We start from the raw sequence: 72,089 nt of genomic DNA on the forward strand, positions 1-72,089 counted from the left end.
GTTATTTTAACATCAATAGAAAAAGTTAACTAGCAGGTTATACAGTAGCCAGGAAAGAAGAGAGAGAAATAGCTTGAGACATTTTAACTCTGTAGTGGTAGGTCGACCATTTGAGCTCTGAATTTTCCTTGATGTAATTTGCCCTTTCATAAAAACTTGTCCACAAGAATTAGCTATAACCAGCTGGAGCCCTAGAAAACCTGGCATGCCTTTGAATCTTTTCATTTACACAAATACTTGAAAGTAGAGGTGCCTCAAACCAACTGGGATGCCCAACAGGAGTCATTCTCTTTTTCTTTCTTCATTTTTAAAGGATTTCCCATTTTTCTTTAAAAGAAACAACCGAACTGTAATATAGGGTTTGGTGTCGTGGATCAGAGGGTGCTGATTGTGTAGGGGTGTCCTCTGAGTCTCACCACTGAGTCTGTTCTACCCTCTTAGGTGTCTCAGTTTCTCTCTTGGGGGTCTAAGTACCTCCAAGAGGGCTCAAAATGCCCAGTGATCAGCTCTTATATGCATTTCCTGGATGAGCCTTCCCTTAATTAATTTGTTGGGGGGTTCCCTACAGGGCCAGTTGCACCTCGGGGAATTGCCCCAGGCAACTCCCACTCAGGACTCTGGTCACCCAGGGCTGCAAAGGCTGGGAGGATATTAAGACGCCCCTTCTCTTTGGAGCTGAGGAACTCTGTCTCTCATTTATCCACAAACAAGACAGTTCAGTTTCCTCTTTCAAAAATGCACAGAAAAGCCATTGAGATTAATTTTAGGATAAAAAGGCAATGGAAAAGACCCTTTAGAATGCACCTCCAAATCCAAAATAGGATCCCAAACAACAATTCCTAGGAAAAGAACCAGCTCAGAGTAAACCAAGACCATCAACAAAAAACGGGAGGTCCAGAGCTCAGGAGGACTTTCCAGTTCCACCAAAGGAGAAGCTCAGAGTCAGGGGGCCCAAAGGGCCAAGCAGGTCCCTGGCACCAAGTTCGGGCTGTTCCTTCAGCGGTTCTGAGTCTTCTCTAAGCCCTATGTCTGGGCGCCAATCTTGTCAATGAAAAAAAAAGGCAAACATTGTAAAATAATTTTAAAGAGATTTACTCTGAGTGAAATTTGAGGACCATGACCCAGAGCCACGCCCAAGAAGCCTTGAGAAAGTGGACTCACTGTGGCTGGGTTAGAGTTTGGTTTCATACATTTCAGGGACACAGGAGTTATATAGGTAAAGTCATAAATCGATATGTGGGAGGCATACATTGGTTTGGCCCAAAAAAGTGGGCCGTCTCAAAGGGGGGAGGCGCAGAAGGGGGCCTTATGTGTTATAGGTGAGTTTAAAGATTCTTTGACTTGTAACTGGTTAAAGCTATGAAGCTTTGTCTAAAGACTTGGAAGATTTTAAATAAGGACCTGTTTATCAGACATGAGCCAATGGACATAGACTTGTGTAAATTGAGGATCTGCAGGTTTGTCTTACATGCCTTTAGACCTGATAATGGGATACAAAGGATGTCCCCAAGAAGGGGGGACAGGCATGCTGAGCCATGTCTGACCTCCCTCTCTTGCCTGGCAACTTAGTTTTAGGGTATCCCTTTGACCAGGAGGGATCCATTTAGTCAGCCAGTGTGGGGGAACCTTAAATTTGCAATTCACAGCCTCTACACCATTTCTCTGAGCAGTACACATTGTTGTAGTTGTGCCAGTTTGAGGATGAATGAGGAGAAGAAAGTGCAAAGGGCTTTATGCCAGTGTGTTTACAGTGAGGCAAGATTAACCATTGTCTTTTGTGTCTGTGCATTTGTTTTACTCTGCTATATGTACAATACACAGAATGAACAAATAAGTCCTAGTGTACATCTAGTCTTTTTAGAGGTTAAAGAGGCTGTGAGTGTAGGACAAAATTAGAGTTAGGAAACTAATATATTGTGTACACTTTTGTTAAAAAGTCATAGAAAAGACTGTTCTGAAACTTACTTATGGAAATAAAATTGCTAAAATTGTCTCTCAGTGTTACAGATGCTCACACGTCCCCTGGGCTTATAGAGGTAAGAAGGGGAAGGGCTCTAGACTAGAAAGTTCCTATCTAGGACACACTTGCAAATCATAGCCTTTGTTGCTTTTGTGCAGTTTGTTCGGTTCTACTGTGTGTATAGTGGAAAACATCTATTTAAAATATCTCCCAGCCTGAGCAAGAGCGAGACCTCATCTCTACTAAAAATAGAAAGAAATGATCTGGACAGCTAAAAATATATATATATAAAAAAAATTAGCCGGGCATGATGGCACATGCCTGTAGTCCCAGCTACTTGGGAGGCTGATGCAGGAGGATTGCTTAAGCCCAGGAGTTTGAGGTTGCTGTGAGCTTGACACCACGGCACTCCAGCCTGGGCAACAGAGTGAGACTCTGTCTCAAAAAAATAAAAATAAAAATAAAAATAAATAAATAAAACATCTAGTCCTTCTAGATGTTTAAAAGTATACATAACACATTAAAAGAAGATGAAAGAGTGAATGATCCAAAGGACACATTTCACACACCAGCTATGTGGGAGCAACAGGGCTGGTTTATTCACCTGGGTGCAGGTGGGCTGAGTCTGACAAGAGAGTCAGCACAGAAGGGGGTTTTGTGAGGGTTTTTATAAATGGCGATAGCCGACCCCCTCCAGTAGAACTAGAAAATATTATAAAGCGCTAACAGCCTATTTCAGCTTCTGTATCCATGGCTTGCTTGCTTGATGCTTAGCTTGGTATAACAGGCTTCAGGAAAATTAAAAAAAACAAAGCCCCAGGGAGGCGATCACAAGTTACTTCCTGATAAAGGACTAGGTGTCCCAGGGCTCCCACCGACCAATTAGATAAAAAAGGACAAGGCATAATCAGTGTGTAAACAGCTGATGTGAGGCATATGTTTCCCAATATCTCTCATAAACCAGAGACCAGAGTCTTGTAAACAGCAGAGAGTATAAAAACTCACCTTGTACTGCAAGGCAGGGTCCTTGTTTGTAAAGAGGCCACTGCGTTGGTGCTCTCGGACTTGGACCCTAGCTCAAGCTACCAAATAAACTCCTTTGCCTCTTGCAACCTCAGCTGTTGTGGCTTCCTTGCTCCGTGGGCCGAGGGGAACCGGCTCTAACACTCCCACCTTCCCTGTTCAGGTCTTTGTTTCGGGCCAAACTCTGGATCTGTATCTTTGTTGCGGTCAGGCAGGTGAAGAATTGCTTCCTGCTACAAGCAGTTCATGTATGGCAGAGGATGGTGGGCAGAACAGTTGCTTGTAACGAATTCTTCTTCAAACCACCAACTCCTACGACCCTTTGCCCCTGTTGCATCCATCCATCTGCTCTGGCATCATCCTTATCAGGAGACCTAGGGAGGGATAAACTTCTCTCTATCAGGGAGGGAGGGGGAGGAATGCTGGCTGCAGCTGTCTGTTAGATCTGAAAAGTCCTGGAACTCTCCAGATCCTGTGGCTATTGTTTTACCAGCCTAAGTTTTGCATTAACCACATTCTGTCCTATACATACTCTTTGGGTTCCCGCTTGGAACAAACCTAAGTGTAGATAGCTAAAGTAATACATTTTGATTATTTTTTTCCGTTATCATATAGGACCTGAGGAGTACAAGCCAAGGTCCCGCTAGCTGGCTGCTGGTGTAACTTGGGCTGAGGCACAACCGACTGCAGTGACTCTGGTTTCTTTGTACTTTTTACTTGCTTGGCAGGTGGTCGGGTGTGTAGCTAGGGCTGCAGCACTGAGCTCTTTGGGGATGCAGACTGTTCCAAGCACAGGTTCCAGCTAGCCTATGCTGTCACAGTTGAAAACGCTCTGGTGCAGTGTGAAGATGGGAATAAATACCCCTGAATGCTGACAATGGCTGTGAGTTTATTCTCGAGGGTCCAAGATGGCAATGCAGAGCTCCGTCTCAGTTGCTCCTCTCTCACTGGCAGATTGAGTGGATTTGCTGGTCTCATGATCTGGGGCCCCTGTTTGTGGGAGGAGCTGAGAACAGTGTGAGGAAGGGAGGTGAGGGCCAGGTACCTGGACATCAGCATCAGGCCATATTTCTAGTGGCTTTGCAAGTTTTTCACTTGAACTTGTTTCTTGTCAATGGTTCGTGTGTCTTGAGCACAGGAGGCTTGCCTGGAACACTCGCCTGGATGTAAGTACCCCAACCCTGAGGTGCCAGGTCAGTGAAGGAGGGAGATGGACAGAAGGGCCCAGCATAGGTTGGACACACGCACAAGGGGTAGCTCTCCTGGGGCTGGCTCCTGCTCACAAGTGCAGTCACTCGGTGCCCTACATGCACGTGCAGTCTTCCTTCCCTGCCCACCAGCGTTCCCAAGCATGCCTTGGCCTCTGCGTGGTCCATGCTCTGGGAGAAAAATCCACCTTCAGGGTTGTCTTCAACCTGAGAGGGACATGAGTTTGCTAAGAGCCTCAGGAACTGAGATTGCAGATTGGTTTGAATGTGCCCTTCCTCAAAAATGGTACACATGGAAAGGCATAGAGCAATTTTGAAAGGAAGAGACAAGCCTTTGCCCCTAGTGGTGACTTGGGGTAATGAGGCTGAGGTGGGAAAAATTTTCATTTCTATGCCCCTTTTTTTTTTTTTTTTTTTTTGAGACAGAGTCTCACTCTGTTGCCCAGGCTAGAGTGAGTGCCGTGGCGTCAGCCTGGCTCACAGCAACCTCAAACTCCTGGGCTCAAGGAATCCTCCTGTCTCAGCCTCCCGAGTAGCTGGGACTACAGGCATGCGCCACCATGCCCGGCTAATTTTTTCTATATATATTTTTAGCTGTCCATATAATTTCTTTCTATTTTTAGTAGAGGTGGGGTCTCGCTCTTGCTCAGGCTGGTCTCGAACTCCTGAGCTCAAACGATCCGCCCACCTCAGCCTCCCAGAGTGCTAGGATTACAGGCGTGAGCCACCGCGCCCGGCCTCTATGCCCCTTTTTACTATTGATTTATTTTTATCATATAATGTACTATTTTCACTTTTTTTTTTTTTTTTTTTGTTGAGACAGAGTCTCACTTTATTGCCCAGGCTAGAGTGAGTGCTGTGGCGTCAGCTTAGCTCATAGCAACCTCAGACTCCTCGGCTTAAGCGATCCTACTGCCTCAGCCTCCCGAGTAGCTGGGACTACAGGCATGCGCCACTATGCCCGGCTAATTTTTTCTATATAGATTTTTAGTTGTCCATATAATGTCTTTCTATTTTTAGTAGAGACGGGGTCTCGCTCAGGCTGGTCTCGAACTCCTGACCTTGAGCAATCCACCCGCCTCGGCCTCCCAGAGTGCTAGGATTACAGGCGTGAGCCACCGCGCCCGGCCTATTTTCACTTTTAAAAAGCCAAGATGACCCCTCTTTCCTCCCTGGAAGTGGAGGATAGGGCTGAAAGTTCCAAACCTCTAGTCACAGGGTTAGTTTTCCTGGCAACCACCCTCCATCTGAGGCTGTCCAAGAGCCCCCAGCCTTCAGTCATCTGATTAGCACACAAAGGATACTTATCACTTCAGACGTTCCAAGCGCATTAGGGGCTGCATGCCAGGAAACTGGGACAGATACCAATATACTTTTCTTACTATAATCACATTCTCACACTGATACAAGTCTCCAGGCCTGGCTCAGCTGTGGCTCTCCCTGGGGAGCTTCGCTCCACCCTCCGCCTTCCCATTAGAACCAGCCTCTCACCCCCGCAGAGCGCTCCTGACTCTGCACACATCCAGCACAGCAGCAGCCTGTCCTGGTACTTAGCATTCTCTCAAGCGGTCTTGGTGTTTATGGTTTACTTCTTTGTGTATTTGCTCATATGAACCGTGTATAGTTCACTATATCCCGATGCCAGGCATGTGCCTGGCCCATGAAAGATTCTCAGTAATTGTTTAATAAATGAATAATGACACTGGAAAAGGGAAGCAGGGAAGAATAAGTCATAGCAAAGTTTAGCTCAGCGGTGCACTGTCTGGGTGAACTTGGCAAGTCACTAATTTTTTTTCTTTTCAATCACCTTGTCTGTGACATGAGAAATAACTATACCTACCTGACAGGTTTGCCTTGAAACACTGTCTGGCACAGTGAAAGTGCTCCATACACGTGAGCTGTTAACAATGTCATTTCACTGAGGTTGGAACTTTTTTCACCGAACATTGGATCTTGAAACTTCTTTCATCTCATTGCATACAAGCAAAACACATTTTTGAATTATGTTTAATATTTTGTACTAAAATTAGTTAAAATCATACTTGATATTTACATACCATTTCTATGTTTTATGATTTTTCTTCATAGTCACCATAACTATTTTTATTATATTACAATAATTAAGACCAGTACAGTTCATGAAAAAAATATTACAAATTTTAGATTACATCACAGCACATGCTCCTATAAACATTTAAAAGTTAATTTTAATTTAAAAAGTCACCATTTTTAATGTGGGATATGATGAACATTCCTAGGTCAGCACAACCAAATGCTGGGAAACAAATGTATCACACTGTATATGTCCCCAAAAAGGGCACAATGTACAAAAATGATCCATATTTAAGAATATCTAATGCTTAAAAAATTAACATTAATAGAAAGTCATTTCAATGAATATAAGATGTTACTTAATTTGAAATATTTGAAGTGAGATGAGATGGTGTGCTAAGGTGAAAATATCACTGGACTAGAAGGAAGATGACTTAGATTCTAGGTATGTGTCTTAGAGTTCTGATTGTGGTCAAATCACTTACTATCCATTTCTTCATGTTAAAAGAAGTCATCTCAGGCTGGGCACGGTGGCTCATGCCTATAATCCTAGCACGCTGGGAGGCCAAGGCAATGGGAGGATCCCTTGAGGTCAGGAGTTTGAGACCAGCCTGAGCAAGAGCAAGACCCTGTCTCTACTAAAAATACAAAAATTAGCCAGGCGTGGTGGGGGTGGCTGTAGTCCCAGCTACTCAGGAGGCTGAGGCAGGAGGATCACTTAAGCCCAGGGAATTTGAGGTTGCTGTGAGTGAGGCTGATGCCATGGCACTCTAGCCCGGGCAACTCTGTGTCAAAAAAGATAAATAAATAAAATAAAGAAGTTATGTCAAAGGCTTCACCTAACTTTATAACTATGTGATTTGATTTATTTTCAGTTTAGATAAGGATACAACTGTTTGTCAATCTTGGCTGCCTGGGAAACTAACCCTGTGATTAGAGGTTTGGAATTTTCAGCCCTATCCCCCACTTCCAGGGAGGAAAGAGGGGCCATCTTGGCTTTTTAAAAGTGAAAAAGTACATTATATGATAACTTTTTACCTGTGTTACCATCTTTAGTACCACTTGGGAAAAACTGTGCAAGAGGTGAAGTTTATATTTGAATATCCAACCTCCAGTTTTAGGACTCCTCTACCATATTAGTGTCATCTTGCCTGGCTGCCCTTCCACATGCCCCATGACTTCATGCAATTTTCTTTCAATACTTCTAATTCCCCTAACCTCAGGATTTATTACTGTTATGGATAGCTTCATAAAGCTTCCCCATTAAGTCACATCAAAATCCCCTACATCTTATTTCCTCAGGACTCAAAATAATCTGATATATATCATAATGGGATTTGACCTCATAGCTAATTTTCAGGTGGTGGCTGTAGCAATTTAATCTTGATCCTTTGAACATCATCTCTTTACTGTCTGGTTCATTCATGACTAAGTAGGAAATTTCAAACCCGGTGTGAATATCCACCAGAAGAATTCAGTAAAGGTAGTGCTGAAAGAATTCCTTAAGTAATCTACAACTAGAACTAGCGTGGTAATAGTGACACATTCCATCATTTTCATGACTAAAAATCTTCTTACAATGCAAAATACTTAAACATTTAATTCATAAGACTTCCTTTTTTGCAGAATTTATTTATTCAACAAATATTTTTTTAGTGCCTACCATATACCAACCACTGCACAAGACACTGAGGATATGGTGTTCCAAAACAAGAAATATTCCCTGTTCTTAGGTACTGCTCGAGTAGTCTCTGATAGCTCAGTAAGGCCCTTAGTTTATGACCCAGAAATAACACAGTGCATGTTTTAGCTTCGCAAAGAAGGGGTTTGGACTCTAAAGTTTCTTCCAATTGTAAAATAGTGGTTTTTGTATGATTCCAATTTAATTGTTTAATCAAGCTTTTTATATAAATCACTTTACATTATTGTTTCAAAGGAATTAAATGTATTATATTGTTTTTTTAAATTTGGCATAACTGTTATTCTATCAAGATAATTACAGTACATGATAAGTTGTGTGTCAGATACTAATATTAAAATTCCCAAAGATATGATATTTCAGTTTTCTCTTTTAAAACAAACTTTTACAAATAATATCTTGACTTCTAAAATAGTTTTTTATCTGAATATGAATAAACAGATGCCTGAAGTAATTCACAGAAAAGAAAACTCTGTAAAAATAAGTTTTCTGAAATGCTATGGTAAACTACAGATTTATGGAACATTGTCTAGGTAGGGTGTGAAGACTTATACAATACCTCCTCTTGTTACTACACAGAGAAAGAAATGGCCATGCTTCACACACTGTAGAAAATGACTAGCAGGATGTTTAGGACTTCTGAATTTTTGAAGTAGCTGGGCATTTTTAAAATATAGTGCTAATTCCCTTTAATATGTGAATTTGAATAGTTTAACAAAATGTTTGTTTTTGTAGAGATTTTAAAAGGGGAGAGAATGCTAGAAATAACAAATGTTATCTAATTATTATGGCCTTAAAGATAAAAATCTTTGTTAAAGTTTTGAAAAAATGCTAAATTACATAGTCTTAGGCATTAAAATGTTTGTGGAAGAATATAGCAGATGTATATGGTATACAATTGGCATGAATACTCTCAATTAGGAATTCTAGGCTGCATTTTAACTGAGTCACAGTGCATGGGAACTTAGAACCTAACTTTTATAGGTTATCAAAATGTTTGCCACCAGTGCTCCATTTTGTCCTAATATATATAGAAATTTTGTGAGGCATATTAAGTTACAGTTTGCACCATTTCATCTCATTTGTATTCCAGTGACTTTTTGCTTCTTACCATTTTTTTCAAAACAGTATGTACCTACATTTGGGGTTTATTTTGTAGGCAGTAAAAACTATCTGAAGTCATTTCCATTTATCAAAAAGTAATAATTTCTTGATAACTATGGAGTAATGTCTTCTTTAAACACAGCAGTTACTTTAACTTCTATTTCATAACTTGTGTTAATATTCAGTAGCATAAATTTTCCATTGAGAAATTGAATAGCATACAACTAGTAGTTGTAAATTCTGTCAAAATAAAAATTATTCCTTTTTAAATATATATTTACATTATTTCTTGAAGAATAGTCCTAACTAGATTAATATTTGTGTTTTAGTGTAATAGTTCGAAGTGCCTGTTTGGAATGACGGTGGGCAACTTAGGAAAAACAAAGTTGTTATGTACAGAAATGGCAATTACAGAGGGTCCACCACCATCCTCAGCTACCTGGGTTACAATCATGCTTTATTCAAAAGTTTCCAATTCCACTGTCTTGTTTCATAACTTTTTTAGCACAGAGATGTTTATTTTCGAGATAATATGCTTTCTCAGTCTTTTTCAATGATATTTTTTATGTTTTGTGTGCATTCTAAAAAGAACTTTCATTATCCATGCAAATGAATTTACTCTCTTATTGTCAGCTAATAATCCTAAGTAGAGTTTTTTACATGTTCTTTTTGATCATCTGAAATATTTGAGTCAATAATCTTAATCCTATTGGATATTTTCTGAATGGATACCCTAGTCTCTGGACATTATTTATGTAATACCCCAACTTTTATTAAATATTTCAAAGGCATCTTTTTTCCGGCACTCTCACTTACTTCAAATGCAACCTTTCTCACACATCCTGTGGATGTATAGATAAGAAATACATAGAGACATTATATAAATACATAAAGGTATCTAGTTATCTAAATAGATACCTGCTTAGACAATGCTGTTTTCACAAGAATAAATAATCACTTTTTTTATCTCTTAAAGTAATTAAATATAAAAACAAATTTTATGTCTTTAATTATATTTGCATTTCAATAGTGCAATACATATACACATAAAATTATGGATTTAATTTAATATTATTTGATTAGAACTTGAGTATCTATTTTGACACATGAGATTAACTTCAAGTTGTCTTTTGTTGACTTTGACCAGTTTCTATTTTAGGTAACAATACATGATTAAAACACATTCAAAGCTTTCTATATTTTTATCTTTTGCATCAGCTTCTAAAACCTATAAATGATTTCATTTTGAATGTTAGTGGAAATAGAATACACTCCACTAAGGACATCCGATTAGTATGCCACGCTTTAAAGTCAGGAAAGCAAAACTTTACTCTGTGTGGTCATATTACCAATGATACATAGTTATTTTCATTCATTTTTATTTGTTTTCAATTTTAGGGTTTGCCTTTTAGTTTACATTTTTAATATGCACAACATTGAAATGTTTATATCTTACACATAAAGCATTATCAATATTCATTTTTCTCCACATTTGCTTTACTACACAATGTGCCATGACCATCTCACAGGCACACAGAGATCTCTCTTCTTCATTTTCACTGCTACCTCAGTGTTCTAATTAAAATGTGCCTTAGGATTATTAAACCTGTGTCCTATTAATGGACGTCAGGTCCATTCATGGACAAATCCACTTGGGATAAACTTGAAAATAGTTGTTTTATATTTGTCATGCTCTAATTTCATAGTAGATTCCTAGAAGTGATAGTCCAGAATCCCAGGTTAATTCCCAGGCATTTTATACATTTTCTCTACATTGATTATATAATATTGGCCTCCCAGCAGAAATGAAAAAAAGAAGAGGAAAGAAGAAGGAGAAGGAGAATGCAAATACCTAAAACTACTACTGAAAAATGATATAGTAACTTAGGAAAACAGTTTTGCAGTTTCTGATGAAGTTAAACTTACCATCTGACCAAAATATCTCAGTCCTAAGTATTGACTGAAGGAAATTGAAAACTAAAGTTTATACAAAAATCTTTTTTGTGGATGTTTATATTCACTTCATTTATACTTGCAAAAAACTGGAATTAAATCAGATGCTTTTCAACAGGGAAATAAATGAACGAACAGTAGTGCATCCATACAATAGAATCCTAGTTGTCTACAAAAATGAACAAACTACCAATCCACACCCCAACATGAATGAATCTTAAGTGCATCTGTCTCAGTGAAGGAAGGCAAATCCAAAAGGCCAAATATATAATTCTATTGATATGGCATTGTAAAAAAAAACAGCAAAAATATAAGGATGAAAGATAATCAGAGTTGCCAAATAATGGGCTGAGGGAAGCAGCTTTTTACAAAGAACAGCATAAACAAATTTTTGGGGTGAGGAAACTGTTCCTTATGGTACTGTGGAGAAGAATGTGTGAGTCTATACAGTTGTCAAAACCCATTAAACTGTACACTGCAAAGAGAACATCTTATCTATGTAAAATTTAAAAATCCAGAACATTGAGGAATTCAGATGGAAAGCATAAGACAAATAAGTCTTACTGTTCTACAAATGTATGACCTAACCCCATGGAAAAGGGTGGGAATGAAAGGTCCTGACCCAAGTAACTTTGGAAAACAGTGTTTTGATTGAATAATTTAAGATTCAAGAACTCTACATAAACACTTTATGTAGGTATGTATGCATTTATTTATTTATTTATTTATTAGAGAGAGGGTCTCACTTTATTGCCCAGGCTAGAATGCAGTGGTGTGATTATACCTCACTGCAGCCTTAAACTCCTAGACTCAAGCAATCTTCCTGTCTCAGCCTCCCAAGTGGCTTGGACTACAGGCGTGTGCTGCCATACCCAGCTACTTTTAAAATTGTTTTTAGATAGACACAGTATATCACTATTTTGCCCAGGCTGATCTTGAACTCCTGGCCTCAAGGGATCCTCCTGCAGCCCCTTAATTTTCTGGAATTAGAGGCATGAGCCACTATACCCCAAAAATACTGTTTTTCAGTTGGTAAATTTGTTTTCTACTAGTGTATGTATTAGCAATTCTATAACTACTTTACATGTTAGCATATATACTGCAGATAATTACTTCTCATTTCTCACTCTAGAGGGAAAAAGTTATAAATCAATGAAGGAAGAATGTTAGAATAAATTCTGTAGTGCTAGGTGAGATTAAGGAACATCAGAATGAACCTATATCTATTGTAATATATTCATTGAGATAGATAGTTACAGTGAGAGAGAGAGAGAGAGAGAGGTATGTAGGTAGATAGATGATAGGTATGTAGGTAGATAGAGAGATAGGTAGAATGTAGGCATACATCAGTTTATATTTATACATATATTTTCAAACTCTGCTGAGAAGGCTCAGAAGTTTTGACACCCCAGAACCAATGAAAACACCTCATTCTCAGATCTTGGTTTCTAAATACCATTTTTCAGATCTGCCACTGTGGCTCACATGTGTAATTCCAGCAATTTTGTAGGCCAAGGTGGGAGGATCACCTGAGGCCAGGAGTTTGAGACCAGACTTAGCAACATAGCAAGACCCTATCTCTATGTAAATAAACAAAAATCAAATTGTACATGTGTGATGAAATACGCCTATAATGCCAACTACTTGGGAGACTGAGGCAAGATTTCTTGAGCCCAGGTGTTTGAGGTTGCAGTGAGGTCTAATGATGCCACTGCACTCTAGCCTGGGTGACAGCATGAGACTGTATCTAAATAATTAATAAACAAGTAAAATAAAAACCATTCTTCAACAAAATGAAACAGGGATTCTTATAAAAGTAGATAATTCTAGAGCTGGAGATGAAACATATAAACTTGAACCTAGAGTAGCTTGTAAAGCCAGAAAGCCAAAAGGTGCTTAAAAAGATACAAGTCACAGACCTGTCACAGGAGGTAAAAGAAATTGTTCTGTAGCAAGGATTTTGTATATTTTTATTTACTGAAATTTTATAGTATTAAATCTAAGTATATTGAGATACATTAAAGATGAATATTTTAATCCCTACATCAATCACTAAAAAAATTCAGAGGCATCACTTACATGGTAATAAAGAAATCACATTGTAGAGCAGGAAGGAAAACAGGAGTAACTCCATGACAGACTGGACCTCTTAGGAAAGGCCTAAGTTTTGGTTTCCCCAACGCAGGCCCTCCCCCTCCCCGGAATGCCGCTGGTAACAACTGAGGGCCCTGGCTTGGAAACTGGCCAATTAGGAGCCAAAGCTCTGGCTTGGAAACTGGCCAATCAGGAGCCAAAGCTATCGGCCACTTTTGAGGGAACAAATGAACTAAAAGGGGGGTGGGGGGGGTGTGCCCGATACATGTAACCTATCGATAAGTATAAAAGCTTTGTTTCCACCCCAGGGCGAGGTCCGGGCTCGTGGAGAGACCACTGCGCTGGTGCTCTGAGCCTTGGACCCTAGCCTAGGCTAGAAAATAAACTCCTTTGTCTGTTGCAGCCTTGGTGACTCTGCCTATCTGTTCCTGGGACTGAGGGTAACCGGTTCTTACATTTTTGGGGGCTCGTCCGGGATCCCGAAACCCCTGGAGCAGAATCCAGGCCCAAGGAGGAGTTGGAACTTTAAAAAAAAAAAAAAAAAAGGAAAATCCGCGAGGTGCAGGTAATTGGTGGCCGGCCAAGACCTAGGTGGACGCACTGGGAGGTCGCTGGCCCGGGAGCGAAGGGAGACGTCCCTCGCCCCCCCTCGGTAGGTTTCCAGCACGGGCCGGTAAGGTCCGTTTGAGAGGGAAACTAAGCTGGCCACAGGGCCAAGAGTTGGGAGTTTGTGAAACGTCTTGTCGTGGTCTATGTGCGTTATTGTCTGGTAGCCATTGTTCCGTGTTTGAGTCTTTGGTGTTCGTTCAGCGGCCCATCCCCCAGCAGCAGCAGCAGCGGCAGCGGCAGCGGCAGCGGCAGCGGGGGTGGGGGCGGAGGCGGCGGCGGCGGCGCCCGCTCCCGGCGGCGCGGCCGAGGCCCGCGCGCGTGCCCGCCCACTCCCGGTGGCGGCAGCGGCGCGCCAGAGGCCCTTGCGCGCGCCCGCCGACTCGGCGGCGGCGGCGGCGGCGGCGGCGGCCCGAGCGCGTGCCCGCCCACTCCCGGTGGTGGCAGCGGCGCGCCGGAGGCCCTTGCGCGCGCCCGCCGACTCTCCGGTGGCTGCGGCAGCGGAGACCCGCGCGTGCGCCCACGCGCCCGCACTCCAGCAGCAGCAGCAGCGGCCCCTGCACCCTCCCGTTGTCCCGCCCAGAGGCGGTGGCAGCAGCGGCCTAGTGCCCGCCCTGCACAAAGGCGCCGCCCACTTGCTTCGCTTTTAGTGTCAGATTGTGGCGTATCTAGCCGCTTTTGTCCGTGTTTTATGTTTCTTCTTCACTCACAGGAGCGTGGATTTGATCTGATGTGCAGAGAAAGCAGCTCTATCTTTAGTCCCTGAAGTTTCCCGATTAACAACGGAGTTAAATGTCCTGTTTGTCGCAGAGGCGGCAGACAAGGGTGGACTAGTAACTCTCCACCACACTCAACCCCCCAGCCCTTTCCCCCCGCTACTTCTGTTTATTCACTGCAGCCCACAGCGTCTCCCCGCTCTGGGCCCGTGGCCCCGCCGAGGCCCCGGAACCCTGTCGCCTAGGGTCATCCTTTCGATGATTCCCTCGGTCTCTGGAGTTACTGCTTTTTTGGTTGCAGCTTATTCTTGTGGGCTCACTGGTTCTGGTATTTGGTATCGGTCTATACACTGTTGCCCCTCCTTCTTGGGGAACCCCACAGAGGTGCGCCCTCACACTCTTTTACTGGGTTGTAATAGGAATAATAGTGTGGCTGCGAATAGACCCCCCCACATAAAGTCTGTCTGCCTGATTGAATGAGTGAAGCGTGACTGTATAAGGTTCCACGGCCACGGCTACGGAATCTGAGTGGGTCCTAACCTGCGATTCTGTGGCGGCGTCGTATGGCATAACGGTGATTCACTCCCCTAAAAAGGAGTGACCAGGCCCGGGGTTTATACGGGTACACCTTAGCCAAGACGCGCCTAAGTTCCCGCGAGGGACGCAGCCAGGCGGACACCTGAGAGAAACCCCCTTCCCCCGTTCCCTTTGTGAGCATGGGGCAGACACAGACAACGCCTCTGTCTATCCTCATAGATCATTTCAAAGAAGTCAAGGATAGGGCTCACAACCTCGCTATAGAAATCAGGAAAGGCAAATTTATTAAGTTTTGTAAGTCTGAGTGGCCAACTTTCGGGGTTGGATGGCCCCGGGATGGAACGTTTGACTCTGGTATCATTTCCAAAGTAAAAGAAAGGGTGTTCGACAAAGGGCCCCACGGTCATCCTGACCAGATTCCATACATTATTGTCTGGCAAGACTTAGTCCAGGACCCCCCACTCTGGTTGAGGAAGATCCTGCTCCCAGTAGGAGACAGCAAGATCATGGTAGCAAAGGAGGCCAGGAAAGAGGGGGAGTCCAAATCGGGGACTACAAAAGGCACCCCTTTGGACTCGCCGTCTGTTCTTCCGGACTCCACTCCCTATCCTGACCTAATAGACCAGGAGTGTATTCCACCCCCACCTTATAACCCCGCTGCAGCCGCAGCCCCAGCCACTGCAGCCGCAGCCCCAGCCACTGCAGCTCCCTTAGTGGATGGCCCGGCGTACGGGACCCGGCAGCGGGCCGCTAGAACACTGGACCCAGAACCAGTCATGTCTCTTCCCCTGCGTGCAATAGGGCCCCCGCAAGCTGACGGGGAACAGGCTTACCAATATTGGCCTTTTTCGACTAGTGATCTGTATAACTGGAAGTCTCAAAATACCAACTTCTCAGAGAATCCTAAAGATCTAATTAACCTTTTAGATTCTGTTTTGTTCACTCACCAGCCCACCTGGGACGACTGTCAGCAACTACTAAAAGTTCTTTTTACTACTGAAGAAAGGGAAAGAATACAGGGAGAAGCACGGAAACTGGTTCCAGGGGATGACGGCAGACCCACCACTAATCCAGGGATCATAGACCGGGCGTTCCCACTTGAACGACCCCCCTGGGATTACAATGAGGCTGAAGGTAGGGAGTGTCTCCGGGTCTACCGCCAGACTCTAATGGCTGGTCTCCGGGCAGCGGCACGAAAGCCGACCAATTTGGCTAAGGTAGGGGATGTTCGACAGGGGCCCGAGGAAAGTCCAGCGGCCTATCTGGAGAGGATTATGGAGGCTTTCAGACAGTACACTCCCATAGATCCTACGGCAGAAGAGAGCAAGGTGGCAGTAATGATGGCCTTTGTAAACCAGGCAGCCCCTGATATAAGGAGAAAAGTACAGAGGATGGATAGATTATGTGAAAAGACTATACAAGATCTATTAGAGGTGGCTGAGAAAGTCTATAATAATAGGGAGACCCCGGAAGAGAGGCTAGAAAGGATTAGACAAGAAGATAGAAAGTTCCAGGCTGGGGAAACTAGAAAAGCCAACAAAGAGATGGCCAAGATTCTTCTGGCAGCTACAGGGAGCACGCTCGGGAGAAAAGAGTTTGGGGAGGAGAGAGGAGGCCGCCCCCGGAGGAGAAGGCTAGAGAAAGACCAATGTGCAAATTGCAAGGAGAGGGGGCATTGGGCTAGAGAATGTCCTAAGAAAAAAGGGGGGCTAGGGGGGAAAGCATCGCCTAAGAGAGTCTTAATAGCGGGGCAGGGAGAAGACAGTGAATAGGGAAGACGGGGTTCGGATCCCCTCCCCGAGCCCAGGGTAACTATAGAAGTGGAGGGGAACCCAGTCAGTTTCTTGGTAGACACAGGAGCAGAACATTCAGTAATCACTGGAACCACTGGAAAGTTGTCCAACAAGACTAGTTGGGTGCAGGGGGCAACCGGAACCAGACCCTACCGATGGACTACTCGGCGAAAGCTAGACCTGAGCTCAGGGCAAGTGAGCCATGCCTTTATGGTCATTCCGGAGTGTCCCACCCCCTTGTTAGGAAGAGATATACTTACAAAGCTAAGAGCCCGTATCTATTTTGAAGACAAAGGAATAATAGTAACTGATGCTAAAGGGAACCATATCAGCAGCCCTCAGGTTACTCAAGTCCTGACCTTGGCCCAGGCGGATGAGTACCGACTATACCAGCCTGTGAGGATCTGTCAGGAAGGAGAGATGGAACACTGGTTTCGAGATTTTCCTAAAGCCTGGGCTGAGACAGGGGGAGCAGGATGGACAGAGCATCGGCCTCCTCTTTATATTGAGCTGAAACCGGGAGCTGAACCGGCCCGAGTCAGACAGTATCCCATGCCCCAAGAAGCTAGAGTGGGAATAACGCCTCACATTCGAAGGCTCCTAGACGCCGGGATCCTCCGGAGGTGCCAGTCAGCCTGGAATACTCCCCTGCTGCCAGTGAGGAAACCGGGTGGAAAGGATTATCGGCCTGTACAGGACCTCAGGGAGGTCAACGCGCGCGTCCTAGACATCCACCCTACGGTTCCCAACCCCTACACCCTGCTGAGTTCCCTTCCTCCAACACAAACCTGGTATACTGTTCTGGATTTAAAGGATGCCTTTTTCAGCTTGGCAGTAGCCCCGCGCAGCCAGGAAATATTTGCCTTTGAATGGCAAGATGAGGAGAGGGGAATCCGAGGACAGTTGACGTGGACACGGCTACCCCAGGGGTTTAAGAACTCACCCACCCTGTTCAACGAGGCCCTCCATGAAGACTTGGGTGAGTACCGGGCCAGTCATCCACAGGTGACTCTGCTACAGTATGTAGATGATCTGTTACTAGCTGCCCCAACCTCACAGACCTGCTTAGAGGGCACCAAGGACTTACTCAGGGCGCTGGGCGAGATGGGGTACCGGGCTAGTGCTACGAAGGCCCAGATCTGCAAGGAAGAAGTCACCTATCTAGGATATAAAATAAAGGGAGGACAAAGATGGCTAACTGAGGCAATGAAACAGACTGTGTTAAGAATACCCACTCCGACCTCATGTCGGGAAGTAAGGGAGTTCTTGGGATCAGTAGGGTACTGCCGCCTCTGGATCCCAGGGTTTGCAAAAAAGGCTCGACCCTTATATGAGGGGTGTAAGGCAGGTCAGGCTTGGGAATGGACTAGGCAAATGGAGAGCGCCTTCCAAGCCTTGAGAACAGCCATGCTAGAGGCCCCGGCCCTAGCCCTCCCTGACCCCACGAAGGAGTTCCACCTCTTTGTGGATGAAAAAAAGGAAATAGCCAAGGGGGTGCTCACACAGATGCTGGGACCGTGGAGGCGGCCGGTAGCATATCTGTCCAAGAAACTTGACCCCGTAGCGGCAGGGTGGCCGGCGTGTTTGCGTATCATCGCAGCCGCAGCCCTGCTGGTCAAAGACGCCGACAAGCTCACCCTGGGTCAGCATCTGCGAATTACCACCCCTCATGCCATAGAGGGGATCCTGAAGCAGCCACCAGGGCGATGGATTACAAATGCGAGGTTGACTCACTATCAGGGGCTTCTGTTAGATACTCCCCGTATCGAGTTTCGAGCTCCTGCCATCCTGAATCCAGCCACGCTCCTGCCAGATCCTGGACCGGCAACGCCTGAGCATAGCTGCCTTGAGATCCTGGCGGAGACCCAGATGGCCCGGAAGGACCTGCAGGACCGCCCTCTTGCGAACAGCGACCTGACCTGGTTCACGGACGGGAGTAGGTTCGTCAGGGAGGGACACAGGTACGCAGGAGCAGCCATAGTAGATGGACAAGGCAACCTTATCTGGGCTGCACGCCTTCCACAGGGGACGTCCGCCCAGAAGGCTGAGCTGATTGCATTAACGGAAGCCCTTCGCCGGGCCCAGGGAAAGAGGCTGACGGTATATACTGACAGCCGCTACGCCTTTGGGACAGTGCACATACATGGAGCCCTCTATAAAGAAAGGGGCTTCATCACGGCAGAGGGCAAAGAAATCAAACATAAGCCTGAAATACTTCAATTGCTAGAAGCTATCCTGTTACCAAAGGCAGTGGCTGTAGTCCACACTCCGGGACACCAGAAGGGGGACTCCCTAGAAGCTCGAGGCAACCGGGCCGCGGATGCCGAGGCCAAGAGGGCTGCGGAAGGACCTACACCAACAGATGTCCTACACTTGAGCCTGCCGCCCCCAGGAATGGGAGAGATACCCCCTCAACCGGACTATTCCAGTATGGACATGGACTGGGCCAGAGAAAAACTTCAGGCAACGCAGGGTAAGGATGGTTGGTTCCAAGACAGAGAGCATCGCCTAGTAGTTCCTGAAGCCTTGGGGAACCATCTGCTGAGACACTTGCACCAGACAACGCATCTAGGCAAGAAAAAGATGTTGCAGCTGCTGGACACTGCACAACTCAGATTCAAATCACAAGGAAAGACAGCAGAAAGCATTGTCAAGGACTGTCGTGTCTGCCAGGTCATGCAGCCGGGGAGGATCAGAGGGACCCATGCAGGTATCAGGGAACGGGGGAGGCGGCCAGGATTGTTTTGGGAAATAGATTTCACGGAGGTAAGGCCAGGGAAATATGGGTACAAGTACTTGCTGGTTATGGTAGACACCTTCTCAGGGTGGGTAGAGGCTTTTCCTACTAAAAGAGAAACTGCTTTAATAGTAGCCAAGAAAATGCTGGAAGAAATAGTTCCCAGATACGGGCTGCCGGAGAGCATAGGGTCTGACAACGGCCCAGCCTTCACAAGTCAAGTTAGTCAGGGACTCGCCCGGGCTCTAGGGGCAGATTGGAAACTACATTGTGCATATAATCCCCAGAGCTCAGGGCAGGTAGAGAAAATGAACAGAACTCTAAAGGAGACTTTGACTAAATTGGTTCTGGAGACTGGCGGGGACTGGGTGACGCTCCTTCCCTTTGCCCTGTTCCAAGCCTGGAACACCCCCTACCATTTAGGCCTAACCCCCTTTGAGATAGTATACGGTGCTCCTCCACCGGTAATTCCAAAAATAAAGCCTGAGACCCTGCCTGAACACCCTATAGAAGTACTACAGGCTGTGCAGGCCCTGCAAAGGGTTCAGAGCCAGATCTGGCCTGCCCTTCGAGCCATTTATCAGGTCACCCGACCGGCAGGGGAAAAGGCTAACGGGCACCCTTACCAGCCGGGAGATTGGGTATGGGTAAAATGGCATAATAGCAAGACCCTGGAGCCCAGGTGGAAGGGACCTTTTCAGACTATTCTTGTTACCCCCACTGCCCTAAAGGTTGACGGAGTGGCGACTTGGGTACACCACTCCCACGTAAGACCTGCCAACGAGGACGAGCGGGAGCAGCAGCAAGTTCAGTGGAGGGCCTCAGCGGATCCTGAGAATCCACTAAAGACAAGACTGACTCGCGTAACAACCAGACCGCCGCGGGACTCAGGATAAAGACAATACGGAATAAAAATGCTGGTGGTGACTGCTATATACATAACCCTTATAAAAAAAATAATGACTGACCCAAATCCCCACATGCCCTATAACCTCACCTGGAAAATCACTAACTTAAAAACTCATAAAGTTTATAGCAGGACTTCAGGAACGGCCCCACTAAACACTTGGTGGCCGGACCTGTACTTCAACTTAGAACAATTGCCAGGCATGGATAATCTGCAGTATAACCCTAAGCGGCAGGGATTGGGCTATGAATATCAGTATACCCAACGCCAGGCCCGGATAAAATTAAGTAGAAATGGTTTTTTTGCATGTCCGGGATTTAGAACAGGGGAAATGAGGCGCGCGTGTGGGGGGATCGAGTCTCTCTACTGTGCAGCCTGGAAATGTGTGACTACCAATGACGGAGAGTGGAAATGGCAGGTCCGACCTCTTTTCATTGAGATGTCTTATGTCCGGCCATGCTCACGAACCAGGTATACCTCTGACTGTAACCTGATACGTGTAAGATTCACAGAAGAAAAAAAAAAAGACAGACAGTGGGTCTCGGGACTATACTGGGGAGTAACTCTCTATGATCGCCGCTGGGGGGGGTGAGGCACTGTAATACAATTCAAACTGAGGGCTTCTCCCATCTCGGGCGCTGTAGGGCCCAATCCAGTGCTGGGGGGAACCGATTCTGCCATTTTGGGGGTGCTGGGAGATAAACAAAATGGCCCACGCCCGACTGTTGCTTCACCCTCACTCTTAAGGACCCCGGTGGCAGAGATAGAAACGCAAGTAACCCCCAGGACAAAGGGGTCAGGAGATCCCTTATGGAAAATGCTGACAGCAGCATATGAAGCATTAAATCGCTCCGATCCCAATGCTACAAAAGCCTGTTGGTTATGCTATGACATCAGACCCCCTTTCTATGAAGCAGTAGGAATAGATGCCCCCTTCAACCACACGGGAGAGGAGGCCCCCAGGTCCTGCACATGGGACCGCAAGGGGCCGGGGCTAACACTTCAGGCAGTCACTGGAAATGGGACCTGCGTAGGGAAGGTGCCCCCTAGCCATGCACAACTTTGTGCTATAGTCCACCCATCTATAAACCGGAATGGAGGAACAAAATGGGTGATTCCGGCACTCAATGGATGGTGGGTTTGTTCTAAAACAGGCTTGACCCCATGCCTTAGCCTGTCTGTCTTTAATGAGTTAGAGGAAGTCTGCATCATGGTACTAGTATTCCCTAAGGTTATCTACCACCAAGAAAATATAATATATGATGCATGGGAAAAAGGCACAGGAGGTGCCAGGTTAACTACAAAAAGAGAGCCCTTTACAGCAATAACCTTAGCCACCCTTTTCGGTCTGGGTGCAATAGGAACAGGGACAGGTATCTCATCCTTAGCGGTGCAGCACAGGGGGTTCAATAGCCTGAGGGCCGCTGTAGATGAAGACATATCCAGGATCGAAGAATCCATCTCCCATTTAGAAAAGTCATTGACCTCACTGTCTGAGGTAGTGCTGCAGAACCGGAGGGGACTAGACCTACTACTTCTCCAACAGGGAGGGCTGTGTGCGGCCCTAGGGGAAGAGTGCTGCTTCTACGCTGACCATACCGGGGTAGTAAGAGAATCCATGGCTAAAGTCAGAGAAGGACTGGCTAAACGGAGGCGAGAACGTGAACAAAGAGAAGGGTGGTTCGAGTCATGGTTCAATAGCTCCCCTTGGCTGACTACTTTGCTTTCAACTTTATTAGGACCCCTAATTGTGCTTTTGCTCATCCTCACTTTCGGACCGTATATTCTAAATAGGTTAATTACCTTTGTAAAAGAACGAGTCAACATGGTACAACTGATGGTACTGCGACAACAGTACCAGAAGCTGAGCTATGACTCTGGCTTACAAAAAGGGGAAACACGAGGCCCCATGTCCGAGCAAGAGTGCTAGAAAAAAAAAAAAAAAAAAAAAAAAAAAAAACAAAGGGGGGAATGTAGAGCAGGAAGGAAAACAGGAGTAACTCCATGACAGACTGGACCTCTTAGGAAAGGCCTAAGTTTTGGTTTCCCCAACGCAGGCCCTCCCCCCCCCAGGAATGCCGCTGGTAACAACTGAGGGCCCTGGCTTGGAAACTGGCCAATTAGGAGCCAAAGCTCTGGCTTGGAAACTGGCCAATCAGGAGCCAAAGCTATCGGCCACTTTTGAGGGAACAAATGAACTAAAAGGGGGGTGGGGGGGTGTGCCCGATACATGTAACCTATCGATAAGTATAAAAGCTTTGTTTCCACCCCAGGGCGAGGTCCGGGCTCGTGGAGAGACCACTGCGCTGGTGCTCTGAGCCTTGGACCCTAGCCTAGGCTAGAAAATAAACTCCTTTGTCTGTTGCAGCCTTGGTGACTCTGCCTATCTGTTCCTGGGACTGAGGGTAACCGGTTCTTACAACATTGAATATAAAAAAGTATTTGTAAAAGAATGTTTGTAGACATTTTAGTCATGATAGCACAAATCAGGAAACAATTCAAATGCCCATCAATAGGAAAACGGAGGAACAAATTGTAGAGCATTCCTACAACAGAGTAGTACTCAGCAACAGAAAGGAATAAACTATGGAAGCACAGACCCAGGACGAATCTCATAAACCTGCCATATGAGACGAGCTGGACATAAAATACATATTGTATGATTTCAGTTCAAATGAACCTACAGCGAAAAAGTCAGCACAGAGACAGCCTCTGGGATAAGAGAAAATTTCCTGGGAAGGAACAAAAGGGATTTTTCTAGGATGACAAAAATATTACATTCTTAAAATGGGTGAAAGATTATATGGGTGTGTTTGCCAAAAACGTACAGTTAAGATTGTGCCTTTCAATGTATGTATCTCTTACTTCACTAGTAAGAAAAAAATAGTGAAGGGGGTGGAAAAAACATCAAAGTATAGAAGAAAGAACAAATGGCACAGGATTAATAGTTGTTGAAGCTGGGTGACCGGTCAATTATTCTATTTTGTTTATTTTGTATATGTGTAAATGTTCAGTAATAAAACACTTGTATAAAAAGACAAAATTGACCTACAATATTAGCTCTTAAGATCTTGGTTACCTTTGGGGGGTGGGAGGGAGAAAGTGATTGTTGGGGTACCTGAATGAGACTGGTTCTATTTCTTGGTCACAGAAGTGTGTTTGCTTTATACTAATTTATCAAGCCATAAATGGATGCTTTGTGCATTTAATTCTGTTTTACATAAATAAAAGATGTAAATATTATATATTTGTACAAAAATCCTAACTCAGTATCTCAGAATAATGGCAGCATTTTGATCTATGTTTTAAAGTGGAATATGTTCACTTAGGGAATCATTAGATACATTTTAATATTCCAAAGTATCTATTAATGCCCTAATGTTTGATGACTCTCTAGGTCTTTCCATTTTTGCCTCAATTTGCAAAATAGCATAGTATTAATTTTTTGGCCATATATTTTCAGCAAAGCCCTCCCCCCACAATGATGCTCATTGACCCTGAGGGACATAGCACAGTGCCCTGAACCTAGTGTGCAGTCAGTACACATGGAATTAAGTTGAGTGAGAAATAAAACCAGGAGCAGAGATCTGTTCTGCAAAATGTAGTAAGTAGGTAATGCAGGTAAGCATGAAAGGCCACAACTCATCAGCAACCAGTTTTACATTCATTTGAGAAAACATTTCCAATTTGACATCAAAAGATAATTGGTTCAAATCAGTATATTTTTTGGCTTGACCACACAGAGTGATCACCTGGAGAGGTTTAAACGACTCCGTTGCCTGGGTCCCAGTTGAGGAATTCTGATTTACTTGGTCTATTTCAACTTGCATTTGAGAGAGGTTAAAAGGTCTCCCCACCCAGGTGATTCTAATGTGCAGCCAGGAGTGGCAACCACTGATTCAGTGCAAAGGATGCATTAGCTGTGCTTCATTGCCTTGTGGACTGTGCGGATTTTCCCCATGGCCAGTCCTGAGTTTGGGGTCCTGACAAACAGATTTGCCCTCTTAAAAATCAAAGGACGCCTTCAAAATGTTCTCAGCTGTTTGGCTCTATTACAGCAGGAGGAAATATCTTCTCAGCAGATCTATCTTTATAGCACTTGGTTTCAGAGCAAGAGGTAGTTTCAGGCACGGCAGTTTGGTTTAGTCTTTGATGAAAACCATGAATAGCCTACAAATACCAGAAACAGATGACAAAAATTGCACAAATATCAAGTGAATTGTATGTGTTTTCAAATTTCTCCTAAGATGAGAAATGAGTACTATATTGTTGGGCCTTGATTTTCTAAACTCATTTCTCAGCCATTTCCCCAAATTATTCCAGGTCCTTCCAGCACACTTCAGAAGCATTCTGTGGAGGGGATTATTCTCAGTGGTGAAGACTACTAGAAGAACAACATTCTCGAAGGAATCCTGCTTCTACTGCAGAAGAGTCACTCTCCAGAACCTCAAAGGCCTAGGGATCTGCATGAATAGTGTGGCCGATATAGGTAGATGCACATGAGCTTTGCAGTCAGGCAGAGTTGAGCCTGAGTCCAGCCCAGGTGTTTAGTAGTTCCTTGAATGTTAAGAGTTATATAAATCTTGTCAAGAAAATGCATAATGATACTCACTGCACAAAGGGCAGCAATTCATCCATCCCTGAATCCATGTCCTTTGCAATGAGCTTTTACAGCTTCTCCCATTGAAATATGGAATCTGTTTCTCAAACTTTGGATCTGGCCTGACTTCATTAGCTCTGGCCACTTGAAAGCTGTCAATATGACAGTGTGCTACTTTTGGGTCTAGGTTCAAAAGGTCTTGAATGCTTCAGATTTTGTTTTAGAACCCTACCCTCTGCATGAGAACAAGATTATGGAAGCCTCCTGGACGGTGAGATACTGTGACAACCAGCTCAGCCTCAGGAGCCGATGAATCAACCAGTAGCTGACCACACATGCTTAAAGGAGCCCAGCTAAGCCCAGAAGAATGACCCAACTGAGCCCAGCCTAAATTGCTGACCAGCTCAACCATGAGCCAATAAGTTTTAAGGTGGTTTTTTATGCAGCAATCCCTAACTAATATATACACCTGGTGCAGACAGGATGCCAGAATTCCATGACAGGTTGATTACAAGTTACTTGAAAAATAGTAGGTTTCCTTTTACTCTTATTTAAAGTTGGATTTCTTGTTATTAATAGATAGTGTTGAGATTTATGTTAATAGAAATGCATGTACACATGTGTGCATGGAATTGGTGCTTAAACTGACACAGTTCCCCACACAACAGGAAGAAATAGACACACACAGCCTGACCATTAGGGTCAAGGCCAAATTGCAAAATAACAGGTTTGCTTTTAATCCATTTCCCCCACATCTAACTGTGGAGGTCAATATTGTAGATGTATCTGAAGACCTGGGGTTCCTTCCTTCTGGGATCCTATCATCTCTGTTTGATCTCTGGACAGGGAATGCGTCCCCCCTGCTGCCCCATGTTCTATCTAGGGTTACCTTCTCTCCCACTCTTGAGCCTAAGGAGAGATGTTGCTAGAAAGGGACGATTTCCTCACCTCTGAGAGAAAAGGAGGTTCAGGGCCTTCACCTCCCCGAGGTCAGAGAAGTCAGAGCTGCACTTCAATGTGGCCAACATTGGCCATGTGGGGTTGCTGAGAACCTAAAATAGGCTGGTCTGAACTGAGATGTGCTGGAAGCTTACAATGTGATTTTTGAAGACTTACTATAAAAAATACTTATTTAATAATTTTATATTGATCACATACTAAAATGGCAATATTTTAGATATATTATATTGAGTTAAGTAAATTGTTACACTCAATGTTGCCTTTTTTCCTTTTATTTTATGCATCTAATGGAAACTCTAAAAGGACACGTGTGGCTCATATTTTATTTCTATTGATTTGCTGCTGTAGATTGTCACTCTTTTCAAAGCTCAGACTGCCTCCTCAAAAAAACCCCACAGGCCAGGAAGGTTAGGAAATGTGAAATTTAAAAATAATTTTTATTATATTTTTTCCATTTGTGAATAACATATATTTGAAATAAATGAGCATAGTTTTATGTATAAGATTAAATGCAAATTACTCCTGGGTGAGGTCAGGTCCCAGTTCTGGAAGAAATACCTGCACAAAAATGGCAGCCATTAAGAGCTCAGCTTTAAAGCTTTTACTAAAAGATTTTCAGCTGTTCCAGATGTGACTTAATAGTACCTGTATGAAAGATCACATCAGGTGAATGGATGAGCGACATGTGATTCCTTGTTTGCTTAATAAATTGTAAAATGATGGCTTGAAAAACCAGGCTAACATCTAAGCTTGGTGTTGTAATTAGACTTGCTTGTTAAACACTTAAACTGTTTGTCAATAAAACAAATACTTATTGTTTAAAAAAAAAAAAAGAACTGCTAATTGTGGAGCCTGGAGTGGTGGTTCACGCCTAAATCTTAGCACTGTCGGAGGCTGAGGTGGGTCGATCTTTTGAGCTCAGGAGTTTGAGACCAGGCTGAGCAAGAGCGAGACCCGTCTCTACTAAAAATAGAAAGAAATTAGCTGGACAACTGAAAATATATAGAAAAATTAGCCAGGCATGGTGGCACATGCCTGCAGTCCCAGCTACTCAGGAGGCTGAGGCAGAAGGATGGCTTGAGCCCAGGAGTTTGAGGTTGCTGTGAGCTAGGTTGACACCATGGCACTCTAGCCTGGGCTACAGAGTAAGGCTCTGTCCCAAAAAAAAAAAAAAAATACCCGATAATTATGACTTTCTTTAGTCCCACCAGTGATTGCATCTCCTGTCACTCACCTGGAGGCACGGCCTGGAGCCCTACCCAATCAGGGCGCTGAAGTGAGTGAGAACTGTCCAATCAAGTGCGCAGGAGAGTGGAGGGGGCGGACTCCACGGTCTCAGTGCCCTGGCGACAGGCCCTTTACTACGGGGCTTTTGCGAGCTCTTCCCAATCCTGGTCTGGTCTCTGGGACTGCTTGTTCTCTGCTTCCAGAGGCCCAGGTGACTCTGCTGCAGCCTGTGTTGCCCTGTGATCTCCAGGTACCTGAAGATCCATAGGGAGGATGTGGGGACACCCCGGAAGCTGGGAAGTGGTGAGTACGGAGGTCTGCGTGTCCTGGCGGGGCGGAAGCGGTTGCGGTGGACCCGGGCTTCCCCTCGGCAGTTCCGGAGTCAGCCGGTCTAGGCGCCCTGACGCAGTTCAACCCCCATTTCCCTCCTGGTCAGGCTGTTGCTGCCTGGCAGCCATGGTCGAGAGTGTCCTGCCCCATCCTGTTTGGTGACTTCACACTGGCCCTGAACCCTCTGTGGGCAGCTCTTCTATTGCACCTCCTCCTCTCCCCCAGACTGTGTGGTGACTAAGGGAGAATCATCAGGGGAGGGTCCTGCTGCTTTGGTGTGCCGGGTCGTGCGTGGGAGGAGGTGGCGTCTGTGGGGTTCCCAGCCCCTTCTAACTCTTGTTAAAAGTAAACTGAGGTAGCAATAAAATGGTAAACAGTTTATTTCATTGGAACTAAGAGCAGTTCAGGAATCACGAGGCCTCCAGGGATGGGTTGTGGTTTGGGGGACCACGGGGGGGGCGGGGCTTGAAAGAATGCCTTTTATCAGGTGTGGTGAGGAAGCACATCAAGTTCAATAATGGATTACATTCATGTGCTTAACTTATTTGGACTATCCAGGCAAAAATCACGTGGTTTTGTAATCAGAGGATAATCGGCAGTTTGTTGTTGGTTAAGACTAAATTCTGTTTCTGTTAGGTCCGGGGGTTGCGGGGGGAGAGACAGAGAGACACATGAAGCCTCATGTGTAGCAAAAAGCTGTTTATTTTGAGCATCTGGGTGCAGATGGGTGGAGGCAAAAAAAGTCCACACCAAGGGAGAGGAAAGCCTTGGGTTTTATAGAGGGTTTCTCAGTGGGGAGTAAATACCTGGGCCAGAACAGCTGCTGCATTCAATTTTTTTTTTAACAACCATTTTCAGGGACCCCTGCCCCAGTCACATCCGTCCTTCAGCTCTGGCATCGCTCTTATCAGGAGAGCTAGGGAGGGATGAACTTCCTCTGTTATCAGGGAGGGCGGGGGAAGGAATGCTGCCTGCAGCTGTCTGTTATATTTACAAAGTCCCGGAACTCTCCAGACTCCTGAGGCTATTGTTTTACAAGCCTCAGTTTTACATTAACCATATTCTGTTCTGTATGTACTTCTGGGGTTCCCACCTGGAACAAACCTAACATTCCACACTTTTTGTTATATACATAGAAGAAAAGGAAGGGTAAAGTATGGGAAAAGGGTAAAAACTAAATATTAGAGAGATTGGAAAGTGGGCTTTGTTTTCCTTCTGACTTTTTCTTTTTTCTGTCCCTGGAGATTTGGTCATCTTTGAAATGCAGTCAGGCCCATTGCAGGGGATGTGATCTGTGCCCCTGAGATTTGGTTTTGGGCAGCAAACAAAGGCCTGGAGTTCACCCCCCTGCAGTCTGTCCTGGAGCTTTTCTCAGGAACACCTTGAGGCTGTAAAACAAACTGTAAAAGCTGTGAGCTGGGGAAATCTAAAGAGAAAGATTTACTTTTCTTTTCTGGGCTCCTTTAGGTGTTTGTGAAGAGTCCCAGCAGGTTGCCTGCTAGTTTGGGAGAGAGATAGCAAAGAGTAGGGAGAGCTCAGAATTGATTTTCAGCTGTCATTAGAAAATTGGGAGATTCAAGGCTGTCCTAACATTGCCCCTTTTTGTTGTTAAGATTAAATTGTTATGTAACATGAACTCAGAAGTTGGGAAAATGGGGGAGATCTTCTGTAGCTTCTTCGAGCTGAGGAGGGGCATAGAGTTTTTTTATGGAATTCATTTATTAAAAGAGAGGGGGTTGAAAATGGATGGTCTTGAAGTTAGAATAGAGGCAGGATGGGGTTTTACTGGAGAGAAAAAATCGGGGCCTGAATGTTACTAGATAGTGGAGAATGTATGATTTGAAAATGAGAGTTGAAAGTAGAGCCACTAGGGGCCTCAGTTAAGAGTGTAAGATTGGCCGGGCGCGGTGGCTCACGCCTGTAATCCTAGCACTCTGGGAGGCCGAGGCGGGTGGATCGCTTGAGGTCAGGAGTTCGAGACCAGCCTGAGCAAGAGCGAGACCCCGTCTCGACTAAAAATAGAAAGAAATTATATGGACAACTAAAAATCTATATAGAAAAAATTAGCCAGGCATAGTGGCGCATGCCTGTAGTCCCAGCTACTCGGGAGGCTGAGGCAGTAGGATCGCTTAAGCCGAGGAGTCTGAGGTTGCTGTGAGCTAAGCTGACGCCACGGCACTCACTCTAGCCTGGGCAACAGAGTGAGACTCTGTCTCAACAACAACAACAAAAAAAAGAGTGTAAGATCACGCATGGTGAGAAGAGCCCATAGTTTTGAGAAGGTAGAGAGGTTTTTTGGATTGTAGGCAGAGAGAGATGTCATAGAGCCCCATAGTGGGGGATGGAAAGTATGGTTATTATTATTAGGGTTTCCAGTGTAGGCAAAGGACTGACCGGCCTGGTCTGTAAGTTGGCCTGTGGCGGCATTCACACAGTGACATGGGAAGTGTAAAGAGAAGGCAAAGCATGGTAAGGAGTTATGTATACCACAGCACGTTATCAGAGCCTGGTATCCACGATGGGCTGGACTTTTGGGGAGCCCACCCTGAGTGGAAGCAGGTTCTGGAGGGCCTGTAGGTTTGAGTCCTGAGAGACGACTCTCGGACAGGATTTCCAGAAGCTTAGCTATAGTGGTGGAAGCAGTGAGAGAATTATTTAAAAGTTGCAGGAGACCCAATTTGTCCTGGGAAATCCTTGAGTAAAATCTAGTCTTTAGGCTGTAAGTGTTCCAGTGTCTTTAAGAAGTCACTAGTGTGTTCCTTCCTGGCAGGTAGGCACCAGGTGGAGGTGGTGGAGGAAGATAAGGGAACTGAAACGAACTCACTAATTTTTATCTCCTGAAATTGGTTTTTACTATTTTATATGTCTGTCTCTTTCGCAATAGCTCTTAGGCCTAGAAAGGATAAATAAGGTTGGGCTGGGTGGAATTTAATAGTTTAAATCCTGGAGATAACTTGGGTATTTACTTCATACTATTTCAGTGGCTTTGGAAAGCAAAGCATGAGAATTAATAATGTTTTAAATAAAAAGTCATGAAAATTTTAGTTGTTTCTATGACATTTTCCAAGGAAGCAAATCTTGGACTGCAGTTGATTATAAACTGTTGTTTAAGAAGAATCAGAGCAAAACGACAACCATCCGCGGATGGTAAAGATTTCACAATAGTAGACAATTTTAGGTGAAGTAAGTCAGAAAGTTATATAGTTTCAAAGCTCAGAGCACCCCAGGCAAAAGTTGCCTGTAAAGTTTCAGTTAAGCTTTTCCATAAATCAGAGGGAGGAGGCCATAAGATCTTTCCCCAGTGGCGGTAACTGGGAAGCACGGAAGGGGTGAGCAAATACATAAGGGGTTGTATTTTATGTTTTACTCTGATGGTGGGGGTAGAAGAGGGAAATAGAGGCCCTGACAATTCAGGAAGACCAGAGAACTTGGCTCCAGTGTCTTTACCTGTGCCAGAGAGTCACCCAAGGTGTGTCGAAGTCGAGTGTGTTCAGAAGCCTGACGTGTCCATCAGATTAAAGCAGTTTCAGAGGGTCCGTGGCTATGCAGGATGTCCGTTCAGGGAGGGGCAGCCATGTCCGGAATGCAGGTGTGATCTTCCCATTTTAAGAAGCGGGAGCTTGCTTTTCCAGTGCCCTTCATTTGTCAAAGGGAGCACAGTCCTGGTGGAGCCCGTCTCCTGGGACATTGTTCTTTAGGGACCCAGAGTCTTAGTAGAGGCAGGGCTCAGTTCCCATGTAAGGGTGTGGCCCTGTCATCTACTTGCCTGGGGCCTTTTGAGTGACTCTCTGGAAAAGCTCCTTTAGAGGGCAGCTTTGAAAAGCTTTTTTCTGTTGTCAGTTCCACTCTCTTTTTCCTTCGCTTCTCCCCATCTCAGTCATTAAAGACCTTGAAGGCCAGGTTTAGGAGATTTTTTGTGTGAGATTTGAGGGCCTTTGTCTAATGTTTTGGAGCTTGTACCTGATGTCAGACTGGGACTGGGAGATAAAGTGTGTATTTTGGAGTAAAGTTCCTTCAGGAGTTCCTACTTGATAATTCAGTAATGGGCCTGTATTAGGGACGGTGACTGTCCCCACTGGCTGGACAGGGGTACGTCTATGGATTTCATCACCATGTGCCTGGGCATTAACTCAAACTCTCTCCTTCTCTTCGGGGGATAGAGTAGAGGAAAGAATAGTGTAGAGGTCATGCCAGGTCAGATCATAAGATTGTGTTAAATAAAAGGGACAGGTACCTGCATGATGCCTTCCGCCCCAGCCCCCAGGACTTGAACAGAATGACAGCGAGTAGTAGGGGGACTGAGATGAGGGCAGGGAGCAGGTTGAGGGTTAGGCTAAGGGAGTTCTGGTTGGGGATACCTTTATGGGCAAGGGCTGAGATCGCAGGAGTCCTGATCTGAGGTTCCAAGTTTGTCCAGAGCAGAGAGGGAGGGAGAAGGGGAAGGCCTAGAGTGTAGCAGGAAGATTTGAGCCAGATTACAGTTCATGCAGACTGAGAGTAGAGGATAAAAAAGGTGTAGACATAGGGAATCTTGGACCATTTGTTAATGCAGTGAAAAACATTGTAGTGAGACCTGGTGTTTTGAGATGAGGAGAATGAGAGTTGCCCATGTTCCTGGAAAGAGTAGGGGTCACACGGGGCTGATTCTACTCAATTCTAGGCCTCCTAGAATGAGAGAATAGCACGGGAGCCAGCAGAGTGCGTGAACTCCAGCAAAGAGTCGCAACAGGCATCCCTGTGTCCAACGAGGGCCCCAGGTGCTGAGAGTCCTCCGGCTCATGGACAGGACTTTTGAGTCAACACAAGTAGACAAGAACCAGCTTGTGAGCTCCTCCTCACTAGGAGCAGGATGTGGATTTGAAGGTCAGTGAAGGAAGAAGACCTGTGGGACTTCTTGGGGATGAGAGCACGAGAGATAGAAGGAACCCAGGGTGAGTTTGCAAGCTTTTACTCCCTGAGGATGAAATGTGAAGTGTGAAGATCAGCAAAGAGAAGATTCGAGTCCCAGTCCGGTGTCTGCCTCTCAGCTTGGTTCAGGAGGGTCCGGGCGGACAGTTACCTTACCTTGGCTGAGCTCTAACACACTCTGCCTACACTCCAGGATCAGAGACAAGTTAGAGAGGGACCCCTGCAGGGCTCAGGAAAGATCCATGGAAACCTTGCCAATGACCCAGGGACTCAGGGGAAGGCAGGATTCAGGAGTTAGGCCAGGATGAGCTGCCGCTGCCTACTGCTTCCCGAGTTGCAAGGCTTGCCTGCTAGAGATGCAGAGTCGTGTCCACCCAGTGTGCTCTCCTGGGTTTCCGCACCAAATGTTAGGTCCTGAGCAGACAGAGACACATGAAGCCTCAGGCATAGCAAAACGCAGTTTATTTTGAGCATCTGGGTGCAGATGGGTGGAGGCAAAAAAGCATCCACAACAAGGGAGAGGAAAGCCTTGGGTTTTATAGAGGGTTTCTCAGGGGGGGGAGTGAGTACCTGGACCAGAACAGCTGCTGCATTAATTGTTTTTTAACAATCAATTTCAGGGACCCCTGCCCCAGGCACATCCATCCTCAGCTCTGGCCTCCCTGTTATCAGGAGAGCTAGGGAGAGATGAACTTCGCCTCTATCAGGGAGGAAGGGGGAGGAATGCTGGCTGCAGCTGTCTGTTAGATCTACAAAGTCCGGGGACGACTCAGCCTCCTGAGGCTATTGTTTTACAAGCCTAAGTTTTGCATTAACCACTTTCTGTCCTATAAAAAAATTTCAGGTTCCCACCTCTAAGTTAATACTGGAGTACAAAAAATGATTCTTCAAAAAAAATGTAGTTTAGTCATGCTGAGTGCTTTTGAAAATTGGAAAGCCTCAGAGATTTGCCGGAAAATCACCGTCCTTCTGACCTTGCCTTGATGCTTTGTGCCCTCACCCCAAGAGCAGTGAGGGACTCTCTGAAGTTTCCTTATCTAACAAAGAAAGCTTTTTATGAAAGTCAATACAATTGCCTTCTATTGCCATCCTGTTGCCTCATTAGCTAGTGCAGATATATAATACTACTACTCCGGAATGGTGTTTCCCTCTACATAATGCCTGCCTCTTGGGTTCATGCAGATGCCAAAAAGAACAATTTACAAGTTAATTTCTTTCTCCCAGGTCCATTCATTCTTGCTAATAACCGTTTTTTTCTTCTCAAAAGAATAGTATGCATTCACCATCTGCATATCCTATGCAAAATAGTACTTGAGCATCTGAACCCCTGTGGGAGGTTGGGGTAATCCCTCTGTGATGTCCCCAAATGCACATTAATACATGCATATGCCTTTTCTCCTATTTGCCTCCTATTTATTTTAGCACTGCATAGGGGGACTTGTATTCCCTCTATTTTCTTTTCCTTTCTCTCTCTCTCTCTTTTTTTTTTTTTTTTTTTTGACAGAGTCTTGCTCTGTTGTTGGGGCTACAGTGCAGTGTCATCATCATAGCTCACAGCAATCGCAAACTCCCAGGCCAAAGAGATCCTCCTGCCTCAGCCTGCTAAGTAGCTGGGACTATGGGCAAATCCCACCATGTCCAGGCAAGTTTTTTTCTACATTTAGTAGAGATGGGATCTTTCTGTTGCTCGAGCTGGTCTTCAACTTCTGACCTCAAACTATCCTCCCACCCGAGCCTCCCAGAGTGCTAAGATTACAGGTGTGAGCCAGAGTGCCTGGCCTACCTGTATTTTCTAGATGTATGGCAAGTGGGGCATAAATTCACCAGCCTGTTTCCTCAGCCTAACTCTTGTAGGCCTTACAGTAAAATCCTAATTGTTCAGTTTCTTGCTACATTTCCAAATGCCAATTTTGCATCCAATTTACAATATCCACTGTTTTTCCTTTATTACTCAATGCAAACAGATGGAGTATTTTAGTTTTCTTATCATTTCTTTACATAACAGTGAGTGGTTGTTTTTAAAATATTGGTTTTCTATTTCTGAACATTTCACATGGGAAGAAAATAGACAATAATTTCATGGCACTCTGCTATAAAAAAATCTTTGTGTCTCCCCTTCATTTAACCTTCTCAGGCACATACACTTTCCCAGAACGTCTTTGGGTTGAGGTTCTTCTCTAGAAACTGTACAGGATGATGTGTCCTCAGCCACGTTTATGCCTTTTCCTGGTCCTGGGTAATGACCCAAGGACCAGGGTCCTTACTTGTCTGGGCATGACCCAAGATGCTCAAAGCAGCCATGTTTTCTGGAGTGTCCCATGAATATCAGTCTCTGGGACATCTCTGCCCAGAGGACAGCCTGAGGTATGTGGGTGGAACCTCTCAGGGGAACAGCTGAATTTCCTTGAGGTTGAGAGGAGTCTCCCCTTCACCTAAAAAGCTAACCCATTGGGACTTTAAGAATTTTTTGTACCAGCCTCTGTTTTCATTCCTTTGAGACACATTACTGGTCAGCCCATCAGATGCTGGTATTCAGAGAAAATTTCACAAATCATTCCTGTCCTCTGAATTCTCCCAAGTTTGTGAAGGGAGAAAAACTATTTCAAAGGACAAGGTTAACCCACTCCAACAAGGTGGTGCAAAAACCTGCAAAGCAGTACACCCATCAAGTACACACACATCAAGTGTGTTAGAAGGCAGAGTGCATTTTCTTTTGGGAGGGTGGTCATTGAGCACTTTATTGAGCAGGATGGCGGTGGGAGGATGTCCCAAGGGATGTGATGACCTTACTTGATACTCAAGTCAGACAGTCCTGTATTCCAGTCACCAGTGCCACTTTTTGAATTTGTTGCCTTGAAAAGCTTTGTTGCTTTATTTCAGCTTCAGTTCTTCATTAATTGTAAAATGCAATTTATCTCTAGAGCTTGAAAATGAGAAAGTATTTCCAAAAAGGCAAGAGAAAAGTAAAATTCAGAAAAGTGAATTAAATATGTAGTCATATATTCCATTTCATAAAAAAAAACCTTATTTACCATTTTCCCCCCAGAATGAGTGTAGTAAGTTTCTTAGATCTGTTCTTTTTCAGCGGTGATTTCAAATGGAGTCCCAGGGCTTAGCTTTGGAATGCTACCATGGAAAAGAAAGAGACAAAGTCTCCTTTACTTTATGACTGCCTAAAAATGAATACATTTTGGCAAGAAAATATGGTAGGTAAATTGATTAATTACACGGATTCAGCAAAAAGTTCTCCTTTTATGGAGGGTAAAGAATATGGAGAGTGGTTAACTCTGTTCTGACTTATGGGAGTTGCACTTTAATGCTAAATCCTGTGAAATAGGACTTGCAAACTCTTGAGAAATGTTCATGTATGATTATTTACTAAATGATTTCTTTTCATGGAAGTAACAGTTAAATGAAATGTTTATTTTCTGACAAGGATAGATAATTTTGCTTTTCATGTTGAAGTATGAAATGTAAATGCCTTACAATTTCCTTACCTCCTATAAACATCAACACTGAGTTTGTGGGATTTTGCTCAATTATTTTTATTTTTATTGGTTTTTTTTTTTTTTTTGAGACAGAGTGTTGCTTTGTCACCCTGGCTACAGTGTAATGGTGTCATCATACCTCATTGCAACTTCAAACTCCTGGGATCCAGTGATCCTCCTACCTCAGCCTCCTGAATAGCTGAGATTACAGGTGTACACTACCATGCCTGACTAATTTTTTCTATTTTGAATAGAGATGTGGTCTGACTCTTACTAAGGCTGGACCCAAGCTCCTGGCCTCAAGTGATCCTCCTGCCTCGGCCTCTCAGAGTGCTACGATTACAAACATAAGCCATCGTGCCTGGCTTGAATTATTCAAACACTGGATGTTTTCTCTTTCAAAACTAAGTGAATAACCTTGACTGGGAACCAGAGTTTTGAGCCCAATGACTAAGCTAATGTCAATCTTGATCTTCCAGAAGGTGGTCATTGAGGGCCCAGGGAGCCTTCCCTGCAGATATCCCAGCTTGCTCCCATCAGCCAGGAAAGGAGCCCTTTATACTGAGAGAAGCTTCAGAGCCCTGGGAAGCTAGGGGTTGATCCACAGGCAGATGGAGTGGAGGTTGGGAGGAAGTAGGGGTGAGTGATGAGATGCGCTTTCTGAGGGTGTAATTGCTATTGTCCTAGGGCTCTTTCTAGACATTGTCCTCTACGACATATTTGAAATTACAGTTTGTTGTTCAATAAAATAAGGTCTTAATTATTTAAAGAAGTATTGCGATAGGGGAAAGCACCAAGTATAAATCTGGAAGCATCATGAAGGTTACACAGACAAGGGCTTTTTTTCATAGAGAGGAGCAAATGAATTTAGAAAGTGGGAGGGGAAGGGCAGGATGGATGGTGGAAAAGTAACATCCTAGCTTAGAGGCTTTTTACCCTGAAGCTGATCTGTTCTTAGGAGGAGCACAAAGGGGGTTTGCATGTTGGCTCAGGCTGAGGATCAGTCAATGTTTAGGGGCCTGGGGGGAAGGAGAAAAACTTAAGCAAAGTTTGGTCAAGAAATATTTTGTTCTGACCACTGAAAAGAAAACTGTTCTCATTTTTTATAAGGCAATAGATGGAAATTTAAATCCTGTGGTCAGGATTTGTGATAGATGAAAAAGGAGGAATAACCTCTTTCGTAATGGGAAGGATGTTTCTTTGCAGTAAGCGGCTATTACAGAACACAAAGGGTGGGTGGTTTCTTTCATCGCAACTATTTACCAGGATTACCTGCCCAAATCTTCCCCCCCCCCCCCCCCCGCGCCACTTTCTCTTGCCCTATACATCTCTTCCATTTGGCTTTTTCTCAGTGGTGTACTTTATAGTATTCCAAATTGATGAATGTAAGTAATGTGGTTTGCTGAGTTCATTGACTAGTTTTATCAAATTATTAAACTTCAGAGGGGGTTACAGGAGCATCTTATCGATAGGCAGTTGCTCAAAATTGTGCATGGGCCCCTGGGGCTGCCACTGGCATCTGCAGTGAGTGCAGTGTGGTAGGACTGAGCCCTGAACTCATGAGGTCGGTATGAAATCTGTGGTGTCAGAATTGACTTTTGGAGAAACATTTGGTGCCAAAAAGGTGGTCAGTGTTCATCAGACTCCACACATTTGGTGTGAGAAGTGTCAGGTTTCTCAGGGAAGGGAGAGTGTGTTCTCCTGCACATAGGCTGTCACACCACCTATTGTGCCCTGACTCTGCTTCTCCTCCTGTGGTCAGAGGAGACTGAGGACACAGGAGGAGCCCTGAGGTCAGATCCCTCTCTGCAGCTTGCTGCCACCATGTGATTCGCGCCCATTCATGCAGTGGTGCAGCAGGCACTGATGTAGCCATGCCCCCCCAGGCAAGTCTCCTCCCTCTGGAATGGAGACCACAGCTCCATTGCTCTTAGAGTTTCCCACCAAATATCCACACTGGAGTCCTGGTTTATCTCACCCTTAGACTCCAAATCTGCAGCAGAAATCTGGCCCTCCACCAATCCAGGCTTACATCTGGATCGCCTGATTATAATCCCATGCCTGCATGGACGCAGGAATGCCAGAGCATATCCCAGCCTGGGCTAGTATCTTTAGCACTGACAGCCCAACATAAGTGACTGGGGCAAACATACTCATTGATAGAGGTTTACTGGGCCAACATATAAGGATGTACTTGGGAAAAACCAAACCACAGACAAATCTGTGACTTTTTCCAAGGTGGGATTTAGGAACTTCAGTATTTAAAGGTGACATGGATAGAGAAAGTAAAAGGAGGAGGGGTGTGGGCAGCCAGGCAAACTTGTTACATTCTTGTGAGGCCCAGAAAATTTACGTATTACATAAGCTACAATTAATGTTTGAAGATAAAAAGGAACTGAAGGAAGAATCAATTATGTAGATGTCCCTGGATAGGTAGAAGAAAGGTTGATCTTATTTCTGTTATGCACTTGGGAAGATAAATTTGTAATCAACATTATTAGTGTGGAGTTGAACAGACTCTAGTTTTAGGAGCTAGACTGAAAGTGCAGATGAAAAGTTACAGTTTATGAGTCCTTACTTACAGAAGGCCAATGAGGAATTTCCTTTTGAATGAGCTGTGCAGACAGTCCATGTATATCCCTGAAACCTTTTATCTCTCCATGATCTGGCTGATGCATAATGCTAGTAACAACCATTCATGTGTAAGGTGTTGCATGACTCAGCCTCCAAGCCTGACCTTTGCTTCTGCATAAGGATCTTGAGGGATGTCCTGAGATTGTTAGTTTCTTCTACAACACCAACCAGTCCTCACACCAGCTGTGCACTGTCTCCCACCCCTGGGTCTTTGATAGCACTCTTCTATCTTCTGATTTTTTTCTTCCCCACAAACCTTCTTTCTTGTGCACATAGTGTGACTAAGGCTACTCCTCTGGTGCCTGAATTCAGCACCCTCTGGAATTATAGTCATGAGTTGAAGGCCGCGGCCCTTGACATGGCTGGTGTAAGAGCAGATGCAAATGAAAAATACCAATGGATCCTTCAACTTAAAAACATGAGATTATACTCTCTTTTCTTTCTTAAATTTTTTAATTGTTTACGTGCTTTTTTCTCTGCCACTTTGAAATATGTAACTTATTTTATGAGCTAACAGGTCTTTTGTAATTTTTTTTTTTTAACTTGGGGATATCTCTCTTTAAAATCTAGGAACCACTGCTTTGAAATGTAAATAGTCAGAAAAATCTGCATGTATCCCAGTTTCTTTTAGAGTAAGAACCTCCCATTAGTAGGCACCTAGCTCCAAGTTGCAAAGTCGTCTTCTGTCATGAAGATATGAAAGAGTTTTTTTTTTTCCTTTGAATATAGCCCATTAGTAAACACAGATGGCCTTTCCAATTACTAGGTGAATTTTGGGTAAACTACATTTGAAAAATGGTGCTGACAAATCTACTTGAGGACTAATTATGTTGACTTTTCTTTATGTCTTTGCAATCTCTTATCAGATTGCCTGAGATGTACATGACATTCTGGTTTTATTGTATAATAAAAGTTTTCCTACTGATTTACCATTGTGGAGAGTTATTCTGGGCTTGAAAACAATTTTTTTTATTACCAGGCATGATAAAAAAAAATACAAAGTGCTCACCTGGCTTCACTCTAAAGAGCTCGTTCCTTCTTGGCCTTCCAGTAATAACTCACAATTGTGCAAAAAAGTGCATGGTGCCTTCAATATTTACATGTAGACTGGTCTCTCTGCCTATTTGCAACCTGCTGTCTAGAGCAGTTTGACCAGATTTCTACAAAAATAATATTACAAGACAGCAATCATCCCTTTCAGCTGTTTGTCAATGACCCTGGCATTTTCAAACCTAAAATTTATCCAGAGACTGTTGGGCTTGCAAACCCAGCCAGGTAGACACATGTGCATTGAGTAGGCCTGAGAATCTTAACTCCCTCTCCTTCTCTTTCCCAAATACTCATGAATATGTAGAGGGCACCAGCTGCTTCCCTATTCCTCCGAGACCTAAATCTGCAGCTGCAAATTCTGAATCCAGGTCCTCGTGATCACAAGGATGTGATAGAGCAGCTTCCATGAGCAGCTTCTAGTTCCCCCTCATTCTGTATCACCCAAGAATACAGAGCCAGGTTGATTCCACCTGTAATCCGCACATGAGGCTGGCCTCTACCTGGGATTCACAAGGCAGGGCCAGTCTTGGGACTGAGTTTGTACAGAAAACCTGAGGGAAACATTTTCTGCATTGTGAGAGGTCAATATAGACTTTGTGAAGCCAGCCTTTACTAAATGAGGCCTTTCAAGTTTTCCAGATATTGCCCAGTGAGCTCTTAGAGTTGTATGAAGGGTTCCTGTTGTAAATAGAATCTAGTGGCAAAATCTGTAAGTGTAAACAAGCACCTCAGCTGTGGGAGGCCAGGGCCACAAAATATTCACACCCACGATCACAACTACAGCTTCCTGTACAGTTGCTGGAGTAGGGTGTTCTTCTCCTTCCTCATACCTACAAGTTAGCCGATAAAGGACAGGTTTGTCACACCTGGATCCAGGATCAGCTGCCCTACCAGGGCATTTCCATTTTCTCTGCTGACCTCACAGTCAGCCTGATTCTCTCCTGCCTGGATCAGCATGGGGACAGCAGCCCAAGCTCACTGGGGACCCTCTCACCAGCATGTGGGAGGCTTGTGGACATTTGCGGTGTCCTTCCATGCTGGGGTCAATATGACAGGATATAATTCCCCTCCATTTCAGAGGAAGAGGAATAAGTCATCCAGGGTTTGTTTCTCTTCGCATAGAAAGAATCTCCCTCGTTGGTGTCCAGAATAGAGTTGCTCCAGTTTCCTGGTACTTCAGTGATAAACAAGGAGGAGGTCTTGAGACACAAACTGATAGATCAATCAATTCTTTCCATCTCATATGAGCATTAGAAGAACAAGTAAAGCAGGCAGGGTTCCTCCTGTCCAGTCTAGAGCAAATGGTTAAATGGTTGAATTCAGCATCATGTAGTCAAGAGGAGGAAGTTGCTCAGACTTTTGCTTCATTTGGGCCATTTTCCTTATGTTGTGAGTTCTGATGTCAGCACGTGAAGGCCATTGATGAACAGAAGAGTTGCTTTTATTTGTCTTTATTGCTTTTGCCTTGTTAAGGATAAATATTTAGCTAGTTCTAATATAATTCCAGAAAAATTGAAGTGTTTTTGATTAAACTGTTTATTACTATATGTTATAAAATGTACGAAGAAGCCTAGGGTGGTGACTCACACCTGTAATCCCAGAATCATATGACTTACTGTGGCCTGGAATAACAAATGGTCTATATGCACAGTAAAGCCTGAGAGGCAATGCTTAGCTAAGTGTTTTCAGCCCCAGGTTCCAATTAGGATCACGTTTCCAGGTTAAAGAAACACCATCACCTGTGCCCGCCCTGCAGCTTCTATTTGTTGGGGTTGGAGCATCTATGCGGTTTTAATTGAGTGCCCAACGTGATGCTAAAGTGAGTCCAGGGTCAAGCACAAGGGCTCCCAGATATATTTATGAAAGTTGAGTCCAGCCTTTGTTCCACGGGGACCTCACAGAGTCTTCTCTGCATGGGTTTGTGGGGTGCAGGGCAGCTGCTATAGCAGATATTGCTGGTGTCTGTGGTAGAAGAGGGCACCTGTGTGCAGGAAGGGAGAGAAATCACTCATTGGTCTCCATGTAGAAGCTCCATGTTCATGACTCTGTGATGAAGGACAGGGAAGGGTGGATTTTTTTGCACTTCAAGGTCCCTCTGCCTGTGGGTGTAGTCATAGCAGGTGAAGGGGCTGTGCTGATGCCTTTCATGGCACTTTATCAAAATGCAGATGTGATTTGTCCAGATACTCTCACCTGAGAAAAAGTTCCAGAGAAGGAAGAGGAAGAAACGGCTGGTTCTTATGTGCCGGTCCCAGGTCCAGAACCATGTTCACTTGTCATCCTGAAATGTCATGTGTTTAGAATGAAAACCTTTCTTTCTCTTGTGATGTTCTTGGCTAATGAGTTTGTTTCAGTGATTCTTTTGTCCTTTTTTCTTATAATGGTCAAGGTGCTCTGAAAAATCTTCCCTGTATAGCAGAGCTTTCTATTCATTCTCTCCATCCAGGCCTCTTATATGCCATGAACGCTTCTCAAAAAGTTTATGAGCTGTAATATGGAAATTTTTCCCTTTGTGGCTGTCAATCTTGGGACCATGTGGCTGCCTAAGATTCTTATTTGGGATAGGGTCAGGTCCTTGGGTATCTGTGAGGAAGGGGAACACGAAACTGTTTAGGTTCCATGTGGATGCTCCATCAGCTCTGTGCATAACAGGCTGAAGTAAATGCACTCTTAAAGTGCTGACATTAATTGCCTAGAATAACTCAGAGTTTTAAAAAAGAATAATTAGAGGAGACTTGCTTTCTAGGATGCTAAGAAAAGACTTCACATACACTATTAGAGGTTATAAAACATGGGAGATACATGTAGCTTGAGGTTTGCATAAAACTGATGTTTCCTCATGATTAGATTCAAATTATGATTTATTTTTTTTGGCCCTTATCATCACAGCAATGATGTAGTGTCCGCCTATGTGAATCTGTACCTGATACCAATTTGTTCTATTATAGTTGTTAACCTTATACACTTAGATAAGGTTCTCCTTAACAGATTTTTTCACTATAAATTATTTTTCTCCATTAATACACACCTTGGGGAGATGTGCGTAAACCATCACATTGAATCTGGAAGTTCCCATTTGTTCTTAGCTTCTCTTTCATACAGGTTCCTTTGGAAAGGGAAGGCTCTCATCTTTATTTCCTGGTCTGATAAACTGGGATAAACCCAGGCTCTACCATTTGGTGGATGTTTGCCAAAACATCCTCCTGGGCCAGAAGCGTTGGCATCACTCATGAGCTTGCTAGAGATTCAGGCTTCATCCTGTATCTTCTGAATCAAAATCTGCATTTTAACCAGATCTTCCATTCATTGTTGTACACATTAAAATTTGAGAGGTACCTTCTAACCCACCATGACTTTTCCATCAGAGAAATATACAGAACTTAATCATGTATGATGTAAATAAAGCACTCAAAAATGTCCATGGCTGTTTGGGTGGCCTTACTTTTATGCTGCATTATCTAAAAAATATAGTATCTGCACTGTTTTTGTGGATGTTATACTGTCCTCTTTCCCCAGACTTACACAATACATTAGGAAATACTTTTTTGTTAAAATTATCTTTTGGGATAATTCCAGTCACGTGTATAAGTCAGAACCAGTTCTCTTTACTCTCTCATTTCACCAGGACTGAAATTATCTCTGCCCATGGCTCCTTCGTAAGTATGTGTTGTTGTTTTTTTTTTTTCCAGGCACTGTTGACATTCATGGATGTGGCCATAGAATTCTCTCTGGAGGAGTGGGAATGCCTGGACCCTGCTCAGCAGAATTTGTATAGGGATGTGATGTTAGAGAACTACACAAACCTGGTCTCTCTAGGTGAGGAGAACTTCAATACACCATTCCCATTCCACACTAATAATTTCATATTTTTTGTAAATTATTTTCTGGTAGTTTCTGTTGTGCATGAATGAGTTTCTGATCCTTGTTTCCAAGAAAAGCTTGGGGACTTTTGATATAGAAAAGAAAATATTCAAAGTGTTTTATCTTGATGTTAATCCTACATCTTTTTGAGCTGCAAATCTGTATCACTCTGCATTAGTAGTAATTGCAGAAATGTAGTGGCATAAAATATGTTACCCATACCTTGAAATGCAATTTCCACTACCAATTTTTGATTCAGTGGTACTGGGTAGTGGAGCTAAGAACCCACAAATGTTAAATGCTTTCTAAGTATTCTAAAGTTTCTGTCAGGAAAGAGTATTTGGGGATTATTTTTCTAGAATTTTCTATATGTTCTCTTTTCTCTACTGAGCACAGTACTAGGTTGGTAATTGGAGAATCCCAGTAAGAGTCATGTGAATTTTTTCTAATAAAATAGGTCTTGCTGTCTCTAAACCAGACCTGATCACCTGTCTGGAGCAAGGAAATGAACCTTGGAAGGCGACTAACTACATTGCAGTAGCCAAGTACCCAGGTAGGTGGGAGTGAATGAAGCAGATGACACAGGTGAGAGAGGTCCAGAATTTAAGGAGGAAGCCAGACCTTAAAATGGGGTTTGGGAAGCTGTGCTTCAATGAAAATGATTGCTAAGAAGCCTGGGTTTCTTTCCCTTGGTCTCACATAAGGGCATGTCTTGTCTTTGTGTTTTAATTCTCTAAGCACTAATTCCCGTCAGTGATCTCCCTTGAAGGTTACAGTGAGAACCAAAGTTCTGTTCGTGGCTTACAAGGGACAGCAGGATCTGAGTCCTGTGCTATTGCCTTTCAGGACATGGTAATATCTGTGTATTTTTGAGGAAGCCTCTGTGAAACAATTTTTTCATTTTCCTTTTGTGTCGTCTCTGAAATGTGTGAGTGAAGTTGTGACATTAGTACTTGGTTCAGGTATCCCAGGGACACCACAAACAGATGTGGTATGTTTTCTGCTTTATGGTTTCCTACCCTATGGAGGTTTTAAATGTAATTTTACAGGAAATTCATACTCAGTAATTTATCAGAACTCTCTAAGTATAGAAAGTCAAATGTTATTTTACTTCAAACTTCTGTTTTTGTATCAACTATGATAAATAATTTAAATTCTACATGCCCAAATTCCTCAACTTTAGTATAGCTTAAGTTATCTTTTTTCTACATTTCTTAAATATAGTATGTCTTCGGGAAGCTTAGAACATTGCTGAGCATGTATTAAGCTCCCACTTTTTACTTTATTTTTTAATAACTGTCATTTTATAGTTTTCTTTTAGTTTGAAGTTAACTGGAACTGTCTCATTTATACACACACACACCCGTGTGTGGATGTGTAACATTTTACCAATAAAAGTTATATATAATTATTTGACATTTGTATACATGTGAAATGATTGATAAAATCAAGTTAATGAATATACCTAACACCTCAAAATCAACTTTTTTTTTTTTTTTTTTGTATTGAGAATACTTAAGGTCTACTGTCTTGGCAAATTTCAGGATGCAAGTTATTATTAACTATAGGCATAGTGCTATACATTACATCTCCAAAATGTATTCATCAGATAACTAAAAGTGTGCACCCTTTGAACATCTATTTTCCCCACCACAGGCCCTGGAAACCACATTTGTATTCTCTACCTCAAACTTTTTAGCTTCCCTATATAAGTGAGATCACACAGTATTTGTCTTTCTGTGCCTGGCTTATTTCAGTTAGCATAATGTCCTTCAGGACCATCTGTGTTTGATGAAATGGCTGAATAATATTTTTTGTGGCTAAATAGTATTCAGTAAAATATATACATATACTGTGTATATATACCATACTTTATCCATTCAGAATTTTACAAACAGCTTGTTTTCATATCTTGTCAATTGTGAATAATATTGCAAAGAACATAGGGGTACAGATTATTTCTTAAAGATGCTGATTTTTTTTTTTTAGAGTCTCACTCTGTTTCCTGGGCTAGAGTGCTGTGGCATCAGCCTAGCTCCCAGCAACCTCAAACTCCTGGCTCAAGCGATCCTCCTGCCTCAGCCTCCCGAGTAGCTGGTACTACAGGCACATACCAGCACGTTGGGCTAATTTTTTCTATTTTTAGTTGGCCAGATAATTTTTTCTATTTGTAGTAGAGATGGGGTCTTACTCTTGCCCAGGCTGGTCTCCTGAGCTCAAGCGATCCTCCCGCTTTAGCCTCCCAGAGTGCTATGGTTACAGACATGAGCAACAACACCCAGTGAAAGATACTGATTTTAGTTCCTTTGGATATATACACAGAAGTGGGATTGCTGGATTGTATGGCAATTCTAATTTTTCATTTTGAGTAGCACCTCATGCAGGTTTTCATAATGACTCTACCAATTTACAACTCACCAACAGTATAAAGGATTTCTTTTTCTTCACATGCTTGTCAAAATTTGTTATCTACTCTTTGATATTAGCGATGTTAACATGTATGAAGTGGTATTAAGTGCCTAATGATTAGTGATGTTGAACATCTTTTCATATACGTATGGCCATTTATATGTCTTTTTTGGGAAAAGATCTTTTCAGTCTTTCTCCTATTTTTCAATTGGGTTATTACCATTATTACTGTTTTTGTCTCTTATCAGACATATGGTTAGTAACCATTTTCTCCCAACCTTTATGTTTTCTTGTTTCATTGTCTTCTTTGCTGTACAAAAGCTTTTTTAGTTTAGTGCAGTCCAACTTATTTATATTTACTTTCGTTGTCATATGTTTGATGTTGTATTCAAAAAATTCTTTGCCAAAGTCATTATCAAGGAGGTTTTCCATATGTTTCTTTTATGATTTTTAAGGATTTGTGCTTTACATAAGTCTATATTTTGAATTAATTTTTGGGTATGGTATACAAGAAATTGTGTAATTGCATTTTTTTCTTGTGAGTATCCAGGTTTTCTAGCACCAAGTATTGAAGTATTGGTGAGACTATCATTTCTGCACTATGTGCTCTTGGTGCCCCTGTCAAAGATGAGTTGACTTTGCATGCATGGATTTTTTTCTGGGCCCTCTGTTTTGTTCCATTGGTTTTTTGGTCATTTTTTAATGCATGTTCTAGTCTGTTTTTATTACTGTGGTTTGGAAATTAGTTTGAAATCAGAAAGTATGAGGCCTCCAGCTTTCTTCTTCTCAGTATTATGTTGGCTACTGAAAATATATTGTAGTTCCATAAAAATTTTAGGATTGTGGTTTTTATTACTGTGAAAAAATGCCATTATCAAAATAAAAAATGCCATTACTGTGAAAAAATGTCATATCAAAAATGAAATTTTGATAGGTAGTCCATTGAATCTTTAGGTGACATCGCATAATATGACACTTTAACAGTATTTATTCTGCTAGTATATAGACCTGTGAAATCTTCACATTTATTTGTGTCTTCAATTTCTTTCATCACCAACTTATAGTTTTCAGTGTAAATCTCTTTCATGTTTTTAGTTAAATTTAGTGCTAAAATGTTTATTATTTTGATGCTACTATAAATGAGATTATTTTCTTTTTTATTGGATAGTTTGTTACTGTATGAAAACACAAGTGACATTTGCATGTTAATTTAATATTCTGCTCATTTACTCAGGGAATTTTTTAGTTTAAACAGGTTTTTTTGTACTCTTTAGGGTTGTCTATATATAAGATCATGTCATCTATAAATAGTGATTTTTTTTTCTTTTCTATTTGATGGCTTTAAAAATTTTTTTCCCAATATTTTTGCCTAAGACTTCCAATGTTATGATAAAATAGAAAGATTGAAAGTACGTACAATACAGCCTTGTATTTGTATCTGTGCATCTGAAGGAGCAAATATGTCATTCAGTTTTCATAATTTCAGCAGGTAAAGATCTTTCCTTTTTGGGTCCACAGCTTGATGGATTATCCTCTGGACTTGCAAAGAATAGTGGTTCTAGCTGGCTTACAAGGCTGCTTCTAGGTCAGCTTTGATGTTTCCTTTTAGTGGGTCTGTTACTAGGGGCTTGGACAGTTGTCAATTCTGTCTAGTTCCTGGGCAGACTGGATTGCCCTCGGGACTTTGATCTGTAGGGCAGGAAGTTGCAGTTGGGTCTGCATATGGTGGGGAGGGTGTCAAGTATATGTATGGGTGTGGCTCCCACTGAATTTGTGAGAGGTTTTCCCTGGGGCACGGTGTTGGTCCCTAGGTGTGCAGCACTGGCCATGCACTGTGGCTGAGAGAACTGGAACTGAGTTACAGCTGCTTCAGAGACCACAGTGAGTCCCAAGGTCTGTAGGCCTGTCTCCATGGACACAAATGGACATTCCCTGCAGGCCTCTGGAGAGGGAGGACCATTCCTAGACCATGGCTGGGAGGACCTGAAGTTGCTTATAGAGTCACTTCAGAATTCTCAGTGGTACCAAGTGGAGTGAGCCATTTCTTGGTCTGTATCCAAGACCAGGGGTTCCCAAGTTTACCACGTGAATGAAGGCCTGCCTTCTCAAAATGACCGATCATGGGCTTTAGTATTATTTTATAACCTCCTTCCTGGATCTCAAAGCTTTTATAAAAGGACTTAGATTTTGAGATGGGGGTCTCCTAATATCACCCAGGCTGGTCTCAAACTGCTGGACTAAAGTGATCCTATTTCCTCAGCCTCTGAGTAGCTGGAATTACATGTTTGAGCTACTATGCCTGGCTTTCATAAAGTCACTTTTGTCCATGGATGGCTGCCAAGTTTTAGTTGCTGTGGGAAGACAGAAAAGTAGGAAACTTCCTATTCCACCAAGTTGTTAATGTCACTCTCTCTATACAGTCTCACTTTCTATTTTGTTCTATATCAAATTTTACGTCTAAACATTTCTTGCTTTGCAATGACATATTACTGCATTTCTTTTTTAAGTTATGTCCTTTGACATAAGTTTATTGTGTATTTTATTTTACCTACACATTATAATTTTGGTTGAAATTGCAACTTCTTATATATACTTTATCAATGTCTGGTTTAATTAAAATACAAATCAGCCATATGTCTATAAAAAATTATGTACATTTTTTACCTATACATTTATATATTTGGGAACCCTGTTTTATAATGTGTGTGTGTATAATAGTTTTATATATAAAATATATGTCATGCTCTAAGTGCCTTTATAAGAGCTTTGGGATCTAGGATCCCAAATATAAAAATATTTTTTATATATATATAAATTGTAGGTTTCCAGTGAATGAAACTTTGTATTACTATTTAATGTCCTTGTCTGTCTTGTGACAGTTTTGGCATAGTGTGTTTTATGAAATAGGACAGCTTTTGACTCAAAATGTATTTCGCCTAATATGATTGTGACTCTCCTGCTCTCATTTGCTTAACCATTGCATGGAGTGTGTTTTTCCATCCTGCCACTTTGAGTCCATTTTTTTCATTAGATCGAATGTGAATCTGTTATAAAGAGAATATAGTTGGATCTTGCTTTTTGAATTTCCTTAAACCCCTTTACTCAATTTTTTTCTTTTGATTGGGGATTTTAGTCTATAAATATTTAAATAATTGTTTGAATGCGAAGGGGTTACTATTGCCATTTTATTAATTGTTTTCTTTGATTCTTGCAGGTATTTTGTCCTTGTTTTCCTCATTTTCTGTCCTTTGTGTCTCATTGATTTTTTATAGTGACTTGCTTTGACCCTCCTTTTTAAAAAATGTTTCTCTATAGGTATTTTATTTTGGTTACCATGCGGATTACATAAGAGCTCTTATAGTTACAACAATATACTTTAAACTTGTAACAACTCTTCTTTACTTGTATACAAAAATTCTTCTTCATTACATTTGCCTTAAAATTTATGTTATTGATATCTCTAATTGTATCTTCTTATACTGTATATCCATTAACAGATGTTTCGTTTCTTTTTTTTTTTTTTTTTTTTTTTTTATTTGAGACAGAGTCTCACTCTGTTGCCTGGGCTAGAGTGCTGTGGCGTCAGCCTAGCTCACAGCAACCTCAAACTCCTGGGCTTAAGTGATCCTACTGCCTCAGCCTCCCAAGCAGCTGGGACTACAGGCATGAGCCACCATGCCTGGGTAATTTTGTTCTCTATATATTTTTAGCTCTCCAGATCATTTCTTTGTATTTTTAGTAGACACAGGGTCTCGCTCTCGCTCTCGCTCAGGCTGGTCTCGAACTCCTGACCTTGAGCGATCCTCCTGCCTCAGCCTTCCACAGTGCTAGGATTACAGGTGTGAGCCACTGCACCCGGCCGAACAGATGTTTCTGATCATTTTTGTGCTTATCTTATAAACTTTGAAGCATGATTAAGAGCATTTTCTGCACCATTATTCTAATACTGCAGAACTTTATTTAGATGTAATTGCATCTCTTTCCCAGACAGGGTTTCTTTTATTTCAGAATATTAAGGGGATACAAATATTTTTGGTTATATGAATCACTTTTGTAGTGCTTGAGTCATGACTACAGGTGTGCCCATCACCCAAATACTGTTCATTTTACCCATCAGGCAGGTTTTTGTTTCTCTCCTTCTTCCCCCTGCCTCCTGCTTGATTTCCAGCAAGTTTTACTTTCCTCTGTGCACATGTGTGCTCATCAGTTAGTTCCAATTTAATAATGAGTACAGGTAGTATTTTTCCAATCTTGAGATACTTCACTTAGGATAATTGTCCCAAGGTACCTTTAAATTATTGCAAAAGGCATTAATTGATCTTTTTATGGCTGTCTAGTACTCCATGGTATAAATATACCACATTTTATTAATCCAGTCATAAATTGATGGGCACTTGGGTTGATTCCACATCTTTGCTGTTGTGAATTGTGCTGAAATAAGTATTTGAGAGCAGGTGTTTTTTTGATAGAAAGACTTCTCTTGCTTTGGGTCGATACCTAGTAGTGGCATTGCCGTATCAAATGGTAGGTCTACATTTAGTTCTTTGAGAAATCTCCATACTGTTTTCCATAGAGGTTATACTAATTTGCAGTCCCACCAACAGTGTGTAAGGATTCCTTTATCTCTGCCTCCATGCCATCATCCCCTGCTCTCGTGTGCAATGTCTCTGCATGGATTCTGAGCAGCTCCCCAGTGAGCCCAGAGGTCTGCAGTGGATGGGGGAGACTCCTCAGAGTTCAAGCTGCCTGCAACTTTGATTCCTCTCCTAAAAAGCAGTGGTACTTCAATTCTGCTGTCTGCTCCTCTTCTCAGTAGTGTGAATTGTATTGGGACCCCTGGCTTAAGCTCTGAGGTGGGTGGTGCTTATAAGAGTCAGCTACACCTTGTTGGATTGAGTCAGTAGGTGCTGTAATGGGCTATATGGTCATTCTCCCTGTCAGTGGTTGATGCTTGCAGGAAAGAGGCAAGTGCAGAGGGGTTCTTTTGTGCCTGGAATAGGCTTCAGCCCCTTAGGAGAAGCATTTGAGTATCCCAGACAGTGGGAGGGGCCTGCGGTCCCCAGGGGATTGCTTACTCTCCACCACAAGAGAGGAGAGTGGGAGAGTGAGGCTGGGTGGGGTTAGGTTGAGCAAGCCTGGAAGGCTCTGCAAAGTCTTGGCAGGGCTCCAAGTCCTATCCCAGGGCCCTGGGAAAAGCCACTGGGAGAGGGGTCAAAAACATCTATCAAATCTAAAAAGACTGCTTATGGGGGAGGGGCTGTCTGTAGTTCACCAACTGGCTCCTGGAGTGAGCTCTGCCCCTGTCTCATTACCCCTGCCCTGAGGGGCTCCCTCCGGTGTCTGTTTGCAAATGGGCACAGAAACCTGCTGCACTCAGCCACAGTGGGACCACAGGCTGGGAACTTTATGCCGGGGATCCACTCGAGTCTGACAGCGTGACTTTCCTGTGGGGATCCGGGCATTTCACCAGATTTCTGTGGCTCAAACCCCCACTGTACTCTCGCATCATTTCTTCCCATGTGGGCTCCCTTGCCTACCAAGTTACTCTCTCAAATCTCTCCATTGTGCCCCCTAGGAATTCACTCATGTCGTGGGGGCACAGGATCCAGCCTGTGAGTCTTGTTCACTGGCATGTGTCTGCACAGAGTACCACAGGCAGGGAACTCCCAGACCGGGCACCCCTGGAGCCACCACTGGTCCCCAAAGGTAAAGGTGTGTGCCCCACTCTCTGTAAAAATGCCAGTTTGGAGAACACTGTAGGTGATGAGAGGTGGCTGCCCTCCCAGCTGCAGTGGGTCGGGGAGGGAGGAAGAGAGCCAGGAATAGAGCCAGGACCCTGGCTCCTCCAGTCACCCTCCTTGGAAGGCAGCCTGCATGAAACGTCCAAGCTCCAGAGCCACTCCTGTTCTCCACACGATTCAGTGGGTGCAGCAGTGCCCATGCTCATAAATGTGGAAAAACCCACATACAACTCAGTAGCCCACTGATTACCAAAGGTGTGTAGGACGGAGAAACGCAATACTCCCTTATTCCTTCACTGGGCTCTGAGCCTCTTTGGGTTTGATTCTCACCAGTTTCTTCTCATCTTTTTCTTTTTCCTTTTTCGTGTTCTGCTTCACGGTTTCCCCCTGTGAAGTATGCAGCAGGCTCCGGCACCTCCTGCAAACTACACATGAGCTGTGCCCATTCCTCCCTTTTTCTTTATCTAAAACACTTTCTTCCCTCCGGGGTGCTCCAGCAAGTGATGTCTCTAGTAGGCCCTCTTGCCCTCTCCTCTCTTCAGTTAATTATAGTTATATAATTTTGTGTTGTTTTCTAGCATCATTTTATTTTCAGTGAAAGGGGCTTCCTTTGGCACTTCTTGTATTGAAGATCTAGTGCTGACAGACTCTTTCAGCATCTGGTTATGTTGATAAATTTTTATTTTTTCTTCTTTTAGGAGGATAGTTTTGCTAGATACAGTATTTGTGCTGTGCAGGTTTTTGTTCTTTAGGCCCTTTGACTATATAGCCCAATTTTTTCGCAGGGCAATGTTTCTGATGATAAATCCACTGTTTCTCTCATAGAAGCAAGCTTATAGATGACTCATCACTCTTGTCTTGCAACTTTTCAGATTCTCTTTTCTGTGACTTTCAAAGCTTTGCTTATAATGTCTTATTATGGGTCTTTTTGTTTATCCCAGTTAAAGTGTGTTGAGCTTCTTGATTTCTTAGTTCTTTTTCTCACATTTTAGAATTGCTCAGTCATTTCTATTTGTGTTCTTGAGCTCCACAGATTGTTTTCTTTTATACTTTTTGTTGCTGTTCTAATTTTGCTCTATTCGTTTAGTTGTCTGATTTCATTTCACCCATTGTGCACTATTCAGATGAGGCTTTTTAATTTTCTCAGGTAATTTATATATCATTATTTCCTTATAGTTAATATCTGATTATTTATTTTGTTTGTTTTAATGGGCTAGGATATCCTGATACTTTGTGTATGTTATTACCTTTGGTTGATATTTGGGGATTAAATAAAAATTCATCTGTCACAATCTTTAAAAAATGGCTTTGTCCTGGGAGATTCTGATATGAATTGCTTGGGCTACAGATTCTTGGAGCCACCCAAATCTATTCTCAGGATGTTTATTCTGTGGAATTGTATGTTTATTTTCCAGGTAAAGTGATTTTTCCATGTTTTTTCTTAAGGCCCTGTAATCATTTGCTACACCTATTTTATGCCAGTTGTACTGAAGTCTCTCTGCTGCCATAGCAGTCATTTACCTTTGTTTTCAGCAAACCCAGTCTACCTTCCAAAGCACATCACAATTATGTTCAGCATTCTGTGTTATGGGAGACACTAATCAGTCTCTGGAAAGGCCCCTAAAAGTCCAAAGATATATATATATGCCACAATTCTCTTTCTGTTTTTGGGGAGAATCCAGGAGTTGATTTTTTAAACCCATGTAACCCATGCTATATTAATATTAGGAAGGACAATGGTAGGTAAATGTAACAAACTTTTCTTCCTCTTCTATGTGACTTTTGGCATTGTGCTTTCCTAGGATGCTGCAAACATTTAATTGGTTTTAAAATTCACACAGAAGCAATTTGGTCAGTACATTTTTATTAATGTTATGTAGCTGTAACTGTATTAGGGCCTGTGGTAGTTTACTATGCTATCTTGATAATGTGCTTGCTATAATTTTATATGCTAGATTTGTAATAGATGTTCATCTGAGGCTGAAAAAAAAAACAAGAGGGATAATTTGTTATTTTTATTTCTTTCAGCTGTGTCTTCTCATTATACCCAAGACCATTTGCCAGGGAAAAGCCTGAAAGATTCATTCCAAAAAGTGCTACTGAGAAATTATGAAGGCTCTGGACTTCATAATTTAAGCTTAAGGAAAGACTGGGAAATTATGTGTGCGTGCCAGGTGCAGGAAGAATGTCATAATGGATGTAGCCAATTTTCCACAGCTAGCCATTGCAAAGTCGCCAAATGTAATAAATGTTTGAAAGTCTTCAGAAAATTATCAAAACGAAATAGACATAATATAAGACATACTATAGAGAAAACTTTCAAATGTAAAGAATGTGGAAAAGCCATTAACAAATGTTCACAGTTCACTGAATATAAAAGAATTCATACTAGAGAGAAACATTACAAACATCTAGAATGTGGCAAAGTCTTCAAATCTTGCCCAAGCCATTCTAACCATAAGTCAAGTCATGCTGGAGGGAACCCCTACAAATGTGAAGAATGTGGCAAAGCTTTTAAGCAGTCTTCAGACCTTAATATACATAAGAGAATTCATACTGGAGAAAAACCCTACAAATGTGAAGAATGTGGCAAAGCCTTTAACAGGTGTTCAGTACTTACCAAACATAAGAGAATTCATACTGGAGAGAAACCCTACAAATGTGAAGAATGTGGCAAAGGTTTTATCCAGCATTCAGACCTGACCAGACATAAGAGAATTCATACTGGAGAGAAACCCTACAAGTGTGAAGAATGTGGCAAAGCTTTTAAGCAGTCTTCAGACCTTAATATACATAAGAGAATTCATACTGGAGAGACACCCTACAAATGTGAAGAATGTGGCAAAGCCTTTAACTTGTGTTCAATACTTACCATACATAAGAGAATTCATACTGCAGAGAAACCCTACAAGTGTGAAGAATGTGGCAAAGGTTTTATCCAGCATTCAGACCTGACCAGACATAAGAGAATTCATACTGGAGAGAAACCCTACAAGTGTGAAGAATGTGGCAAAGCTTTTAAGCAGTCTTCAGACCTTAATATACATAAGAGAATTCATACTGGAGAGACATCCTACAAATGTGAAGAATGTGGCAAAGCCTTTAACTTGTGTTCAATACTTACCAAACATAAGAGAATTCATACTGCAGAGAAACCCTACAAGTGTGAAGAATGTGGCAAAGCTTTTAAACGGTCTTCATACCTTAATATACATAAGAGAATTCATACTGGAGAGACACCCTACAAATGTGAAGAATGTGGCAAAGCCTTTAACTGGTGTTCAATACTTACCATACATAAGAGAATTCATACTGGAGAGAAACCCTACAAATGTGAAGAATGTGGCAAAGCTTTTAACCAGTGTTCAAACCTGAATGCACATAAGAGAATTCATACCGGAAAGAAACCCTACAACTGTGAAGAATGTGGCAAATCTTTTATCAAGCGTTCAAACCTGAGCAAACATAAGACAATTCATGCTGGAGAGAAACCCTACAAATGTGAAGAATGTGGCAAAGCTTTTATCCACCGTTCACACCTGACCAGACATAAGAGAATTCATACTGGAGAGAAACCCTACAAGTGTGAAGAATGTGACGAAGCTTTTAAGCAGTCTTCAGACCTTAATATACATAGGAGAATTCATACTGGAGAGACACCCTACAAATGTGAAGAATGTGGCAAAGCCTTTAACTTGTGTTCAATACTTACCATACATAAGAGAATTCATACTGGAGAGAAACCCTACAAATGTGAAGAATGTGGCAAAGCTTTTAACCAGTGTTCAAACCTGAATGTACATAAGAGAATTCATACCGGAAAGAAACCCTACAAATGTGAAGAATGTGGCAAATCTTTTATCCAGCATTCAAACCTGAGAAAACATAAGACAATTCATGCTGGAGAGAAACCCTACAAATGTGAAGAATGTGGCAAAGCTTTTATCCACTATTCACACCTGACCAGACATAAGAGAATTCATACTGGAGAGAAACCCTACAAGTGTGAAGAATGTGGCAAAGCCTTTAACTTGTGTTCAACACTTACCAAACATAAGACAATTCATACTGGAGAGAAACCCTACAAATGTGAATGATGTGGCAAAGTCTTTACCCAGTGCTCTTACCTTATCATACATGGCAGAATTCATACCTGAGAAAAATCCTACAAATGTAAACAATGTGGCACATCCTTTAATAACTGTTCACATATTACTTGACATGACAGGGGTCATACTGGATAAAAGTGGTATAAATGTAAAGACTGTTGAAACACCTTCCACAAAATAAAAGTCTTAGAGTGCACCATGGTATTGATACAGGCAAAGAAAATAGAAGTATAAGGACTGGTGCAATACATTTACTTATATCGCAGATCTTATTTATTGTACACAGTATTCATACTGGAGGGTAAACCCCTAACAACTGCTTAAACTATATTGAACTTCACAGAATTTGGACTGGAGAGAAGCCCTACAAATAAAATAAATGAGGAAAAATATTTCTTCAAAAAATATGCCTTAGGAAACATCAGCATTAATATCAAAAGATATTTTAGAGATACAAGAAATATGAAAAAATTTAATCATAACTGAAGTTGAATAAGCATCAGAGGATTTACAGTAGAAAGCACCAAGGCACTAACACTTTCAGACATTAAAGCAGAGGGTTGATTATGAAGAATAATCCAAAGTTAAAAGATAATTTATTTGTATGTAGGCTTAAAAAGAGCAGAAGATTGATTTTTGGAGGGTTATACTCAAATTATGCTATTTTGCATTGAAATGATTTCAGATATTTGAAAAATTAAATATTGATGTAATTCAACACTTAAATCACTTGCTTCTCTGCTTTCATTCCTATTCTTTCTGTGAAAGGATGTGGCCAACTTTTGCTGCATCAGAGCTATGAAAGAACTTTATAAATTATGTAGGCATCATTTTTGTACTCTTGCAAGGAAAATTAAGGACACCAAGATGTAATATTCGGTAAGAAAATCTGAGTGCAGAGGCTCTTTGTGATCCAGCCATAACACTGTTTTAAGTAATTTGTGTGGTAGGTTTTTAATGTAATATTCTTCTGAGGACATTTTCAACTTTAGAAGTAAATTGTTTTACCAATTGCATATTCAGTAATAGAACAAAGTAGATTTTGAAATGCTGTTACTAAGACAATGTGTGATCTCAATTTGTTTTAATAAAACAAAATTGTTTTTAATGTGTTACATGTTGTGTATTGAATGAAGTCTTAAACTTCCACCGCGATTTACCTAGTCCACTTTATTCAAAGTCCAGATAACAAATGTAAACAATATAATATTGGGTAACATAGTGGAACATAACATTATTAAGGAGCTTTTTTGCAGAGGCTTTAAGCTTCAGTGAATTTGAAAAATATTGCTTCCATAGGTTATATTTTCATTCTTTTTCTTCTTTTTGCAACTATAAAGTGCCATTAAAATGGTTATAATGAGATTATATAGGAGCATAATCAGAGGCCATACATTGCTGAATAATGAATGACTATTTACAAATTTTCATTGTACATTTTTCTTTGAATGTGCAACCTCCCTGGCCTGAAAATTCCATATAGACTCTATAGATAAACGTTAAGTGCACAATGATGGAAGAAGTAATTGTGTTTGTGTGTGTACCTATTTTGAGAAGAAAAGAAAAATATTGGAACAAAACAGATAATTAAAAAAAAAATGTTGATAATTTACTACCAAACTAGAAACCTCATAGCTTCTGAAAGTAAATATATATTCTCTGCTTTGAATTGATTTCTCTAAAATCTTATGGCTCCTGGTTCTGTATCTCCCCATGTAAATCCTCTGTTTTCAAATTCCTGTTGTTCATGCTACATCAAATAAATTATTGTTCAAGAAGTTAAGAAATATTCTTCATATGACTTGGGGATTATACAAATAATTTTTATGAAATTAAATTGTGTTCCAAAATAATTTGAAGATGTAATGCCATAGTGAGTATACTAAGTTAAATTGTATTAATTAGTAAATTTCATTTTTTTCTTTGCAAAAGGCAAAATTTGTTTAAGCCAACTTCTCTTTAGTTATTGTCTTTTTCACTTTTTGTAATTGACATAATTGAGTTGTCAGACTATTGTTCCAATCTAGATAAACACTGAAGAGGCTTCATAAGTCATCAGGTTGTTTTGACATTTACTCGAAAGAAAAAACATGACAGCATTAGGTGTATAATAGATGTCACATAATTAGCAGAGTATTTCTGTTAAAGTGATTTTGTGGCTACAAGTAACACTGAAAACAGCCAGGTGAAGAAATGACATTGATTCTGCATGTGCAGAGAGATCACTTGTTTAGAGGCTGTAAAATTTACTGTCTGAATTTAGAAAGGGGAATTCTGCTTCTTTTCATTTGCTAATTGTGTCCAGTTTGTTGCTATGTGTTTATGTTGACCCCCAGCGACACATGCACCTCAGTCCTTCTTCTTTGCCTGTTCTATGGCTACAGCTTTCTCACTGTTCTCCACACCCCATGTCATTTCACACAGTACTTTATAAGTTCTTATGAGACCTTAGGATTTTTTTTCATGTGGTCAATTTTTTTCCTGTGGAGAGTTTGAGACAATTTATAGGTTATAAATGCAACATTCTGATCCCTGAAGTGAGGTAAGGAGGATTCAGCGGCCATGGACAAGAGGGTTAAGTCCAGCAGTTAGCATTGTTTGTCTTTGTTTGTAAAAGGAAGAAGTTATTAGATCCTAACACAAAATGTGGTAAATACAAAATTACTTGTATTAAGTAAAGCATTAATAAGAGTGAGCCATATATTGTGAATGCTATGTAAGGAAAAATAACAGTTCCTAAATATACGAAGAGAAAGCATTTCTTAGAAATAAATTCTGAATGAAAGATCATGGTCAGTGTTGAATTTTGAAATTAATTTTTTTATGAAATACTTTAGCAAAACTTATGTTTATAGGGAGAATCTTTTATTTTTGAGTGTATATGCTAAGTGTTGGACAGTAATGACCTGTATGGATTTAAAATTTGGAATAATCTTTTTTTCAGATTGATACTGCAATCTTGAGAAAATTTCACTCTTATACCTTCCTTTATTTTAATGGGTACAGTTCACAGTGCCCCGTTTTCATTCTTAGTCACCCAACTGTAGCCAACTATTGCGTCATTCTCTCTAGAAAAATCTGAGATCACAGCAGGTTTTGGATTAAAACATCTTCTCAGTGATGTTGGATGCAAACTTGTTTTTCATGTTCACAGTGTGGACAGAGATGGAACCATTAGCACCACCTGTGTCTTAGGTGTCTTCCATACCATCACCATCAGCACAAAGAATGCCATGAACCATACGTTTAAGGTGCATTGGCCACTGCCATTTTTTGGTACTAGGTTCTGAACATACTGGTAAATATTAGAGTTTCTATACTAATGACAAAGAAATGGAATGACAAGGAGATCATGAAAACTACATTTTTTGATGGAGTTTAGGCAAGCTTATGACAAAGGCACAGACGCAATCTTTAGAATATTGCCAGCATTCCACAATTTTTCAACATTTTGTTTTATGTTTGCAGGTACTATTCATATATTTCTTATGTAAAACATGATGTTTTCAAGTATATATACATTATTAAATGCTTAATTCTAGCCAATTAACTAGTATTGTACTTCACATAGTTATTTTTGTGGTGAGAACACTTAACATCTAGTGTATTAGCATTTTTTAAATATACATTATGTCATCATTAACTATAGTCACTGTGCTGTACATTAGCTGTCTTGAAATTATTCCTTCCAACTGTAATTATGTATCTTTTGACAGTTATCTCCCCAAGCTCCCATCCTTCCTAAAAACTTCAGCTTCTGGTAATGCCATTCTACTCTCTACTTTAATGAGATCAACTTGTTTAGATTACACATTTGAATGAGATCATCAGATACTTGTATTTCTATGCCTGGCTTATTTCAATTAACATGTTCTCCGAGTTCATCCATTTGATGGAAAATGACAGGATTTTTGTGTCTAATATTCCATTATATATGTATAAATATTACACACATACACACTTTATCCATTCAATTATGGGCACTTAGGTCGATTCCATATCTTGGCTATTAGAAATCTGACTACAATAAATTTGAGAGTACAGCTGTTCCTTCAGCATACTAATCTTATATTTTTGGATGTATACTTAATTATGCAATTGCTATATCACATGGTAGTTTAGTTTTTTATTAAATTTTTGAGAATTCTCCCAACTTTTTTCCATAAGGTGGCATTGATTTACAATCACACCAACAGCTTGCAAGTGTTCCCTTTTCTCCACATCTTTACCAACACTTATTATCCTTTCTATTTTAATGCTAGTCATTCTAAGAAGATTGACTTGTTGATATGGTGGTTTACATTTGCCTTTCCCTGATGATTACTGATGGTGAACAATGTTTCTTACATCTGCTGGCCATTTGTATGTCTTATTTTGAGTAATATCTATTTAGGTCTATTGCCTATGTTGAAATAATTACTCAATTTTTGTTGTATAGTTGAGTTTCTCATATATTTTTGATATTAACCCCTTGTCAGTATATAATTGACACATTTTTCCCATTTATAAGTTGTGTAATCATTCTGTTGTTTCTACCTTGTGTTGTGTAGAAATGTTTTAGTTAGTAATCCCATTTTCCTGTTTTTACTTGGTACCTGGAATTTTGAGGTTAAATCCAAAAAATCATTATCTAGATCAATGTCATAAAGCTGTCATGCTAAATTTTCTTGTGGTAGTTTCAGAGCTTCAGGTCTTACATTTAAGTCTTTAATGGATTTTGAGTTAGTTTTTGTATGTGAGAGACTTATTTTTCTGTGTCTGGATATCAAGGCTTCCCAACAAAATTTATTGAAGAGACTGTTCCTTCCTCATTGTGTTTTCTTGTCACCTTTGTCTAAAATCAGTTAACTGTAAATGCATAAATTTATCTGAGTTCCCTATTCTGCTCCATTATCCTATGTGTCTGATTTTATGCCAGTACCATACGCTTTGGGTTACTATAGGTATGTAATATATTTCAAAACCAAGTACTGTGATGTCTCTACCCTTTTCCCCCACTCCATTGCTTATACTATTCAGGATCTTTGTTGGAATCATATACCTTTTTAGCATTTTTATTTCTTTGAAGTATGTCATTGGTATTTTGATTGGGATTGCATTCAATCTGTAGATGATTTTGTGTAATATAAACATTTGGACAATATTATTTCTGCTAATCCATGAGCAGGGATATGTTTACATTTGTTTGCATTTTCTTCTGTTTCTTACTTAATGTTCTTTATCTCTCAGGGTAGAGATATTTCATCTTTGTTGTGAAAATTATTTCTAAATTATTTTTTCATAGCTATTGTAGATGGGATGGTTTCCTTGATTTCTTTTACAGATAGCTTATTTTTAGTGCATATGAGTACCAGTGAGTTTTACATGTAGATTTTCTGTCCTGAAAATTTACTGAATTTGTTTATAAGCTCTAAAAGTTTTTGGGTGGCATCTTTAAGGTTTTCTGCATATAAGATTATGTGATCTGCAAACAGGGACAATTTATCTCCTTACTTTCCAATCTGGATTGTTTTTATTTATTCTTTAATTGTTGTGTCTTGGACATCCATTACTGTGTTGACTAGAAATGGCAAGAGAGAAAATCCTTGACTTGTTCAAGCTCTTAGAGAAAAACCTTACAACTATTGCCCTTTTGTTAGTATGTTAGCTGTGCATTTGTCAAACATGGCCTTCATTGAATTGGGGTGAATTTGTTCTATTCCTAATTTGTTGAGAGATAATATCATGAAGGGATGTTGAATTTGGTCAAATCCTTTTTTGCATGTATTGAAATGTTGTGGTTGGTCCTGGGAACTGTCATCCTTGTCAGAATCTGGGGGGATGCATCCATACCTAGAGCAGTCATTGTGGGCATCACATCTCACATTCTGTTGCTATGCCTTCCTTTTGATGTCTGCTGTGAATGTCTTATTCCCCAAATAATATTGAGGCTGAGGGATTTTCATGTCCTTTATTTACTAAATTATCCCACGGATCTAGAGAAGTGACTGCACAAATAAAGTACTTTACAAATGCAAAAATAAAAAAACACATTTGCTCTGCTTGTGCTTTTGTAAACACAGAGAAACATGCACCATTGAGACATGAGGTAGAGAGCTTCAGTGAGAGGGAGAAAAAATAATGTAAATGAACAACCACATCATGCCTTGAAGCCTTTCCCCAGAGCCAGGCACTAGGGACCTGCTTGTCATGTCTTAGTCCATTTAGTCACTACAAAATCCCTGTGAAGTTCATGTTTTGATCACCCCACTTTTGAAAGGACAAACTGAGGTTCAGAGAGCTGCAGTGGTATCCTAGTGACACAGCTGGTAGGTGGCAGAGTCGACACTGTAGCTTGGAGGGGATAGATGCTCACCTGCTAAACAGCTGCTCCAGGAAATGTGGGATGGTGGCAAAGTCCCAGTGGGGGCCCCAGAAGGTGGTGAAAAAGGAGATAGTTCAACCCTGGCAGGCTAGGGAGTCCACCAGTATCTGCTTTGTGTCTTGCTGGAAATTCCACATTATGGCCGCCTCTAGGTTCAGAGAAGACTCATTTTCATACTAGGGAGGATAAGAAGATATATATGGTCAGTGACAGCACCACAAGCTACCAGAGGTTTGGAGTATAGAGCACAAACCAGGAACAGCACTTTAGGGACTTGTACATGTTAAGAACATGGGTTTTCATGGTGAAAAATGTTCTAGGCTTTCAAAGTAAAATTTCTTCTGAGAGTGGAAAATAACCTATTAATACTGAGACAGTATAGGGAAGGCCTTGGCCTCACTTCTGACCAAGGGAGGCAACGAGGGGCAGCAGGGCCCAGCCTAATTAGCTGTAGAAGACAAAAAAACAAACAAACAAACAAACAAACAAACAAAAAGACAAATGACCTCCTAGCCACTGGAACTCAGCCCATACCCATATAAGCAGGGAGGCCGAAAAATCTGTCTCTTGGGTAATGTTTTTTTCAAGACCACTGAAACAAGATGCTGACATTAGATGAAGAACCTCTCTGCAAAGAAACCAGATATATCCAGATCTAACCACCTCAAGCCAAAAAGGACCCCCACACTGAACTTGCCTTGATTGTTACTCATTTTATTCCCATTTGAATGCTAAAAATCACACCCAGGGTTGGAGATTTAACATGTTAATGGGACACACAATGGAAGAAGAAGCATGTAATAGAGCTACCGAGGCAGAAGAAAATCTTCACTTTTACCTCCTCACACACCATCCTTTTCCCACCTAAGCCTCTTTAAAACTCTCCCTGAACTTTCCTTGGGGAGTCAGCAAGAGAACTCTTCCTCTGTGCTGCCTCTGGCTAATTTCTATTGCACAGTGAGCCCAAGGACCTGCACCAGTAAAATACCTTCATGGAATTTCCACGATATTCTTTCTGCTGTACAGCAATAGCACCCACCTGTATTAATAGCCTGTGTGTATGAAAACCATTATTCCACGGAGTCCCCCCAAAAATCCTTATTACAGAGATGGAAAAACAGGCTTTAGGAGGGCATCACATCTCACATTCTGTGGACATGACCTCCTTATGGTGTCTAACGTGAGTGTCTGACTCCCCGTCTGCAGCCAGCTGCTCACCAGCACACAGATCAGAATAGAGAATCTTGTGCAGTGAGGGCTGCATGAAATTCCTTCTGTGCTGTCAGAGGCTCTATCTGCTTTTGACATGGAAGGGGAGGACCTAGGGAAGCCTCATTTTCTTCACATTTTAGGTACAATGCACAGCAAAACACACTCTAGAAGAAACATTTTGACATAAAGCAACATAATCGCTTCCCTTTATTTTGCAGTAAAGGGAGCCTTAAGAAACGGCTAAATAATCATAAGCTGGCAATGGGGAAAATGGCAGGAGACTCCAGCATGAGAAAAAGCCCATCACAGGGTCAAGGATCTGCACAGATGACTCAAGGAAGAGAAAATTCAAGTAGGTATTAAACAACCTAGAGGTGATTCACAAGTATCATTTGGAAACCTGGAAATGAAAGGAACAATGATTTCATTTGCCACACAGACTCCAGATTAGCAAAAAATCAAAGAGATATTAACACCTAAGGGAGGCTGGATACATTATGTTGGAGGTTAAAATTTCAATATACAAGTTATGGGAGGCAGTTAGTCTATTGTAACTTCTAAGATTTTATTACCAAAAAGTTTTCATTTACCTCCCACTCACTCTGTCCTTTGTTCCCTTCCTCAATATCTCTCTGTCTGTCCCCGTCTTTCTCTTTCTCTATTGTATTCCTCAAACTGAGGAGGCAAACTCTGATGCTAGGAGCTGCCCTGTGGTAAGCCCCACATGGCAGAGAACTGAGGAAGTGTCCAGGCCAGCAGATGGGGGCGAGGGGGTAGCCCAGGATCTGTGTCTCCTCTGAATCCTGCCAATACCCACATGAGTGAACTTGGAAACTGATCCTCCCCCAATCCAGCTTCAGCTGAGACCACAGTCCAGCCTCATGAGAGACCTTGAGGCAGAGGCTCCCCCTATACTGTGCCCAGATTCTTGTCCACACGAATTATGAGAAATTAAATAGTTGTTTAAAGTACTGTGTCTTGGGGCAGTGTTGTCAGAGAGAAGCAAGTCACTCCCTTCATGTCTCCCAGGATCCACCCTCCCTCTGCTCCTCTCTTCCCCAGGCCCCTTCCAGCCCCACTTGCCCCTTTCTAATCTCCTCTCCCAAAGTTACTTCTACCTGGAAGTCTCTGTACCAGGGGTGGCTTCTCCTTGACACACTGTTCCCAGACTTGTGCAGGGCTGGCTTCCTGTTGTCATTCTGGTTACAGCATAAGAGTCTCCCTAGTGAGGCATTTGGGTCCCTGCATGCAGTTACTCCCCAGCCCTCCTTCCCAACATCCTACATGATTTTCAATACAGCACTTGCTTTTTTCTTTCACATGTCCTTGCTTTAATCCAGCTGTCCTCAGACTCTGGGCTCCTGGAAGGGGATCCGGGACCACTTGGTCATTTTCAGTACCATATGTTGGGCCCACCAGTGCACCTGGTGCAGGGTGAATAAATGAGGGAGTCTCAAAGCCCCTTTTCTTCTCCTGACCACCTCATAATGGAGATCATTGATAATATCAGGAGGTGCAAGTTGGCACAGGAAGCATTTATTAGCATTCTGAACAAGGATCTCTGTCGAGGAGAAATTCTATAAGAAGACACTTTTATATATTGGAAACCCTCTGCCAGCTTAGGTGACAACCATAAGCATTTTAACTCTGGCCGGGAAGAATTCTGGCTGGGCTGGTGAAAAAAGAGCCTAACTCTGAGAGAGTCAAACTTGGACATTCCAGATATTCATGCATTTACCCAGGGAGCATTTATTATGTTAAATCATGTACACCATGTACGCCAAGGGCAATAGAAGTTGAATAAAATTTATTAAGGCACAAACCACCCTTCAGGAAACACATTCTAGTAAGATGCTGTAAACTCCTGTATTACGTATAACCATTCTAGTGGGTGTTGATTATTTTATTGTTGTGGTTTGATTTTCATTTCCCTAATGAATAATATGTTGATCATATTTTATATGCAAATTTTTACATCTTAGGAAAAATGTCTATTTAATACTGTGTCCATTTTTAATTGCTAAACTTTTTTATTACTAACTTGTAAGAGATTCTCTCTACTAGACCTTAAACAGATATATAATTTAAAATATTTTCTCCTAATAAGAAATTTTTCCTTTATTATTATGTTCAAATAATATTTTTAATTTGAAAATGTATAACTGATTATTTTTGTTTCTTTTCTTGATTGTGCTTTTGGTGTAATATCTAAAAAAATCTTTCCCAAACTCAAGATCATCACAAAAAGGTGCTCTAATATTTTTCCCAAAAATTTTGCAGTTTCATCTCTTACATTTAGGTATATAATCCATTTTGAGTATTTCTGTATGTGTGATTTGGATTAGGGGTCCAACTTCAGTTTCTTGCATGTGGATATTTAATTTTTCCATTATCATTTGTTGAGCAGAATTTTTTTCCCTTTACAATTATTTGGCATCTTGACAAAATCAATTTTACCGCAAATTAATGTGTTTACTAATGGACCTTCAATTCTATTCTTTTGATCTACATAAATCTATCCTTATGCTAGTACTATACATTTCACTACTGTAATGTTGTAAGAATTCATATCAGAAGTTTTTCAAAATTATTGTGTGTATATGATTTTATTTTCATATGAATTTTAGGGGGAGCTTCTCAATTTCAATTAAAGAAAAGTTATTTGGAAATTTGCATTGAATTCATAGATCAATTATTTGGGTATTTTGATGTTATTATTAAGTATTGTTACCCTTGGACATTGAATATATCTCAATACATTCAGTTCTTTGATTTCTTTCAACATTTTTAATAATTTTTTCATATAAAGTACTTGCACTTATTTTTAAAAAATTATTTCTAAACCCTTCTTTTTGATGCTATTATTAATAAAATGATTTTCCTAATTTTTAATTTCCATTTGTTGATTTCTTTTATATAAAAGTATAATAAATTTTGTTTGCTGATCTTATAGCTTGTGAGAATGAACTTCTTTCTTAGCTTAATGAAATTTTTAAATTAAATTTCTTACGCATCTTTATACATGATTATGTAAAGAGGCCTAACATGAGAATCATATCTATTCCTGAGGGTGAAGAAGAAAATACACATGGGTTTAATAATCTATTCGAGAGAATAACTGAAGGAAATTGCCTTGTCTTTGTGAGAAATCTAGATATCCAGGTACAAAAAACTCAAAGGCTCCTGGGAGATTCACCACAAAGAGGAAAACATCACAACATGTAGTCATCAGACTGGACAAAATAAACATGAAGGAAGCCCTCCTATGAGCCATAAGGTGAGAGCAGCAAGTGACTTACAAAGCAAAACCCATCAGTGTAACTGCAGATTTCTCAACTGAGACTTTACAAGCTAGAAGGGACTGGGGCCCCATTCTCAGTCTTCTCAAACAGAATAATGCCCAGCCTTGAATTTTGTATGCTGCAAAACTAAGTTTCATATATGAGGGGGAAATAAATACTTTCTCCTATAAGCAAACAGATGAGGGAATTTGTCAAAACAGCACTAGCCCTGCAGAAACTATTGAGAACTGTGTTACACATGGATTAGAACAATAGACACCAGAGTAAAATCATCTAAAAGCTAAAGGTCAAAGGTCGGACACCACAGTGGCTCAAGGCATAAAAGAAACCAACAAAGTTCTATTCAACAGGATGAAGAGGAATCTACCCCACTTATCAATTCTTTCAATAGATGTGAACGGCTTGAACTGCCCACTGAAGAGATATAGACTGGCTGAATGGATAAATGTACAGAAGCCAAATATCTGCTGTCTTCAGGAAACACATCTACCCACAAGGACTCATTCAGGCTCAAGGTGATGGAATGCAAAAGAATATTCCATGCAAACGGAAACCAAAAGAAAGCTGGTAGAGCAGTTTCCATATCAGATAATGTAGTCTTCAAATCAACAAAAGAAATGAAAGACAAAGATGGTCATTATATAATGGTGCTGTTTCATTTATACTCAGGATTTACACATTAAAAAATCAAGTGGTAGAAACGAGAATGGCACAACTCACCATTATCCCTGGTGAACAAATAGCAAAAGTTTGGCTTCTTGTTCCCATGACTTCATGCTCTGCTGGCCTAGTTTTCTTAGTTCCAGAAGGAGGGATCTTCCACCAGGAGACACAACAATGGTTCCATTGCACTGGAAGCTAAGACTGTCACTGGCCACTTTGGGATCCTCATGTTTCTGAGTCAATAGGCCAAGAAGGGAGGAGTTACAGTGTTGGCTGAGGTAATTGATCCAGACTACCAAGAGGAAGTTGGTCTACTGTTTCACAATGGAGATAAGAAACAGTATGCTTGGATTACAGGGTTCCTTAGGGCTGTGGTCCCCGACCCCCAGGCTGCTGACTGGTACCAGTCTGTGGCCTGTTACAAATCAGCCACACTGCAGGAGGTGAGCAATAGGCAGGTGAGTGTGTTCATCTGTATTTACTGCTGCTCCCCATCCTTTGCACCATGGCCTGAGGTCCATGTCCTGTGAGATCAGTGGTGGCATTAGATTCTCATAGGAGTGTGAACCCTACTGTCAACTGCACATGTGAGGCATCTAGCTTGCGCACTCCTTATGAGAATCTAACACCTGATGAGCTGAGGAGGAGCTGAGCTAGCACTGAGGAACGGTTGCAAATAGAGATGATCGTTAGCAGAGAGATTGCATTATGGTGAGTTGTATGATTATTTCATTATCTATTACAATGCAATAATAATAGAAATAAAGTGTACAATAAATTAATGTGCTCGCATCATCCTGAAACCATCCCCTCTGTTCCCAGCCTGTGCAAAAATTGTCTTCCATGAAACTGATCCCTGGTGCCAAAAAGGTTGCAGACTGCGGCCTCAGGGCATCTGTTGTATCACTATGCCCTGTGATTAAGGTCAGTGAAAATTTTAACAGCACAATGCAAGCAGTACTGTAACTACCCCAGTCCATTCAAGAATGAAGGTTTGGGTCAACTTTGCAGGTAAAACCCAGGACAAGCTCAGGACCTTTCTGGAGTTACAGCAAATACAGAATGGGCAGGGAAAGAAGGTAGTTTATGAATACGAGCTAGGACCGTGGGACCAGCTGCGGCAAGGAGGAATGTAATTTTCATGAGTATTTCCACATTTTGTTATAAGTACTTTTTTGTTTATATACATGTATTAAGCAAATATGTTTGTATTTTCTTCTTATTCCCTTATGTTTCATAAGATGTATTTAGACTTTGTATCAGTATTTTAGTGTGATTAATTTTACATCATATTATTTCAGTTACTGGATATCTAGAGGTGTGAAAACATCACTCAAGGACTTTCCCTCTTGTTATGGGCAAAGGTTAAGCGTGTTTTAAGTTGTATGCAAGTTTCAGTTGTACACAAGTTGTATCATGTTAAGTAGAATTATGACCTTGTCATTTTTATTTCAACATTAATTGTGGTTTCAGAAGATGCTTATGGGTTCCAAGTTTAAAAAGGGGAAATTTTTGGGTGGTTGATTGTGTGTTAATTTTATTTATACTGGGCTAACGGATGCCTCAATAGCTGGCAAAACATCATTTCTGGGTGTGTCTTATGGGGAATTTCATAAAGAGATTGTATTTGAATCAGGAGACTGAGGAAAGGGACTCTGCTCTCACCAATGAAAGCAGTTTCCATTAAATCTGGTGAGACCCCAGATAAAACAGAAAGGTATGGGTTATCAGAAGTTATTAACATTAATGTCACTAAAGTTGATATACAACAACCCCCCAACTGATAAATCTGACTGCCAAAAAAGAAAAATGTAGAGGAAAGGCAAATTATCACCCACACTTCTGGAGTTGGCATATCAATCTTCTACTGTCTTTGAACATCACAGCTCCTGGTTCTCTGGCCATTGAACCTCCCCCTGCCCCGCACCCTCCTAGTTTTAGGTTCTTAGGCCTTCAGACAGAGACCACTGGCTTACTTGTTCTTAAGTTTTCATTTGGCATATGGAACTTTTTGGCCTATATAACTGCATAAGCCAATCCTCATAATAAATCTCTTCCTGTATATCTCTATAAAGTCTATTGGTTTCCTTTCCCCTCTGGAAAAGGCTGACTAGCACATTGTGTCAGGGAGAAAGTGTCCCTGGTATGGAAACTAGTGGGCAGAAATGAGTTTGGGCAGAGGAGGTTAGACAGGTGGCGACTATGGCTGCAGCAAGCCTAGAGGAGATAATGGGAGGGTGGGGGGAAGACAGGGTCAGATGCTGGGGCCTGGTGCACTGTGTCATTACTGCTCTCTGAAAACGTTAGCTCCAAATTTAGTTTCTTAAAACTCCAAACATATATTATGTCACAATTTCTGTGACCCGAGAATCCTGGCATGGCTTAGCTGGGTGCCTCTGCCTCAGGGTCTCTCAGAAGGCTGGGGCTGTTTCCCCAACTGAAGCTTGGGCAGCGGAGGATCCGCTTCTAAGCTCAATCTGGTTAGTTGCTGGCATCATTCAGTCTGGAATGAGGGCGTGAGTTCCTTTCTGTCTCTTGGCCTGGGCCCTCCCTCCATTCTTTGGCACACAGGCCCATAAATAGGGAATCTCAAAACACTCAAGATTGCTTCCCCAAAGGAAGGTACAGGACAAAGAGAGAGAGAGAGAGGGAGAAGGAGAGAAGACACCTGAGAGAGAAAGTAAGTGACAAGTCACAGTCTTTCAGTAATTCAATCTGTGAGGTGATAGTCCATATCTTTTGTTTTCATGCTATTGAATAAAAGTGAGTCACTAACCCTTATTGGTTACACAAGGATGGGGATACTTGGAGGTGGGGATCATTGTGCGCCATCATGGGGCTCCCACCACAGACACAAAGGTAAGGCACGTGAGCTTGATTCTAAATATAATGGGAAGGCATTGGAAGGTTTATTATCACAAGACAAAAATATCTGAATTTTATTTAATTCCAACTTCCCCATGGTGGATCTTGGTGAATGAGACCAAGAGAGGGAGTGATTTCCCCAAGATCCAACTGACAGAACCCATGTCAGTTTGAGTGTTTTTCTAGGCTACATCCCACTGATCGTAATTCTTCCATCTCTAAGCTTATGCCTTAGCTACAAATAATACACACCTACAAGAATTATAAGTATTATCTGATATGCTCCAGATGAGTTCCCTTGGAGCTAGATGGTAAGCATTATTCCCACTGTGCAGGTTGAAAGACTGAGGAGGCCATTAGAGGCACAATGACATATCTAGGCTCGCAGAACTGGTAAGAACAAGGAGACTCTGACCCAGCTCTGTCTCCTCAAACCTGTGGCCCTGACTGTAGCCAGGTCTTCCAGGGGTGCTGAGGGAGGCTGTGTTTGCATAACCGTGGATAAGACAGCAGCTGACATGCGGGAGGAGGGTGAGCAGTCAGCAGCCCAGAGGGCCCGTTGAAAAGGGCCCACATGATGGAACCTTGAAGAAGTGACCTCACCTGCTTGGTGATTAACCCCAAGAGAACTTAGAGCTCTGATAACCAGGCACCCACATTCTAGAGACAGCCCTCTATACAACTCCCTTGACAGGAGACTCTTAAGAGAGTAAGATGTCCTCCTCCTGTATCCCAACTGTCTGAGGCTCTTGCCTCCGAGGCCTGGAGTGAGAGCCTTTCTGAATGATGCAGACATTGGCTCAGCCCTCAAGCTTCCCACCCCCATGCTGCAGACCAGTTGACAAGAGACCCCCAAAGGTAACACACGGTACCCCAGGGCAGGTCCATCCAGGTCAGGCCTCACTTGTGATTCCACCTGGGCAGCTTCACAGCCCTCCCTGTTAATATATGTGTGTGGGAGGACTGGGGATGGGAAGGATTCCTGTGCAGAATCAGGCTGGCAGGTGTTGGCACACTGGTGGGTGTGTCATGTTCATACCCCAGGTCATGATGGCAGAATGGAAAGTGGAGTGTTGGGGATCAAGCTTGTCTACTCAGATGTTAATTCTGAGATCCTGATTCACCATTTGGTTTCCTCCCTGGCTGGAGGTCTCTGGAGATTCTTCTCTGTGCCTGATCTAGGGTACAGAATTTCTAAAAAGACCACTGACACCTCTTGACCCAGCTGTCAGGCACCTTTTTCGCAGGGCCTAATGCAGGAAATCAACGAGGAGGTGTGTGGGTCCAACTATTCCATCTCCTTGGGTAACGGGTAAGGGTACCATGCCACCAACCATGGCCAGTACTGAGCTGGGGTGAGAGTGGGCACAGTAGGGTTTCCACAGCCTGGAACTGAACATGACCAGGGCGGGCCTAGGACCCAGAGCCAAATATGGGAACTCCCTGGGTTCTGTCCTAGGACTTTTGTACTTGAGTGACTCACAGTCCCCTCCCAAAGAACCCTGGCCTCTGTTAGTCCCCAGTGGCAACTTGGTTAGGTACAAAATTCATGTGCATATACTTGTAGGAAGATCAGAGAAAATGTTTGCATTTTTTTCACTTTACACTAGAGTGTCTTTGCATTTGACTATTGTTTCATAGTTTTAACTACTTGCCACAGGTATCCCATGTAGCTGTCAGCTCCACTGCCCTTGCAGACCTCCAATTCTATAAAACGAACAAATATCACTCTTACAAGGATGGTTTATGTTTTAAAAGATTTGAGGGGTTTAAACTATTCTAACATTCATCTGCAACTTGCCTTCTCACAGAACACATCCTCTTAGTGCTGCCATATTGAAAGCTGTGGTCTCACTTGTCTTCATAATATTCCACCAGGGAGGCCGTTTCTCACAGTCTTTTAGCCTTTCAAGGCTGGTGGACCCTGACATGATTCAATTCTCTTCCCATCTCAGCTATGCTGCAGGGGACACTTTG

General features: G+C 42.0%; 1 pseudogene; it reads left to right on the forward strand.

The window, feature by feature from the left end:
- The first annotated feature begins 21,206 nt into the window (after positions 1–21,206).
- On the forward strand, positions 21,207–55,754 carry LOC138376556 (zinc finger protein 493-like; annotated as a pseudogene).
- The last annotated feature ends 16,335 nt before the right edge of the window (positions 55,755–72,089 follow it).

This window comes from Eulemur rufifrons, chromosome 28 (assembly GCF_041146395.1).
Source record: "Eulemur rufifrons isolate Redbay chromosome 28, OSU_ERuf_1, whole genome shotgun sequence".
Lineage (NCBI taxonomy): Eukaryota > Metazoa > Chordata > Mammalia > Primates > Lemuridae > Eulemur > Eulemur rufifrons.